This window comes from Cornus florida, unplaced genomic scaffold (assembly GCF_030987335.1).
Source record: "Cornus florida cultivar Cherokee Brave unplaced genomic scaffold, ASM3098733v1 CherokeeBrave_3.0.0_Hap2_Chr08, whole genome shotgun sequence".
NCBI classification, from domain to species: domain Eukaryota; kingdom Viridiplantae; phylum Streptophyta; class Magnoliopsida; order Cornales; family Cornaceae; genus Cornus; species Cornus florida.
This window is the reverse complement of record NW_026775578.1, coordinates 26,910,522-26,968,366: the sequence shown is the minus strand read 5'-3', so window position 1 is coordinate 26,968,366 and position 57,845 is coordinate 26,910,522. Positions and strand designations below refer to the sequence as shown.

Sequence of the window (57,845 nt, the reverse complement as noted above, 5' to 3'; positions counted from 1 at the left end):
TCAGAATCTTTTTATTATTGTGTTTGCTCTTTTCCAAAATAGCATCCTTGCTATTTCTCTTTCTTTATTCTCGTTCTATCTCTTTCCCTCTAAATCTTTCTCTCTCTATCTCTCTTTCCCTCTCTATTCTTTCTATATCCATTTTTCTCCCCTTTCTATTCTCTCGATCTTTTATTATAATTTTTCACTGTTAAAGTCCTTTTTATTAAGGCAATTTTGAACCCAAAGAGTAGTTTTTCTGTTCCCTTTTTTCCTCGCAATCGCCTGAGAGTCAACTTTTTCAAAGGGACTAAAGTTGACAATTTTCACTTGAACTATATCTTTGGTTCTGGCACGCTCGTATCATATCAATTCCGAATACAATCTTAGGAACCGATTTTAGCGTCAACACGGTGTCGTTGAAGGCGACGTAGGATGGTGTCATGTTATTACCCTGATTGTTGACAATTATCTTGACGTGTTCGCGGAGTGGGCAAAATACTCTGAAGATACAAGAAATTCCTTCCCCCTTTCTCTCTCTAGAATTCCTGTATCTCAACCAAAAAGATCTCCCTTTTCTTTACCTTACTTCTCCTATTTATAGAGATTTACAAATGTCGATGGACTGCTGGATCTAGGCCCATTCCTCCATGAGTCCCGGTCCTCTTTGATGGGCTTATGCGCGTTTGGCCCATATGGCAGTGCCTTTCTATGGGCCTGACCCACCTGTACGGACTAAATGTCGCGTTTGTAAGTCATATCCAGCCCATGTCCTATCGGGCCTCCTCAACTGCCCCCATAATTACCCCTTGTTTAATAAGGGGGTAATTATTGAAGGCGTCTCATCATGACGTTGACGGCTCGAGAAACCCACATGGGGGAACGGACGGTCAGATCCAGAATCAATGTTCCGGGGCTCGATGAATTTCTCACCTTCCTGACGCTTCGGCCCTCGGGTCCCCCTCGCCTTTATAAGGCTCTAGAATACCACTTCATGCCTTTTTACCGTCTCCATCATTAGTCAAATCTCTCTCTTTTTAGAACAGCGCTAAGCTTTTTCTGGTGAAATCCTTCAAGAGTCGTTCTTCCAGCGGTCTTGCAGTGCTCTTTGTTGCTTTCTACCTCAGAGGTTAGTTTTGTTCCTTTTTACTTTCGGCAGGCTTCTTTTTACCCCTTTTAGATCCTTCAAACAATTCCACCATGGTTGTAGACCTAGATGTTCTTCGTATGAGACTTAGAATTCCTGACAACATCGAAGTTAGGGTTTGCCCTAAAGATGTTAATATTATGACCGGTGCCGGCCTCCTGCCCGACGAAGTTTTATTTACAAACCTTCAACTGAATGTCGTTAGGTTCCCTCTGCACCCCTTCTTTAATTATGTCTTCAATAGACTGGGGATATCCCCCCTGCAGGTAAACCCCAATTTATTTAGAATCATATCCGTTATGCTTCTGTTGATTCGTGACAGAAGTCTGGACCTTGACCTCATAGATCTTCTTCTGTGTTATAAGGTCAGTAAGATCCGAGCTAACGAGCCCTTCTACCACCTCTACCCGATCGAGAAGATGTCCATATGTACGGACACAATCAAATCTGAAAAGGGTTGGAGGGATAACATTGTGGGCATTAGTGGGGCTTGGTCTTCGCCGGCTGCAGAGGGTTACCCAATCCCGAGCGCCTTTGGCGTCTGTTCTGTTTCCTCATATAAGAAATTCAAATCTCACAAACACGATTGCCCCTGCGAAACATGCGTTCCCCGCTTTTGTACTTTCTTATGCCGCTCCTTAGGAATACCATGTGATGACTTGAGCTACAGTGTTTGCAGGGATAGGAGTAATTACTTGAAGAAATACGTTCTGAACGATATTCCTTCCTGCTCAGACCTCCTCACTTCAGACAACCTCCTAGCGTTCTCATCCCTCGGCTACAACATGAGCAGGCTTTAGATTCCTTCTTTTGGCAGGAAGAAAAATACTCCCCCAGCCACTTCTGCTGCTTGGGCAACCTCCTCTCCTGCATCAGCCTCTTCCTCACACTTCAAACATTTCGATCCCTTATTCCTTCTTCTTGCTTCTACTTACAGACAATTTGCATTATTCTAGAGAATTCTTAACTAACTTCTGCCGCTGGGCTTATCCTATAGGTTATACAGTTATGGGCCTGATTCCTCTTTGGGGGCCTTCAACAGCAACCACTTACACCGGGTCTGCTTTGTGGACACTAAGTTTGGGCCCAGGTCAATTACCAGGCCCAGACTTCATTATGCGGGTTAAATCCGGCCCGAGCAGTCTTTGGCATCCTCAACTGCCCCCATAATCACTCCCTTATTAACTAGGGTGTGATTATTTAGAGACTCAATGATGACTTGATGGCTTATGATGATTTGACGGCTCAAGACAATTGCGTGGGGCACCGAGCGGTTGGCCTCGGAATTAATGTCCTTTTTGAAATTTGAATCTCTTCAGCTTCCTGACGTCTCGGCAAATGGGACCACTTTCTCTTTAAATACCCTTCTCCCACGATCATAGCCTTTCTTGTCGCATCTTTCACATCCTACTGTCAATCAACTCAATTTACTTTCTCAAGGCGAACTGCATCTTTTCTGGTCAAATCTCATCTTCTCTGGCGAATCTTATAGAGGGTTATTCCATCTCAATATCTTTGCAGCATCCTATGCCACTCTCTGTCTTTTTAAGGTTAGTTTCACTCCTTCTTCTTCTTTAAATATTTTCAAACCCCTCTTAAGACTGTAATCATTCTCACCATGCCTATAGATTTAGACATCCTTCACCGAAACTCCAACTCTCTTCTGATATTCAAATTAGGGAGTGCACCAAGAGTGTAAATATCAGAACTGGTGCCGACCTTCTTCCCGGTGAAGTCTTGTTTTCCCATCAGCATCTCAACATTATTAGATTCCCCCTTCACCCTTTTCTTCTGCTATGTGTTCAATAAGATAAACCTCTCTCCTCTTCAAGTTAACCACAATTTCTTTAGGGTTTTATCCGTTCTGCTGCTGCTGAACTGTGACAGAGGCTTAGATCTTGACCTAGTCGATCTTCCCCTCTGTTACAAGGTCAGAAAAATGAGGTCAGAAGATGTTTATTACCATTTTTTCCCCATAGAGAAGAGATCCATATGTACGGACAAACTTAAGTCCGGAAAGGGGTGGAAGAAGAACATTGTTGGCGTTCGGGGAGCTTGGTCTGCTCTGGCTGCCAAGGACTTCCCTATCCCAACCGCCTTCAGCGAGTGCTTAGTATCTTCTTATAAGAAATACAAGACCCATAAAACAGACTGCCCCTGCGAGACTTGCATACCTCACTTCTGTTCATTTCTTTGTAACTCTTTAGGTATCCCACAAGATAACGAGCTCAATTACAATATTTGCAGGGATCGGTTCAATTATCTGAGGGATTACGTTCTGAACGACATCCCTTCCTGTTCAGAGCTCCTAACATCCGAGAACCTAAGTGACATTTCACTCATCGGCACTACCATGAGTCAGCTTTGGATTCCATCTTTCAGCAGGAGGAAGGATCCACCCAGGGTTGTCACTGCTTACGCAGCTGCTTCCTCTTCCCCAGCCTCAACATCCTTATCTACCACTACGTCTAACTCTACTCCGAACGTGATACCTATCCGTTCGATCACCACCAGTCCGACTGCTAACCCCAACACCGAACAACAAGTTCGGAACACCTTTGCCCCCACTGCCTCCGTTCAGAACAGAGAACGAGGGAAGAGGCCCCAGAGTGAGGGCAGTCTCAACGATGCCCCTCTTTCAAGGAGGATGCGAACCTCTGAGCCAAACATGCCTATTCCACCTCAAGTCAGAGCTTCGGCTCCCAGAGCTCCTGCCCCTAGAGCGCCTGTTCCCTCTGGGTCTGGCATGGCCACCCCCTCTTCTTCTAGAGTGGCTGCATGGGTCCTCCGACTAGCCCGAGTGGATGGATCACTTGTTAAGCCGACCGAGTCCATGTTTAAAGATGCCTCTACCGCTATAGCTTACTACAACAACATGTGGTCTCCCAAAGATGTTGAAATTGCCAAGTCTTTAAGCTAGAAGGAGGTGTTCACTGGTTTCCCTTTTTCTGCCATGGAGGTAGCTCTTTACTTCTTTCTTTATTACATTAGGAATATCATTGTATTGTAACTCCCCTAGATAGACGTTCTGCTTAACTAGTGCTCGTGTATTGCTTTGCAGACTTTGTTTGGCATGATGGCCATGCAAAAGCAAGTTGAGGCTCGCAATGCTAAGGCTCGCAAGTTCGCCAACAGCCTTGATATAGCCACCAAGGAAAATAATATCCTGGGCACCGGGAATGCTGAACTGATGGTGCAACTGAACAAGGCTGAGAATGAAAGGGATAACCTGAAGAAGGAAGCAGACACACTTCAAGATGAAAAGAATGCTCTTCAACTTGAGAAGAGTGTCTGGTATACGGAGCGCGAAGCGCTCAAGGCCGAAAGAGACAACCTTCAGCGCCTGCTCCATGATGAACAATCAGAGCACATGGCTTTTAAGAAGAGGGCTCTGGACGAGCGTAATACCTTGCTCAATGTCATTGGCAAGGTTAATGACGGGATGGTGGCTCTGCATGCTCGCTTCTCCCGCATCGGGGCCCTCAGGTATGTTGAGGGATACCGTGAGGGTTTTAATGATAGTTTTCCTACTGAAGGTCAGACCATTTCTGGCACTGGCCCAGATGATGTTGATAAGGAGCTTGAGATTGACCCTCCGGGGGTTTATGCAAACCCGAACACCACTCCGGCCGAACACATTTTTGACGAGTGCCAGGAGATTGCCTCATCTGTAGTTATCCCTGTCCCTCCTCCTATTTAACCCTTGGACGTTCCTCCTATCTCTGTTGTGGTTCCATCTGCCTCTGCTACAGAGGCTGGACCCCAGCAGAATGAGGTGGTGATCCAGCTAGACTCCCCCTTCACAGAAATGCTACGACCAATGATGGGGAAGGGGAAGAGAATGCCAACAACCATGAGGTGATTGCCAAGGCTGAGCAAGCTAACGAGGAGACGAAGAGAGCTTGATTATACTTATCTTCTTTGTAATCCTCTTTGTAATCTTTAAACTTATGATATGAATGAAAAGACAATTTCTGTTACATCTGATCTCAATCTTTGAATTGTTTGGTAATAACTATTGCTGAATGTATGAATGAACTGCCATTCGGTTTTCTTCTTCTCTTTCATTTTATCTATCATATTTTTGGTAAGCATTTGGCGTTCAGCTTGTAGTGCCAGTTGCCACTTACTTTGTTCAAGTGCCTGGTGATCGGCTAGAATGCCACTTGCCACTTGGCTTTTTTATTTTTAGCAAGTATTTGGCGTTCGGCTTGTAGTGCCAGCTACCACTTACTTTGATAAGTTCTTGGCGCTTGGCTAGAATACCACTTGCCACTTGGCTTTTTTATTTTTGACAAGTATTTGGCATTCGGCTTGTAGTACCAGCTGCCACTTACTTTGATAAGTGCCTAATGCTCGGCTAGAATGCCACTTGCCACTTGGCTTTTTTATTTTTGACAAGTATTTTGCGTTCAGCTTGTAGTACCAGCTGCCACTTACTTTGATAAGTGCCTAACGCTCGGCTAGAATGCCACTTGCCACTTGGCTTTTTTATTTTTGACAAGTATTTTGCGTTCGGCTTGTAGTACCAGCTGCCACTTACTTTGCTAAGTGCCTGGCACTCGGTAAAAATGCCACTTGCCACTTGGCTTTTTTTTTTATTTTTGGCAAGTATTTGGCGTTCGGCTTGTAGTGCCAGCTGCCACTTACTTTGCTAAGTGTCTGGCGTTCGGCTAGAATGCCACTTGCCACTTGCCTTTTTTTATTTTTGGCAAGTATTTGGTATTCGACTTGTAGTGCCAGCTGCCACTTACTTTGCTAAGTGCCTGGCGCTCGGCTAAAATGCCACTTACCACTTGATATTTTTATTTTTAGCAAGTATTTGGTGTTCGGCTTGTAGTGCCAGCTGCCACTTACTTTGCTAAGTGCCTGGCGCTCGGCTAGAATGCCACTTGCCACTTGGCTTTTTTATTTTTGGCAAGTATTTGGCGTTTGGCTTGTAGTACCAGCTGCCACTTACTTTGCTAAGTGCTTGGCGCTCGGTTAGAATGCCACCTGCCACTTGGCTTTTTAATTTTTGGCAAGTATTTGGCATTTGTCTTGTAGTGCCAACTGCCACTTACTTTGCTAAGTGCCTAGCACTCGACTAAAATGCCACTTACTTTGCTAAGTGCCTGGCACTCGACTAAAATGCCACTTGCCATTTGGCTTTTTTATTTTTGGCAAGTATTTAGCGTTCGGCTTGTAGTGCTAGCTGCCACTTGCAAAAAGTGCCTGGCACTCGGCTAGAATACCACTTGCCACTTGGCTTTTTTATTTTTGGCAAGTATTTGGCGTTCGGCTTATAGTGCCAACAGCCACTTACTTTGCTAAGTGACTTTATTCAGGAAGGCAACACTTTGATAAACCTCTTGGGGTTTTGTTAATTTGCAACTATACAATTGAAAATAAACATTGCTCAAACTAAAACTTAATTTTTATTGATAATACATTTTCAAAGATGTGGCGTTCCAAGGCTTGTTTACCAGCCTTCCAGCCATGGTTTCCAACACATACACCCCCTTTCCTATAACTTCCGCAATTTTATATGGTCCTTCCCAAGGTGATATCATTTTCTTAACAATTCCAATTTTTCTTTTTAGAACCAAATCACCAAGTGCAAAGTCCCTATGCCTCACCTTTCTGTTATGGCTATTCATAAGCGTTTGCTGATATGACGCAAGCGTTACTACTGTAGCATTCCTCTTTTCCTGAAGCAAATTGAGGTTAAACCTCAGCATATGATCATTCTGCTCCTGATTCCATGCTAGGCTTCGAACAGTGGGAACTTGATGCTCTACCGGTATTACTGCCTCAGTACCATATGCCATGGCGAACGGGCTTTCTCCGGTCGGTCGCCTCAGCGTCGTTCTATATGCCCACAGAACGTTCTAGAGTTCATCCAACCACTTCCCTTTCTCATCTTCAAGCTTCTTCTTTATGCAAGCAAAGATCGTTCTGTTTGTGATTTCAGCCTGACCATTCGCTTGTGGATGGCTGACCGCTGCTAACTTCTGATTGATTTCATATTCTTCTAGCAACTCCCTCACCTGCTTGCTATCGAGGTTAGTCCCATTGTCCGTGACGATTAACCTCGGCACACCAAACCGACAAATGATATTACTCCAAATGAAACGTCTCACATGAGTCTGAGTCACACTAGGATACGGTTATGCCTCAACCCATTTGGTAAAGTAGTTTGTTGCAAGTAAAACGTACTTATTTTGTGATCTGGCGGTAAGTAACAGGCCAACCACATCTATCCCCCATTACGCGAAAGGCCATGGTTTGGCCATTACGTGCAAGTCTTCTGGTGGTTGGTGGATCAGGGGTCCGAACCGTTGGCACTTATTGCATCTTCTCGAAAATTCCTCTGCGTCTCGTGACATGTTCGGTCAAAAGTACCCCTGTGTCATTGCTTTGTATGCTAGGGACCTCCCTCCTGAATAATTACCGCAAACACCTTCATTAATGGTCCATAGTATTTGCTGAGCCTCTGCAGGGGTTACACACTTTAAATAAGGTCCTAAATAAGACCTTATGTACAACTGATCTTGTACTATGGCATATTTTGCAGTATTCGATCTGATCCGTCTTGCTTCATCCCTCTATTCGGGCAAAACACCATCTCGGATATATGCCATAATTGGATCTATCCAGCTTGGCTCATATGGTATGACGTTTACCTGCCATGGGTCCGAGCTTGACGATTCCTCCAAGAGAGATGACTGGCGCAGCACACCAACCGGAATCACCCTTGCCAATGTCTCACCCAAGCTGGATGCACTGCAGGCCAACCGATCGGCATCTTTATTATGCTCCCTCGGTAATTGAATAAACTTGATCTGATCGAAGTTGCTGGCCTCGTGCATAATGGCTGAACGGTATGCTTCCATTGTTTCATCTTTTGTTCCATATTCCCCAGTCACTTGTCGAATAATTAGCTGCGAGTCACTGAAGGCAACTAATCTTTTGACTTTTAATTCCTTGGCCAACCTTAACCTAACCAACAGCGCTTCATACTCCGCTTCATTATTGGTTGCCCTAAACTCAAGCCTAATTGCTTAGCTCAGCGTTGTGCCCTCTGGTGTTCGTAACTTGACCTCGAGTTCTACCCCCATCTGATTTGAAGAGCCATCAACGAAGAGCTTCCATGAGGATTCTTTCAAACATTCATCTGGCTCTTCCACATCACACTCTAGTAAAAAATCAGCCACCGCTTGCCCTTTGATGGCCGTTTTGGGTTCATACGTTATGTCAAAAGAGTATAACTCTATCGCCCACTTCGTCATTCGTCTGGATAAATCTGGCTTATGCAGGATCACCCTTGTGGGAAAGGTGGTTAGAACGACTATAGGATGGGACTCGAAGTAGTGCCTGAGTTTCCTCTTTGCATTTACCAAGGACAAGATTACTCGTTCGTCCTTTGAATACCTTCTCTCTGGTTCGGCCAATGTTTTGCTCACATAGAAAACTGAGAACTGCTTACCCTCTGTACATCTTATTAGCACACCACTGGTTGCAATATTAGAAACGCCAAGGTACAAGAAAAGCTTTTCACCTGGTTTTGGGGCATTCAAGACTGGTGGGTTTCGCATGTATTCCTTCAGATTGGTCAATGCTTGTCTCTGTTCATCCCCCCAGGACTGCTTTCCGTGACTCCTGATTGTATCAAAGAATGGCTTACATCAATTAGATAGCTTGGAGATGAATCGACTCAGTACCGCTATGTGTCCGGTAAGAGCTTGGACTTCCCTGATGGTGCTTGGTTTTGCATTTTTTAGCAAAGCTTCCGCTTAGGCTGGGCTGACCTCAATCCCTCTGTTATTGACCACGTGGCCAAGAAATTGCCCTGATCCCACGCTGAACGAGCACTTTGTTGGATTTAATCTCATTCCATACCTTCTTAGTACACCGAACACTTCTTGCAAATGCTTCAAATGATGATCCTTCTGTTTGCTCTTCATCACCATATCGTCGATGTAAGCCTCTACTGTCTTTCCCATCTGATCTTTAAAAATCTTGCTAACCAATCTTTGGTACGTAGCTCCAGCATTTTTCAATCCGAACGGCATGACCTTGTAACAATAGACCCCTCGCTCGATAACAAAAGAGGTCTTCTCTTCATCGTTTGGATCCATTGGGATTTGATTATAGCCTGAATAAGCATTAAGAAAGGTTAACCACTCATACCCTATTGTAGCGTCCACCATTTGATCAATCTTCAGAAGTGGAAAGTTGTCCTTTGGGCAAGCCTTATTCAGATTGGTGAAGTCAATGCAAACTCTCCATTTTCCGTTCTTCTTCTACACTACAACCACGTTCGACAGCTAGCTTGGGTATTGTACCTCTCTAATGAACCCAATTTCTAACAATCGGTTAACCTCCTCAGTAATGATCTGGTTACGTTCTGGGGCGAACCTTCTCTGCTTCTGCCTCATAGGCTTGACATTCGGATCAACATTAAGGGAATGACAAGAGACAGCAGGGTCGATCCCCAACATGTCCGAATGGCTCCAAGCGAACACATCTGCATTTCGGGAAAGGAAATCAACTAATTGGCGTTTTTCCTCCTCAATAAATCGCAATCCTACTCTTGTGGTTCGGTCTGGCCTTAAATGATCAATTTGAATTTCAACCAGAGGCTCTTCAGTTAGCACCGAAGGCTGCTTCTCCTCGTTTGTGCCGAGGTGAGGTTCCTGTAATTGCGATTGTGTATCAACAGATTGGATGGGAGCTTTTCCTTTCCCTGCAGCTTTCATAGTCACTGAGTAACATTCCTTTGCTGTAACCTGATCCCTATGGATATCAATCACCTTGCTCCCGTCCGAACTCAGGCATCTCATCACTTGGTGTAGGGTTGAGGGGACTCCCTATACCCTATGGATCCATCATCTCCCTATCAATAAATTATAGGAGGGATAGATCTCCACCACCATAAAACTTTCAACTAGGTCCCTCTCAGCTACTCGGACCATCAATTCAACTGTGCCGATCGGTTCGACTCGTTTACCATCAAACCCCAACAACGGATTTCCAGTAGACTTAAGCTCCTCTGGCTTAATTTCAAACCGATCAAAAGTGACTCTAAGCATGATATTCGCACTGCTCCCCGGATCGATAAGCACTCTTCGTACTAAGCATTCTACCATTGTTAAACTAACTACCAAGGGGTCCTCATGTGGAATCTGAACGCGCGTCAAGTCTGTCTTATCGAACCTTATTTACATGGCCGAGCTCTGTTGGTGCAGAGTGTTGACACTGCCTATTCGTCTCTTCATTTACGCTTGGCGGAGGCGTGTTCGGAGTAATTCCTCAGATTCAGCGGTCTGCTCGGGCCGGCCATGGATGGCATTTATAATCCGAACGGGGTGAGCGTTATGGTGGCTCGATTTTTGGTGTCTCTTGACTTACTCAGCTGGACGATTTTGCTCTTGTACCGGACCTTGAACATACCCTGCAAACTCTCCCTTGGCGATCAACATTTCCACTTGCTTCCTCAGGTTCCTGCATTCATTAGTCTGATGATTAAAGTCACTATGAAAAGCACAATGTTTACATCGATCCCTCTGTTCGAGAGGTTGTTGGATTGGCAAGGGAGGACGAAACTTATCTTTGTTTTCTTGGTAGAGCCTCGCCAACGTAACTTTGAGCGGAGTAATCAGGTCATCCTCCCTGGGCCTCTTCTTTGCTTTCCAGGAGGTCTAACGCTGCGGCGGAGCTTGCTTCTGCCGTATCTTGGCTTTAGATTTCTCCTCTGTGGAGATGATAGACGTCTTCCTAGCATTAGTTGTTTCCTCCTCTTCTAGACGCACGAAACCATTAGCTCTTTCGTTCAGCTCATCCATCGTCTTCGGTGTGTTCACCATGAGACTTATATAAAATGGAGTCCCTGGAGTCAGTGCTAGCTTGAATGCTTGAACTGCTGTTGATGGATGACACTCCATAACCATACTCTTAACAAGGTTAAACCTGGTGAGAAAGGCCTAGAATCGTTCATCCTCATGCTGTTTCATTGTAAACAAACTCGATACATCTTTTACCGGGCGTTTATTTCCATAATACTAACTTATGAACTTATCACACAAGTCATAAAAGCTGGCAATTGATCCTTAAGCCAGGTTCTTGAACCAATTGAGGGCTGGACCAGCCAAGCTTATAGGGAAGCATTTGCACATCAATGGATCGTTATTCGTATTCAAAGCAATTTTCAATTAAATATGGTAAATATAATTGATCGGATCGGTTGTTCCATTGAACAGAATGAACATAGGTATAGAAAATTTCCTTGGATTTGGAGCGTTCAAGATCTCGTTCGTGAATGGAGAGGCAACCGTTAGAGCAGACGAACGAAACGCCTCATTCTCCTTTAAAAACTGTGATGGAATCTTCGGATCAGCGGATCTACCATCGAAACTCCTACAATCATAAGTCGTCATTGAGGGGCGGTAAGGCGAATCGAGCGATCTCTCCTCCATGAATCCTCTTTGCCATGGTGACAAGGTTCTATGTTGACCGACCTCCATTGCTTCATCACGCCGCAATCTTCCCTGACTTTGATCAAACGCTGCGGCTTCTTCTCGCATGATTCACTCGCGATGCGGATCCTGGTGGATAGATCCTTCCCTATCCTCTATCTGCCGGAGGTTAGGAGGTGGATCACCCTATATTATTTCGTCGCGATGAAGATCCACGCGATGCTCCCCTCCCAGATCGTCATGATTAGCAGCATTGGACGGTACAACTGCTTCGATTATCGGAGATGGCCTTGGAACTGCAGGAGCCTCACGACACTCCATTCTAGCTCGCAGTTCGGTATTCTTTTTTCTTAATGTATCAATCACATTCATCAACTCATCGAGCTTCGATTGTTGGCCATTCTCCAATAGATTTGAGCTCTCTCCTCCGATCATCATGCCGAATCGAAGCAAAGTCATTCACTACAAATTATTGATTAGATCTAAGCTTCACTAATGCGAGCGCACTAGATCTAGACTCAAGCTTAGCTGAATTTTGACTGCAATTGTCCGAATCTGGATTGCTCCACCGGCAAATTCAACAAACTCAGTGATCTCTACCAATCTCTCAACTACACAACTCACCGGAACAAGTACAAACCAGAGCTGTGTAGATCGAACTATCAGTCTTTCCAAATCAAATGGAATTGAGACTCGACAAAACAAATTGCGATTTCACCAATCACGATTCTGCCTTCTGCGATCAAGCTTCTTCCTAACGAACTGCTCAAGATCGAATCAAGCTAAATCAAACACTCATCAATCTTCTTTGTTCCCACAGACGGCGCCATTGAAGATGCAAGAAATTTTCTCTCTCTAATTGATAGAGTTTCATTACACTTTAAACATTTTGATCCCTTATTCCTTCTTTTTTGCTTCTATTTATAGACAATTTGTATTATTCTAGAGAATTCTTAACTAACTTCCACCGCTGGGCCTATCCTAGAGGTTATACAATTATGGGCCTGATTCCTCTTTGGGGGCCCTCAACAACAACCTCTTACACCAGGTCTGCTTTGTAGACGCTAAGTTTAGGCCCAGGTCAATTACCAGGCCCCGACTTTATTATGCGGGTTAAGTCCGGCTCGAGCCGTCTTTGGCATCCTCAAGGTTGATTAAGTACTCGTTAGTATTTTTGAATTTATTAAGAGATTTTACTTGGGTATATTTGTGTTGTTTTATGCTTTGGGTAGTGGCTGTTTTGAGGGATTTCATTGATGGGAATTAAGTCTATATTATTTTCTGGTTGATGGATCTATTTTAATGGAGACAAGATAATATTTTCTTTCATTTTTACTACATCTATGGTTTGTTCAGTTTGTGACGAATTACAATCATAGGCTTTGAGTGAGAACAAACAGCTTTAGCTTTTTCCTCCACTGCAGAAAACAAGCTGTAGTGAGCATGAGGTCCACTTAGAAATGGGAGAGATGTTGATGTCAATTGACGAGTGATGGTCAATTTCAATCACCTTATGATATGAGCTGTGAGTGTAATTCAACAGCTAAAAGTGAAAGGTAAAATCTTCACTAAAATCCTAGCAAAACAATCCATATAAAGTTCTTGACGGTGCTTGGTGGTGGTGGTGGTCGTGGTGGTAGAGGAGGAAGAGGAGGCGGCAGTAAAAGTAATGGTTCTTGGTGGTGGTGGTTGTGATGGTGACAGTGGTGCTTGGCGGCTGTGGTGATGGGTTTCAATTTCAGCAACTTTCGCTTAAGGTTAGCCTTAAATTTACCTTTTCTTTTGAGTTTGTTTAGTCTTGTATAGGTGCGTATAAATTATATACACGGCAAAGTAAGAAAAATGCCCTTAATATTTATATTTTGGACAAATATATGCCTATCCTTTATATTGTATATATAAGTCATTAGTTTGAAAACATGAACAAAGAAGGGTTAAGATCACTATTTCAAATATTTAGTCACATGATATTTTTAAAATATAAAATTTTGAAAACACCATTCTCTCTTCCGGCAATGTCCTTATTTACATATATATATATACACACACACACACGCACATTGAGGCTTAAGAATAACATCAATAAGAGTGCGTTTGGATGGGATGATTTGGAGGGATATAGAAAGAAAAGAAAAGATAGAGCTTAAGTGTGTTTGGGTGGTTTAAAAGTAAAGAAAAGAAAGGATATGGAGGTATCGCTATCCCACCTTATCCCTCATTTCCTATCTCTCAAAAAATGAGAAAATAGGGAGAGAAAAGATAAAGTTTAGTAGTATATTCATAATTCTAAAACTGCCCTCAATAATTAAAAAGAGAAAATTAGTATTCCACTCATACCCTTCTATTTAAAAGTATGTGATAGTAATTTGATTGTTATCATTTCTCTTCTTTTCTCCCCTTTATCATATCCAAACAAGAATACTATCATTTATTTTCTTTTCTCTTCTATCTATCATCCAAACATAATTAGAGATTATTGCTATCTTTTCTTTCTTTTCTCTCCTATGTATCCAAACAAAGCCTAAATGATTGATTTCCTACATGGGTTTGAATGCCATCCAAAGTTCTCATAGAGAAGGTCACTAATTTCATCAAATAAAGGTTAAACCTTATTTGGAACTTCAAACAAACACTTATAATAACCACTAAAAGAAAGAAACCTAATTCCTCTAAAACTAATTCTTATATTGGTTCATACCAAGAACCCACAACTCCAAATACGATTAAAATTGCCCATAAAGAGAATAAAACCCACAACTTTACCTGAGAAATCGAAGTGGTATTTGGGCTACGTTGGCGAACCTTAAGCCATCGCCAAGAACTTTATAGTGAGGGTTTTAGGGAAATGGGTATCTGGGTTCCAAACCATTCGACACTCTATCACCATTGTAGAGCAACCAAATGCGTCCTTGTGATGTAAACGGTGTCATTAAAGATGAAAGAGAAAGGGAATTGTATGAGTTATGTTTGGAAGATTCACCAAAACCCTCTATGAAATTCTCACTTCTAAGAGACCTCAATCCGGTGAGCTTCAGAGTAGCACAAAACTTCAGCGAACAGTCTGGCATGCTCCAAGGGCATAAACCTCCATTTTTTCCTGCAACAAGCCCCAATAGACAAAACTACATGCTTCTCAGTCCGGTGAAACTTCAAGCTATAACCGAGTGCAGTCCAACAATGCTATAAGCAACGACGACCCACCTCGACGAAGCTCCAGATCAGTCTGGTGGTGGCCATGGTGGGAGGTGGGTGCCGGAGACAAACAAAAAAGATGAAGAGAGGGGTACTTTAGTAATTTACATTTAATTACTTTTTATTATGTTGCATAGGGGTAGTTTAGTCTTTTCAGTATCCAGGTCATTGTTTGCACCAAAAATAAAGATTAAAGACTTATAATACTCTACTTGCATCTACAAGAATTTTAGTTATTAGGGACAAAAAAAAATTGTCCCTAAAAGGACTAAAAATCGACCCTATTACCTTTTAGGGATGGTTAATGTCACTCCCAAAAGGGCTTTAGGGACAGTATAATTGAGACAGAATAAAAAAGTTTTGGGACGGATGTTTTTCTGCCCATATTTGGGACGTTTGTTTTTATGTCCCAATTTAGTGTTTGGAACGGATGTTTTTGTCCCAATTAAGTATTTGGGATGATTATTTTTATGTCCCAATTAAGTATTTGGGACGAAATTCTTTGTCCCTATTTTTATTTTTTTATTATTACTTTTATTATTATTTTAATGGTGGTATGCCTAGCTACTATTTCAGTAGTCCAATTTTTTTTTTTCCTGCCTGTAATATCTTATATCCATTGCTCACTCGTGAACGTAAATGTAAAGTCAAAATTAATACAAAAAAATAAATTTAATAACCATTAATTAAAAAACAAAGTGATATCAATTATGGTCAAATCAACACCTAATAGCATTATATGTAAAAATCAATAACATAGTTGGAATCATTCGTCATTTGTTGGTGAGTCGGGGTTAAGTGATGTGTACAGACCATATAGGCCAAACTTCGGTGGCTGCGGATTATTTAATAGGCTGCCAAAAGATCCATAAGGAGGTTGCTGCTGCTGTGGGCTGCCAAGTGCAGGACGATATCCGCCGAATGGTGTGAACATGAATTGAGGAGAAGACACCCTTTGATTCTCCAAGATACCTTTCACTGTTGCCTTCAAATCATTTATGGATTCCAACATTTCATCACATTTTTGTTCAGCTCTATTAGACTTCCTCCTTTCAGCTTCAACTCTGCCTCCCACTCTGCATTTGCCTTCCTCTTAGGTCTTGAGGATGCTGAAGGAGCCTTCTTTCCATAACCCAAGCCACGGAAATATGTACCCTTTCCTGTTCCAAGACAGTTCTCCAAAATCTGCTCATCCACCAGGACTGAAACTACTAGCATCCACATAAACAGATGGATCTAATGATTGGGCCACCATTTTTTCCTGCATTTTGCAAAATGAAGAACAATTATCAATGAAGCACATAAACAGATGGATCAATGAAGTAAATTAATTGAAGAACAATTATCAGCCATCTCCATAAACATCATACTACAATTAACAAAGCACTTTACTTTAAATTTTCATCACTCATCCACCAACACATCATACTTTTACTAAAATCGAGATGCTAGAACTATTTATAAGTATATGTAATACTACAGTAAGTACTCTGAAAGATGCATCAAAAATATTTTGTACAAGTTCATATGCCAATTAAACAAAAGCTGGTATGGGACATAAACATCAAACTGAAAATGCATATGGTCATATCAAACACGAGTATTCAATCAAAAAACTAGAACATCAAAACTTGAACTTAATCTCATATTCAGCACATGAAAAATGAAAACTCAAATCTATCATGGAAAAAAATTAGTCCAGCAAACAAAATGACATTGATAACTTCACTAAGAATCATTCTACTTACACACTATAAACTTGAAACTTAGAGAGATATCCAAGAAACAGAATCCCAAACAAAGTTGTGAACCACTTTGTTGTGAATAATCTCTTTGAACACTTCCTCCACCCGTAAGTATTATCAAAACCAATGTCAACTACTCTTTTGAAATTTCTATAAATGCACAATTTAATTGTTCTCTATCTTTGTTTTGTTACTAAATTTTCCCGCAACTGGTTTTTAGTTATCCCAAGGATTCGGACAAACTCTTGCTCGCGAAACAAACAAGACTTACTGGAAGTCAGGTAGGCAATATATATCTATAATATTTTTTATTAAACAAGCAAAAGTGAAGCCAACAGATGCAGCATTAAACTCCAATGCTTAATACAAGATTGATTCTATGATCAAGTAATGTAAAGCCTTTGTTCTGGAACGATTCCTTGTTGCATTGTCAATGGAATTTTAGATGCAGTGATCAGCAGACATTCCAAGATGACATAACTTTTGGAATTAAGCCAACAGAAAAATAGTTCTTTGTAAGGATATATATATATTTTATCTCCCTTTAATTTTTTGATATGATGGTAAGCAAAAGGAATAGGAGTCTGATGCACCATATTCAAGGTTGGTGCACTTGCATTAACATTCAATCAAGACAATGCCAAAAACAAGAATACTAATACTAATAATGTTTCGTCAATTTCCATTTCTACAGCCTCAACACAGATAGAAAACCAAGCCATACGTTGAAATGAAACACAAAACCAAACACAAATAGATAAATTGCAGAGAGAAGAGTGGTTTTAGTGTGAAAATTAAAAGAGAAAGAGGTTTCAATGGAGTCAATGGACTATCTGCCACCAGGTTTTAGGTTTTACCCAACCGAAGAAGAACTGGTTTCCTTCGATCTGCATACCAAGTTAGAAGGGACCAGACCAGACCTGGACCTTATTTTATATATATTATAAAGATACTGCTATGTTAAAATTACTCTCCATACATTCATGTATGCTTATAAAGCTAAAGAATATGAAATAGTGAGATTAAATTTTCTTTCTATTAATTCATATTATTGAATATTGAACCGTAAGATTGGGGAAAAACAGATGCAAAAATTTTCTCTGCAGAAAGGAATAACCTCTTTACTCACCAAGAATACAATCACCACATTTTTTGTTTGCATTTTCCCTTTCATCTAACACAATTCACTCTAGTCTTTAGTCTTTACATTTCAACTTTGTGTATGTGTTTGTAGTAAGATCAGCCAAGTTTATAGCGCGTGAACACTGGATTTTTGCTGGATCTATACAACTACGATACCAATGAAAAAGTTAAACAATTTGAGGCGTACTTCCAACCCTTCCATATGTGCTTTCTGCATCTGATGAACAAGCTCGTAAAGCTTTGGGATTGGGAGAGGATTGGGCTCGTAAAACTGTTAATTCTTTAATGGTTTTAAATTAGAAATAAAATAATTCGATCAGTCAATGCCAAACCATATGCAGGCATATATGTATGTATGTATATGAGGTGTTTTCTCAGGAAACAAACAATAAATTGGAAAATTGAATGGGAAAGTGGAAAGGACGTGGCAGGTGGAGGCCATTGAAGAAATTATGCACATAATAACAGTAAGAATGATTGCGAAAACTTACGGATAGTTGTCGATTTCAATCACCGATCACCGATCGAGAGAGAGAGAGAGAGAGTGAGCTCCGATTGACATGAGAGAAATTAGAAGCAGCGAAAAAGCAGACCTTCCAAATTCAATCAATCCTCCTCACTATGCTTCTACAAATGAATTCCTTCTTAGCCTTTGTTTTTCGTATGTATGTCGCTCCAAGCCGAGAAGAGTGTGGCAAGCCGACCTGGCCGGCGTGAAATAGTTGCAACTGGTGCGGCGTCGGCTGTACAGAGAGAGTAGATAGACGATATATGACATTAGGTTAAGTTGTAGAGTGAGAGAGATGATAATGAGAAGAGAGAGAAAGTGGGTTAACAACTTCGTTGTCCCAAAAACCAGACTCTGAGACAATTTTTAAACCGTTCCAAATACTCTGTCCCATACATAATTTGGCCAATTGTAAGGCCAATGTAGTGAGAAAAATGATCATTTTCAATTCACGGACATTTTTTTTTTTTTTTTTTTTTTAACAATATAATAATAAGGGTAGGTTAATGACATCACTCCAAAAAATAACTACATTTGACACAAGGAAGTCTTTGCAAAAAAATAACTAATATCAAATTTATTTATATTTAGGCCAAATGTCGAAGTAGGTCATTGTAATTTATTCCATTTTTTTCTTATTGAATATTGGATAAAGAGTTCGCAATACTCCATTATCGAAAACTATTTACTGCAATCAAAGAAAATATATATAATTTTGTACCGTTTAATTAATTACTTAAAAAGAAAAATCCGAAGTCTTTTGTTACTTTTTATTAGGTATGACAAAGTTTGATACTACCCGTAAAACGACTTGAAGACGACACGAGTTAAACGAATTTGGGTTATTTTAAATGGATTCAGGTTATAAACGGTTCGACACGATTAACCCGTTTAGTTAATCGTGTCGTGTTTGGGTTGAGGGATTCAACCTGTTTAATTATAAGTAACATAAATAAATTCTTATTTAAGTTCCAAAATAACTATCTAAACTTGTATCTTATCATTTATTCTTTTGTAGATTAGTGATTATTTAATAATTTGGTTAAATTGAAACTTATATTTTTTTAATATTTAATAATTGTTTAAGTATTATTAATAATTTAAATAATATTATTTGATTTTATTAAACGGGTTACATGTTTAACCAGGGCGGGAGCCAAGATTTTATTTCAAAAGGGATACAATGGACTTGTTGAAAAAAAAAAAAAAAAAAAAAAAAATCAATAAATATGGCAAATATAATTTTTTTAAATTAAAAGGCAAATAAAAAAAAAATAGTTATAAAATAATATGCTAAATAAATACTATGAAAAAAAATATAATTACAAATATAAGAATCAAAATATTGATTAATTATATTTTAATTAAATACAATCACAAATATCATCGACAAAAAGAAATAAGTAAAAAAAACAGAAACATACATAATTATACATAAATGAAAAAAGAAATTTTTTGAAAAGGAAAAAAAAAATTAGAAAAGAAAAAATATATGGTATACTTGAAGGAGGGGAATATATGTAACTTCTTTTTTTTTTTCAAAAGGAAATTAAAAGAATTTGAAAATTTCAGGGGAACACTATTAAAAATTATTATATAAATATATGTATATAGAGAAATTTGTACCTATGTATAATAAGCTAGAGCAAGGGCTGGGGGCATGTGCCTCCTCTGTGCCTTAATTGGCTTCGTCCCTGTGTTTAACAAATAGGTTGTGTTAGTGTTGATGGTTCTTGACACGATTATTCAACGAATTATGTTCGAATTAAATTGTTTAGTAATTTATTTTTAAATATATTTTGCTCAATTTTCTATAAAACCAACGTGTCTCCCCGGTCCCACGAACTGGACTTCTTAAGTCGTACGGCTAAAAGTGAAAGGTAGAATCTTGTACTATAACACTTACCAAAACAATCCACCGGGCGATGCAAGGATCGGCGGTGATAGTGCGGCACTTCAATCCTTCCTCAACAATCTAGACCCTAATCCGCTACACTCTCTCTCTCCAGTTTTTGCTGGATTCTGCATCATTGTTCCAAATCAATGGCCGGAAAAGGAGGAGGTCGGGCGATTGGAATCGATTTGGGGACGACGTACTCATGCGTCGGAGTGTTTTGCTCATTCGGCCCATTCTGCGAACGCGTCGAAATAATTGTCAACAATCAGGGTAATAACACGATACCGTCTTACGTCGCCTTCAACGACACCGAGCGCCTCATCGGCGACGCCGCCAAGTACCAAGTCCTCGGAACCCTATCAACACCGTCTTCGGTACAGATACATATATATTCTGTGTTAACTATTGAGTACTGTTTAAATATATGTGAATTCTGTAGTCGAGGGTTCGACTTTGATACTGAGTAAATTTTAATTTAACGGTATTAACACTAAATATTTGTTTTCATTTATGTAAATAATTAATTTCTGATTTGTATAGCTTCTGTAATTTTGATTTTACCTTTCAACTAATGGGTATATAATAAATTATTATTATTATTATATTTGGGCTATATATATAAAAATTTATATTGGCTTTTGCATAAATTTAGTGAAGTTTGGTTACAAATTGGATTGAATGGCTTATTTTGAATAGAAATATTTGTAAAGAATCATGTTGTCTTAGCATTAATACTCCAATAGCTAAACATATGCACGCTTACAAGCAGGACTTATCAATCTCCAATCTTTGAAAAGAGAGATCATACATCTAGTCTGTTCTAAATGTGTTTTTTTTTTTCCTTTGTTATTCATTCTTGCATTAGTCATTTTAGCACGGAAAGGAAAAATTGCTATAACAATGTAAAAAACTAATTTCATAGAATATTGATGATGGGAGACGGATAATATTTGGACTTTTTATTGCTCTAATCTGTTTTATGGTTCATAAAGTATTGTGTTTTTCTGAATTCCAGATGCGAAACGATTGATTGGTAGGAAGTTCAGTGATGCATCAGTTCAGGGTGATATGGAGCACTGGCCATTCAAAGTCATTGCTGGTCTCAGTGATAAGCCAATGATTGTGGTAAACTACATGGGCGAGGAGAAACAGTTCGTTGCTGAAGAGATCTCATCCATGGTTCTCACTAGGATGCGTGATATTGCTGAGGCCTATCTCGGCTCCACAGTTAAGAATGCAGTCATCACTGTCCCTGCTTATTTCAATGACTCTCAGCGTCAGGCCACTTAGGATGCCGGAGTCATTGCCGGCCTCAATGTCATTCGTATCATCAATGAGCCCACTGCTGCTGCCATTGCTTACGGTTTTGACAGAAGAGCTGCAAGTGTGGGCAAGAAGAATGTGCTTATCTTTGACCTTGGCGGTGGCACTTTTGATGTTTCTCTTGTCACCATTAAGGTGACGGGTGTCATTGAAGTGAAGGCTACTTCTGGTGACACTCACCTTGGAGGAGCAGACTTTGATAACCGCATGGTGAACCATTTGGTTCAGGAATTCAAGAGAAAGCACAATAAAGACATCAGTGGAAGCCCTAGAGCTATTATGAGGTTGAGAGCTGCTTGTGAGAGGGCAAAGAGGACTCTTTCATCAGCTATCTGGACAACCATTGAGATTGATTCATTGCATGAGGGAACTGATTTCTACCCAAGCATTACTCGTGCCAAATTTGAGGACCTAAACATGGATTTCTTTAGGGAGTGTGTGGAGACTGTTGAAAAGTGTTTGAGGGATGCCAAGATGGACAAGAGCAGTGTCCACGACGTAGTCTTGTCGGTGGCTCTACTAGAATTCCAAAGGTTCAGCATCTATTGCAGGACTTCTTCAATGGGAAGGAGCTGTGTAAGAGCATTCACCCAGATGAGGCTGTTGCTTATGGTGCCGCCGTGCAAGCTGCAATCTTGAGTGGTGAGTACCAGGAGCTGTCGCTGTTGGATGTAACCCCTCTGTCCCTAGGCATGCAAATTGATGGAGGTGTCATGTCTCTTGTGGTTCCAAGAAACACTACAATTCCTACCAAGAAGGACAAGCGGTTCACTACCGCCGCGGATAACCAGTCTAGGATCTTGTTTCAAGTGTACGAGGGTGAGAGAACAAGAACAAGCGACAACCACTTGTTGGGCAAATTTGTGCTCTGGCATTCCTCCTTCCCCTAGAAAAGTTCCAGTTATCAACGTCTGCTTTGACATTGATGCCAATGCTATCTTGAATGTCTCGGCTGAGGACAAGAGCACTGGTCAAAAGAACAATATCACTATCACTAATGAAGAGAACAGGTTGTCCAAGAAAGAGATTAAGAAGATGCTTCAGGAAGCTGAGAAGTACAAGTCTGAAGATGAGGACTACAAGAAAAGGGCTGAGGCCAAGAATACTTTGGAGGATTGCGTGTATAGGATGAGGAACAATGTGAAGGATGAAAAGATCAGTTCTAATCTCTCACCGGAAGACAAGAAGAGAATTGAAGATGCTATTGACGAGATCATTCAATGGTTGGAAGGAAACCAGCTTGCAGAGGCAAATGAGTTTGAGGACAAGATGAAGGAGATTGAGAGCATCTGCCACCCCATCATTGCCAAGATGTACCAGGCTGGTGGCGGATGACCTGACATGGCTGGTGGCATGGCTGAAGATGGACCCTCGGCCGGTGGAAGTGTTGCAGGCCCTAAGATTGAGGAGGTTGATTAAGTAGTTAATATTTTTTAAGGAGATTATACTTAATATTTTTTGGTGTTTGATGTTTTGGAGATGAAGGAGATTGAGAGCATCTGCCACCCCATCATTGCCAAGATGTACCAGGCTGGTGGCGGATGACCTGACATGGCTGGTGGCATGGCTGAAGATGGACCCTCGGCCGGTGGAAGTGTTGCAGGCCCTAAGATTGAGGAGGTTGATTAAGTAGTTAATATTTTTTAAGGAGATTATACTTAATATTTTTTGGTGTTTGATGTTTTGGGTAGTGGTTGTTTTGAGGGATTTTACTGGTGGGAAGTCTATATTATTTTCTGGTTGATGAATCTACTTTAATGGAGACAAGTTTTTCTTTGATAATATTTTCTTTGTCCAATAACTTATTATATGGAAGGAGCTGCAAACAAGCAATGGTTTGTTCAGTTTGTAACCAATTAACAACAATATTGGCATTTTGGGGATGGTTCTGAAATTAAATTTAGTTGCCAAAGTCCTGAAATTAAATTTAGTTCCCAAAGTCCTTAGTTGTACCGACATCTTGAGTTTAAGCACAATAAACTAGGGCCCCACAGGAGTTTGCAATGGTGCCAGAAAAGGTTAGAAAGTCCCATAACTGCAAATTGTTGTTCAGTGGAAGACCATATAATTTTCGGTAATTTTAGCCGGTGCCGGTCCTCCCGGTTGGATTTTTCTAAGAACGTGGAGCCCTTACCGTCCTTTTGCCGCCTGTCATTCTCGGATTTGAGTCATTCTTTGTCGACTTGCATCAATGAGGACTTGGCACAGTCATTTGGACCGGACTTGTTCGAGCGATTTCTTGTTGGGTGAAGGTGGTTATGTTTTTTTTTTTTTGTGTAGTTTCAATTAAAAACCCATTTCTGATTTTTGTGACGGAGGATGATAGCGATAGTGGTGATAAAACAGTGAGATTGATTGTGGATACGGACCCATTGAACTGAGACTTGAAATCCATTTCATAAAACTCCCTTACTCTCTCTAGATTTATGCGCCAATCCATCTCCCTCACATTTTGCTTTTTTGAGCTCCATTGGAAATGTTTGTTTTTGAATAAATTTCTATTCATAATCCCCTTGTCAGCTGTGGTGAGAGTGTTGGGATTTATATACCTTGACATAGCAAATTCCTATCTGGATTATAGTGACATATGTTCCTGACATATCTGAAATATTTATGATTTATATAATTGGTGAATTCAATGTATTATGTTTCGATTCACTATGAAATTGTTAGTGTCCATGTAATTACAAGAAATATTTATATATATGTATGTGATGGCAATCAATGCATGATATATAAATAGTAATTATAAATTGTTCACAGTCGGTAATTATGGATGGACTCATAATTAATTAAGACTTGAACTGGATCCGTGTTAGGTGAAGATATATTGCGAGAGCCGTCGTATGCAATTACTCCCTATCACCGTCATGGCATTTGACTCTTAAGCATGAGAAAAGTATAGACTCTTTTATTAATTAATAATTACTTTGATTTGTTCGGCGAATTCTTCGGGATCCTTAGACCGACACTTTGGGTAGTTATGTAATTAATAGTTAGAGGGTTATATTTTCAATATTTGCATCATTGCTACTTGTATTTATTTTGTATTGATTATGGTTGATCACAAAGTAAATTCGAAGGCCTTCGTGTGGTTTTAGACAAAATGATTTATTATATATTTATTTATTTAAATTATTATTTTTGTCAAACAAATGTTTTATTGTGATCGAGCCAGAAATAATCAGAGGTACCAAAATAGATATATTAATTAAGTAGTCGGATTGATGGCTTTATTTATCCGATAACTAATTATGCATAGAGGGGTCAAAGTGCAATATTGACTTGGAGGTTATTTATTATTTAATTGGAGTTCAATTAATTTCTTTTAGTGGAGTAGAAATTAATTTATGAATTAATTGAATTGGGTCCATGGACCGGGCCAATTATTAATTCATTATAGCCAATAAAATAATAGGCCCAATGGATTCTCACTCATAGCCCAACTTGATATTGGAATCATATTAGATTTGAGACATATGAATTAGAGATGGAGAAGGATTTGTTGTTTCCTTTTCTTTATTTTTATGTTGCCTATAAATATACATGGTCTATGTATATTTTAGGGGGTAATTTTTATGAGAAGGAAAAAGGGAATAAATTTTCTCTCTCTAGAAAATTAGGGTTTATGTTCTCATCTAATGGAGGCTCCCACAAGCCTAGTTTTCCAAGGTAATTCATGGAGGCTTATGAGTAATTTCTAAAGGCAAAATAATTACCAAGAAGATGGAGATCCAAAGAGAAGGCATCTTGCTAAGGGATCTACAATAAGTGAGAACATTCACTTTAGAGGAAAGTTTTAAAGGTTTACTCAGACCTTTGATGTAAGTATTCAATCCATTAATTGAATGATACATCATATTTTTATTTTTGCATAAAACTTGTCTCTATGTGATGAATCAAGATCTATGAATCAAAATCCCTCGAAAAGTTTTTAAAACTTGCACGTTTCCCAACAGAGAGAGGATGTCAAGGAAGCGTTGGAGTTGATAGAGAGTTTCTCTCTTCAATGGGCTCCTAGGGGCCCCATGAAAACTTGGTAAATGGGTCTTTGAGTGTACTCTAATGGAAGCTTCGTTCATCCCAAGGACGGACAGTCCGACCACGCCATAGTCAACAGATTTGTGCCACTTCTTCCACCTAACGTCGGCACCACCGTCCACCACTGTCGTCCTCCTCCTCCGCCGCCCCTACCTCATCTCTCACCTTGAAGCAACCCATGTTCATTTCAGAAAGTAAATATTGCTTTGATTGAGGAATTATTGGAGAGTTGGGTGGTTGAGTCATTTCGCAACAATATAGATGGGCAGTTTGGGAATCAAAAAATAATCTACAGTAAAAATCCATGTCCAAGTCAGCATTTAAGAATACTTCATTAATTTGGAAAACTAGAATTTGACTCCATCTATTTGTTCATGACTATTGATAGAGCAAAGGGGTTTGAGTCTGAGTCAAAGTTCGGTGTACTTTGCTTCATATATAATTGATCTTTTTACGATTGGATATCACACAAAACCTCGAGGTTTTTTAATTGTTTTCCTCGCTAAAATCCGTTGTCATTCTAAATTTTGTTCGCTTTTAATTTGCAGGCAATTGTTTAATTAACCGATAATTTTAGTAGAGTAAATTGAATAGAGAAACACGTGATTAAATCATCTCTCAATAAAAACTCAAAATTTCCACAATCTATTCTGCTGCACAACTCATAGTCTAAATGTTAGCTTGCTAGAGAATGAAACTTTTTATTATTTTTAATTACTAATACTATTTGGGGCATGGAATGACAATGTACTAGTAAAATATATAATTTATGATTATATAAAATTTGTATAATCACAAATTTAATATTTTTTTAAAAAATAAAATTGATATTTGTTACGAATATAGTTGTAGTAATTACTCATTTGCTACAAAAATCGATTTCGTCGCGAAGAAAATACTATTATTTGCTATTGAATTTTTTCATGGAGAATGATAGGAATTTGTAACAAATAATGGTATCAATGATAAAAATAATTCATAGCAAATAATTATATAAGTAATGAAAATATTTTGTAGTAAATTAATATATTAGTGACAAAAATAATTTGTAACAAATAAGTGTATTAGTGACGGAATCATTTTGTAGTAAATTAAAGTATTTGTGACAAATAATTCGTAGCAAATAAGCGTATTAGTGATGGAAATATTTTATAGTAAACTATTGTATTAGTGACGAAAATAATTCGTAACAAATAAGTGTATTATAGATGGAAAATATTTTGTAGTAAATAAATGATTATTTGCTAGGGAAATATATTTTCCTAGCATTATACTATCCCGATGCCACATATTGCTACGGCCCATGCCATGAAATACTTTCGTCATAAATGACATTTTGCTATGAAATTAGTATATTTTGCTACGAAATTTTTCGACGCTAAAAGCCTGTTTTGTTGTAGTGACAATTGTGAGGCTTCAGATATTGCACCCATGACCTGAGCCCATTAGCGATGGCTAGCATGATTTTCTTCATCTTTGGCCTGAACTCCTTGAGAGTTCAATGATCCTACTCTAGTCGCAGTCAAACTGCTTCAAGATATAGTCCTAGAGTCACGTGAGCTCCTTCGGCGGTGTTGCCTCTTCTGTTGTCCAACTTGATCTTCTCCAGTTTAGTGATGTACGATAGTTTGCCTGGATCAAAAGGTCTAATCAACATGTAATCACCAGCTGAGGAAATGGGTTTTAATTTTGAAGATGAAGAAGAAAAGGGAGACGATGCTTAGTGGTGGTGGTAGTGGTGATGGTGATGGTGATGGTGGAAGAGGTAGAAGAGATGATGGTGCTTGCTGGTGGTGGTGGTGGTGATGGTGATGGTGATGGTGAAAGAGGTTGTAGAGATGATGGTGCTTGGTGGTGGTGGTGGTGGTGGTAATGGTAACAGTGGTGCTTGGCGGCAGTGGTGATGGGTTTCAATTTCAACAGCTTTTGCTGAAGGTTAGCCTTAAATTCACCTTTTCTTTTGAGTTTGTTTAATCTTGTACAAGTGGGTATAAATTATATATAGGGCAAAGTGAGAAAAACACCCTCAATGTTTATATTTTGGGTGGATAACACGTCTATCCTTTATATTGTGTATATAAGTCATTAAGTTTGAAAAAAGAACAAAGAAGGACTTAAGGTTACTATTTCGTTAAAAATTTAGTCATATGCATTACACATTACATTTTTAAAATATAAAATTTCGAAAAGACCCTTTTCACTTCCGATAATGCCCTTATATATACACACACACACACACACACACTGAGACTTTAGAATAACATCTATAAATGATTGATTTCCTTCATGGGTCGAATGCCATCTAAAGTTCTCAGAGACGAGGTCTCTAATTTCATCAAATAAAGGTTGAATTTGGAACTTCAAACAAACACTTATAATTGACGACAACGTATTTCGTGATATTGTCATTGTGGATACATTCCGTACAAAAATTATTTATTTTCCTACAATCACTTTATTAAAAACTGTACAGTGATAAGCATAGTCGAACTCAAGGGAATGCTATGATGAAAAACTACTATAAATTCAAGTTAATTTCAATCTACCCTAGTTAATCAGGTTGGTTGAAAAATAGATTTTGAAATTAAACTAAATAATTAAACAAAATAAGTATAAACATCAATACCAAAAGTATTGGAGTTCACCACCATTAAATCCATAACATCCTAATTCTTGTTTACTAATTCCCATATAAGAGAAACAATTCGAGTCACTCTGGTTGCTTCTTATTTCAAGAATAGATTCTAATTCGCTTAAAAGAGAAAATTCGTCAGAATCATGTGTATCTAAAACATAAAAGACACCAACGGGTAGTGGCCTAGCGGTATCAATCTCTTACTTCCCAAATGGAAATCAGGGGTTCAAGTCTCAGAAGAGACATGTGTGTGTGAGTACCAACTAGGGAAAAAAAATAAAAAAAAAAACTAAAAAAAAAATTATTTTCTAAGCATCATATATATCCAATTTAATGAAAAACACAAGATCAAATGATTTTACTATCAGGAGTTACGAAATCAAGCTTTGATCAATTGGATATAAAACTAATCTAACTACCAAGAATACATGATATTAATGGTGAAAGTTCTAAAATCCAATTAAACATTTGAAGCAAGAATCATAAACATTAAAATCATTGTAAAGGAAATTAAATAAACTGGAACTAGAAAATCATATCATTAATTAGCTATCCTCCTCAACACTAAAAATACATACTAAAAATAAAATAAGAAATAAACAAAAAAACAAACAAACAAACACTTGGAAGGGGCTCTCCGAACTCCAATTATCCTATATCCAAGTCTACTGACGTGGCCAAAAAATGCTGAGAAATTATTAGATGGTTCTAGACCATTAACACTTTATGGACCAGTTAAATACAGACTCTCGAATTGAGAAAATGACCCCATAAGAGTGTATTAATAAATTATAAGATTTCATTATCGAAGGATTTTCATTAAATTAGTCCACCAAGTGTCAAATAGACTAGAACCATCTAATAATTTCTCTAAAATGGTGGAGTAAAGACTTGAACCTAAAACATTTTGGGAAAATAACAAAGCACTTTATTGTCTTTGCCGAAATTCTTCTTTTTCTTATGTTGGCTGTAAAAATATATATACACTTCTACTATGTAGCCAACTTTCATTTATCCATTAATTGCTTTCTAAAGTTAATATTTTTATCTTTGTTTTTGGTGAAAATCACAAATAACCTATAGTAGATATTCACTTACCAAATAAGAAATAGTGATTTGATTACCATCTATGATTTGGTAATTAAAATAGGACGTGTCTATTTATTATTGGTCCATATCAGTGGTGAGTATGTTGTAAATCCTCACTAGTGAGTACCTAAGTATTATCCCTATAAAAATACATATATTTAGCCCAATTTAAAAAAATATAATAAATTAGTAGCTTCCAAATGTTAGTCCATCAAAACAAGCCCAAAACAAAGGCCAACAAACATTCCCAAGCCAAACAAGCCCTAAATCCTTAATATTAGCTCCCACATGTATTCCCTCTTCATTCTACATCATTGTTCCAAATTAATGGCTAAAAAGGAATGGGTCAGGTGATCAAAATCGATTTGGGGACGACGCACTTGTGCATCAGAGTGTTTTGCCCATTTCGGGAACATGTCGAGAGAATTGTCAACGATAAGGGTAACAACACTACACTATCCTAAATCGCCTTCAATGAGCGCCTCATCGGCGATGCCGCCAAGTACCCAGTCCTTAGGAACCCTATCAACACCATCTTTGGTACAAACACAAAAATATTCTGTACTGTTTAAATGTAGATTCTGTAGTAGAGGGTTTGACTTTAATATATTTTAATTTATCGGTATTAACACTATTTTTTTTTTTTTGCTACATATACAAAAATTTATATTGGCTATAGGGAACATTTGCATAAATTTAGTGAAGTTCGGTTACAAATTGGATCTAATGGCTCATTTTGAGTAGGAATATTTGTATAGAATTATGTTATCTTAGCATTAATACTCCAATAGCTAATTTTTTCTAAACATTCAAGCAAGTTCAAGCAAACATATGCACGCCTATAACTCACATTGGTAATACCTACACCATTTTTTGGTCTGTTCTTTTTTTTTTTTTTTGCTTGGTTTGTTAGTCATTCCTACATTAGTAATTTTAGTACGGAAAGGAAAAATTAATATAACAACGCAAAAAACTAGGGTGTTATATATTTTTCAGATGACGCATGAATATTGATGATGGGAGATTGATAATATTTGGACTTTTTATTGCTTTAATTTGTTTTCTAGTTCCTAAAGTCTTGTGTTTTTTTGAATTCCATATGCGAAAAGATTGATTAGTAGGAAGTTCAGTGATGCATCAGTTCAGGGTGATCTGGAGCACTAGCCATTCAAGGACATTGTTGATCCCAGTGATAAGCCAATAATTGTGGTAAACTACAGGGGTGAGAAGAAACAGTTCATTGCTGAAGAGATCTCATCCTTTGTTCTCAGTAAGATGTATGATATTTCTAAGGCCTATCTCGGCTCCACGGTTAAGAATGCAGTCATCACTGTCCCTGCTTATTTCAATGACTCTCAGTGTCAGGCCACTAAAGATACTAGAGTCATTGCCGGCCTCAATGTCATTCGTATCATCAGTGAGCCCACTGCTGCTACCATTGCTTACAATTTTGATAGGAGAGATACAAGTGTGGGCGAGAAGAATGTGCTTATCTTTGACCTTGGCGGTGGCACTTCTGATGTTTCTCTGGTTACCATTTAGGGGACTGGTGTCATTGAAATGAAGGCGACTTCTGGTGACACTCACCTTGGAGGAGCAGACTTTGATAACCGCATGGTGAACCATTAATTTCATTTAAGAATTCAAGAGAAAACACAATAAAGACATCAGTGGAAGCCCTAGAGCTATTATAAGGTTGAGGGCTGCTTGTGAGAGGGCAAAGAGGACTGCTCTGCGTCTGAACTTCAGGGGGGTACTAGAAAGAAATTCAGACTCTAGATTATGATTATCAGACTATAGATTATGGTTATCACACTTTTAAGGACAATGACGGGGTTGGTGCCTTATTTCCATTTCAGGGTATTCATCACCACTTTGATCCAAACTTATACCACTTGAATCTAATTCATCTGATTCCTGATTGGCTGGTCCAACTTATGAGTCATCAGCACTAGAATCGCCGTCCTTAAAAGTGTGATAATCATAATCTATAGTCTGATAATCATACTTTAGAATCTGAATTTCTTTCTGGTACTCCCCCTGAAGTTCGGACGTAGAGGAAAAATACATCGAGTGTTCATAGAAGATAACATCCATTATGATAAACATTCGTCGAGTTGGAGGGTGATAACAGTTATACCCCTTTTGATGAGTAGCATATCCGAGAAAAACACATCGCAATGCTCAATTACTTGTTGCGTTGATGCTTTTGGAGTTGTACAAATGCTACACAACCAAAGACATGAGGAAATAGATTTGGGACGGTTGGGGCAACAACTACGTCAGTGAGAGCCTGCAATGGTGTTCGGAAATCAATAGAGCTAGAAGGTACTTGATTGATTAGATATGTTGCAGAGGTAACTACTTCTCCCCAATACGATAATGGCATATGAGTTTCTATCAATGAAGCACGAATAACCTCCAACAAGTGTCAATTGTTTCGCTTTGTAACCCCGTTCTGCTAGGGTGTATTGGAACAAGTGGTTTGATGAATAGTTCTATGTGCTTCCAAATACTGCTAAAGGTCAAAACTTTGATATTCTCCACTTTTGTCACTACGGAGAATCTGAACATGTGCATTGTATTGAGTTTCAACCATCTTATGAAACTTTTGAAACAATAAGTTCACCTCACCTTTGGACTTCATCAAGCAGAACCAGGTCATCTTGATACAGTCATCAATAAAAGTAACAAACCAACATGTTCCACCTAAAGTAGGGACTTTGGACGGACCCCAAACATTAAAATGTATAACCAGAATGTATAACCATAAAAGGAAGTGGACTTTTAGTCAAACATAATAGAAACGAAGCCCGGTGGCTCTTTGCTAGTTCATAAACATCACAGAGGAAACTAGAAACATCAAATTTTGCAAACAAATTAGGAAATAATTTTTTCAGATAACAAAAAGAGGCATGGCCTAAACGTTGATGCCATTGCCAGATTTCAGATTTCTTTTTCTCCCCCTCAAAACCATCCACTGTCAATGCATGTCGTAGCTTTTCGGAACTTTTTGACATTAAGTCTAAGTAATACTGCTTTGTTTGGATTTTCTTTAACACATAAAAATCAGGCCAAAAAATTAACATAAGATAAGGCGGTGGTTAGTTGGGAAACTGAAAAAGATTATAATCTCAAGATGGAACAACTAACACAGAATCTAAAGACAGATTATCAGTGAGTGTCAAAGATCCTTCCCCAATAACTGGCGTTAAAGTACCATTGGCAGTAGAAATAAATTTTTGTGAGGATGAATGAAGATGTGAAACCTGTCTAGAATTATGATCTGTGGCACCATAATCAATTATCCATGCACTATTAGCAACAGGTGTAGAAATATTTAAAACCTTACCACCATTATCCGCAGTTACTACCAACCTCATGGCCTTTGCAGCACCATCATCATCTGTCTTAACAACTGCTACAGTAAAGGTCTTCGTCGAATTCTTCCAACAGCTATGATCCCACCATTCCAGATATCCCATAAGTTTGAAACAATAACTTTTGGTATGACCAGTCTGGTTGCAATTGGTGCATTTGTAGGTAAACTTGTCTACACCGTTGGTGGCTTTAGGTTGATTAAGCTTAGTATGGTCCTGCCAGTTTTGCTTAGACCGATTTCGAGCCATCATGACTGAAGCTTCAGAGGCATAATTTGAGTCAGTAAGACTAATCCCTGCATTAAAAACACCTACAGATTGAACAAAAATAGGAATTGATTTTGTCCCAGAAGATTCAATATTTTTTTCACTAATTTTTTCTTCTTCTTTTTTCTCTGTTGATACCAAGTATTACAATGAAACCAATTTTTTTTTCTTTTTTTAATTAGACAAATACCAACTAAAAATAAAATAAAATTGGCTTCAAATAAAAACTGTCAGATAAAAATAAAAATAAAAATAAAAATAAAAATAAAAAACAAGAATATGCTATTAAAGGTCGGCGACATCAATGATGAAAAGTCACCATCAGTGTGACTTTGTGATGACAACGGCGAAGAAGAACCAGTGCAGAGAAGAATTTAATTCTGTCGTCGGTTCGGCAGCGCTTCGGCCAAATCAGACAGCGGCGGACGGCGAACGGTGGGTTTGGCAGCGGCTTCGTCCGTGATGACAGCGGCGGACAATAGTGAATGTATTTGATGGTTTGTGGGTCTACGGTTCAGTGATGATGATGGTCAATGTATAGTTCAGTGAATTTCAAAGATACGATTCAAAGAGATTCAAAGGTACAGTTCAAGGATGGCTATGATACTATCTTGCAATTTAGAGAACAAATATGAGAATTAAAATTATATTCGATATATTCACTGATGGTGTTACATTCAATTTATAGAATAAGACCTAGCTAAAATAGGTAACTAATTATATAATAATCAGAAAACTAATTACCTACCAATTAGCCCTAAATCAAGGAGTAAATAATTCAATCCTATAGCTGTACTGTATAATCCCGAATAAAATCTCAACACTTTCATCAGCTATCTGTACAACCATTGAGATTGATTCATTGTATGAGGGGACTGATTTCTACCCAAGCATTACTCGTGCCAAATTTGAGGACCTAAACATGGATTTCTTTAGAGAGTGTTTGGAGAGTGTTAAAAACTGTTTGAGGGATGCCAAGATGGATAAGAGCAGTGTTCGCAACGTAGTCCTTGTCGGTGGCTCTACTAGAATTCCAAAGGTTCAGCATCTATTGCAGGACTTCTTCAACAGGAAGGAGCTGTGTAAGAGCAATTACCCCAATGAGGCTGTTGCTTATGGTGCCGCTGTGCAAGCTGCAATCTTAAGTGGTGAGTACCAAGACCTGTTACTGTTGGACGTAACCCCTCTGTCCCAAGGTTTGGACAATGCTGGAAGAGTCATGACTATTTTGATTCCAAGAAACACTACAATTAAGGAGCATGTGCTCTCTACTTACTATTATAACCAGCCCGGTGTGCTGATCCAAGTGTATGAGGGAGATGTTGGGATTTATATGCCCTGGCATAACAAATTCCTATCTGGATTATAGTAACATATGTTCCTGACATTTTTGAAATATTTATGTTTTATACAATTGGTGAATTCAATGTATTATGTTTCGATTCATTATAGAATTGATAGTGTCCATTTGATTACAAGAGATATTTATATATATGTATGTGATGGCGATCAATGCATGGTATATAAATAGTAATCATAAATTGTTCATAGTCGGTTATTATGGATGGACTCATAATTAATTAAGACTTGAACTGAATCCGCTTTAGGTTGAGATATATTGCGAGAGCCGTCGTATGCAATTACTCCCTATTACCGTCATGGCATTTGATTCTTAAGCATGAGAAAAGTATAAACTCTTTTATTAATTAATAATTACTTTGATTTGTTCGGCGGATTCTTCGGGATCCTTAGACCGACACTTTGGGTAGTTATGTAATTAATAATTAGAGAGTTATATTTTTAATATTTGCATCATTGTTACTTATATTTATTTTGTATTGATTATGGTTGATCACAAAGTAAATTCGAAGGCCTTCGTATGTTTTTAGACAAAATGATTTATTATATATTTATTTATTTAAATTATTATTTTTTGTCAAACAAATGTTTTATTGTGATCAAGTCAGAAATAATCGATGGTACCAAAATAAATATATTAATTAAGTAGTCGGATTGATGTCTTTATTTATCCGATAACTAATTATGCATAGAAGGGTCAAAATACAATATTGACTTAGTGGTTATTTATTATTTAATTGGAGTTCAATTAATTTCTTTTAGTGGAGTAGAAATTAATTTATGAATTAATTGAATTGGGACCATGTACCAGGCCAATTATTAATTCATTGTAGCCAATAAAATAATAGGCCCAATGGATTCTCACTCATAGCCCAACTTGATATTGGAATCATATTAGATTTGAGACATGTGAATTAGAGATTGAGAAGGATTTGTTGTTTCCTTTTCTTTACCTTTATGTTGCCTATAAATATACATGGTCTATGAATATTTTAGGGGTGATTTTTGGAAGAAGGACAAAGGAATAAATTTTCTCTCTTTAGAAAATTAGGGTTAGTGTTCTCATCTAATGAAGGCTCCCACAAGCCTAATTTTCCAAGGTCATTCGTGGAGGCTTATGAGTGATTCCTAAAGGCAAGACCATTACCAAGAAGATGGAGATCCATGGAAAAGGTGTCTAGCAAAACGGATCTACAATAAGTGAGAACATTCACTTTAGAGGAGAGATCTAAGGTTTACTCAAACCTTGATGTAAGTATTCAATCTTTTAATTGAATGATACATCATGTTTTATTTTTGCATAAAACTTGTCTCTATGTGATGAATCAAGATCTATGAATTAAAATCCCTCGAAAAAGTTTTAAAACTAGCACGTTTCCGAACAGTGGTATCAGAGCATGGTTTGATTCATCACTAGAGATCATGATTTTATGAAAATCATCATTCATGGATCCAAATTTATATATGCATATGTATATATTTTTTATATTATCATGATGTATGTATATTTGTGATTGGATGAATGTTGATTTATGATTGGGCTATGGATGAAGCTTATAGGTTATTGGAATGTAATTTTATCTTTGGATGAATGTAATTAAGGCTTTGATTTAGTTGTTTGAAAATTCAATGATGTAATTTAATTTTTTTCCATTGTATTTCAAGTTGTAAATATTTTTAAAGCCATGTAATATTCATTAAAGGATACTATGAAGCTTTAAGAATGTCCAAAAGGATTAAATTATGCTTCAGTAATTTTCTGGAATTTTTTCGAATTTTTCTGGAATTTTTTGGCGTTTTTCCGGTGGTCGGAGCTTCGCCGGCGACGAGAAGAGGCGTCGAAGGAGGCTAGAATCACATGTGGCGCAGGGATGGTGAGCCTAGCGCGTGAGGAGCACGCGCTAGGAGAAAGGACTTAAAGAACATGCTGGCGCGTGAGATGCACGCGCCAGCCAAAGCCACACTCTTCCACGCGCGTGCAAGCACGTGGAGGCGCGTCCCACGCGCCCCTGGCGCGTGCCAGCGCGTGGGGGCGCGTCCCACGCGCCCCTGGCGCGTGCCAGCGCGTGGGGGCGCGTCCCACGCGTTCCAGGTGCGTGCCAGCGCGTGGGAGCTCGTGGGGGCTCGTTTGTTGTCGTTCTGCTTGCTCCAGGCGCATGTGAGCGTGTGTGGGGTGCTCAAGGTTCGTTTCAAGCAGCGTTTTACTTCTCCTAACGCGTACAAGCTTCCTATGGGTATTTACAGACTGTTGAAGGACGTCCGCACAGCAAGAATAGTTTTTAAATGTTAAAAGCTGAGTCCATTGGCCATTTAATTTGCTTTATCTGTGGTTTAATTATATATGTGATGCATGGAATAATTTAATACTGATTATTGATTGTTCATGCATTGGATCCATGATTTTTATCTAAATGGCTTGATTTATATTAATTAAATTATGAAGATAAATTGGATTAGATTGCTAATTAATTTGAGGGCATTTATTGGGAAACGAAAAATTATTTTTGTAAATTATTTTTGCCTCAAATTAAATATTAGTGAATCATTTAAAATTCATATTTTTTCTAAATTTAATTGGATTAAAATCAAAGCATTTTGCATGCATTAAATCATGAATAAAAAAACCCTAGTTATATATTGTTAAAAATTGAGTGGGAGCGGGGATTTTTATAGATTACCCCATGGCTTTTGTTATTAAAACCATTGTAATTATATCTTCAAAAATAAGGCCCCACGCATGATTTGAAGAGTCTTAATATCACAAGAATGGTTGTCTCATGAAAATAAAAATATTAAATGTTCATTGTAATTAGATCTTTAAAAATAAGGCCCTACGCATGATTTAAAGAGTCTAGATTATAATGACAAGATATTTAATATTTTATTTTTCATTAGAACTTTAATAACGTTATACACTCAATCTAAAATCAATAGTGTTAGCTCCCCAACGGAGTGGTCTACACTAGGTGATTTTAGAAAGGCTAAACTAAATCGGGAATCATTCCATATAGATAGGCAAGGCATTGTCTTAAGAGATATGAAAATGATGGGATTTGCCCGCCAATAGCAATAATGAATTTCGTCAACCGAATAAGTTATTGGCGTATTGGTTATCCGATTTTTCATGCAGTGGTTAAGGGACCCATATATTATTTTAATGGAAGTGCTCGCCTAATAGTAAATGAATTCCAACAATAGTAATAACGAACTCTTCCATCAGGATAAGTTATTGACGTATTGATTGTATGATTTATTATGCTACAACGTTGAGGGACCCGCATTAATTAAAAGAGATTGTTCACCAATAATGATAATGATCTCTTATTATATTTGAGATTTCTTATATTATGTGGATAACAAACTCATTTTAATTTTAAATATGCATGACAGTATTAATAATTCACCTTGCATATTGTATGAATGCATTTATATTCAGATTAATTATGTCTAATCTATTTAATCTGCTTGCTAACATATTCAATGTATGTGGACCTCATTTATAATGACTGGAAAAGGAACTTAGATATTTTATTCACAACGTAAGGGTACAAAATGTTTTGAATACTCCTATACCTAATTCCTTTACTTTAAGATACTTAATGAGATGTTTTAGTGATATTAAATAGGGCGTATGCCTACGTACTATGTCAGACTTGAACACCATCAAGATAGCCTAAGGAACTCCAGTATGAAATTGTATTTTGAAAATGATTGTTTATAATTTAAAAATTAGCTGGAGACTAATAGGGCTGACTTGGGTGATAAGTTTCAAGTTGACATGATTATTGCCTTGTTACCAAACTCATTCGACTCTTTTAGCGTGAACTAAATAAGGAATCAGTTTGAGTTCACACTCGCTGATATTCTTATAGAATTGGTAACAAATGAAGGAATAATCAAAAGCATAGGCATTCTTATCAATCTAACCTAGTCTATACCATCTTCTTCTAGGCCCAAGTGGAAGGGCAAAGCAAAGAAGAAGGATGATAATAGGACTAGACTAGCACAAAACATGGGTATTCGAAAAGGTTAAAGGGAATAAGGCAGTGTATGTTGAGGGCAAAGAAAACTGTTTCTTTTGTCGCTAACTAAAACACTAAAGGACGAACTGTCTAAGCAATGACGTGGCATAGAAGAATATATATTTCATCATTGAGCCATGTTATGTGGTTGCGTCAATTAATTCCTGATGGATAGATTCTGGAGCCACTAAACATGTTTGCAATTCATTGTAAGGATTTCAGGAATCCAGAAGCCTTAATGATATAGATATATATTTATCTTTTGACCTGATGCCAAGGTTGTAGTTAAGTCAGTGGGAATATTACATCTGAAATTAGAGAGTATGAGGATATTAGTATTAGAGAACTATCTCTATGCACCGAAGTTAGACGCAATCTAATTTTTGTTTCACTTGTGGTTTATAAAAACTGTGTTCATTATTTTGTAAAACTGGTTTTATAAGATTGAATAGATATGCGATTGCTTCTGGTGCATTGAAAGATGGTTAATATACTATAATCACAAACTCTTAAGATTTGCAGGATGTAGAAACTAATGTTGCATCTTTTAGATTGAGTGTTAAGAGAAAATTGGTTATTCCTGACTCATTGTATTTTTTTTTTGTGTCTATTTTTGGGTTGTAATCAATCAAAATGAGATTCAAAGATTGGTTAAAGAAGGTTTATTACCTAGTGAGGCAGAGGAGCCTAAACCAAACTTATGAATCCTGTTTTGAAGGATAGATAACTCTAAGGGCTTAATCAGCCAAATGAAATAAACATAAAGAACAATTGGAGTCGGTACACACAGACACGTGTGGTCTTATGAACATCCAAGCAAGATTACTCACGTTTTGGATAAATTTATTTGATGCGACACCAGTCTTAAACTTTTGGTACATTCTAAAAATGTCAAGACTGATGTGGAGCACAGATTAGGTAAGCTTATCAAAACAATCCGATCTGATCGTGGAGATGAGTATTTCTTGGAATAGTGCAAAGACTATATGGTCAATAAGGGTGTGGTGTACCAGGTTTTCCGTAATTGACGCTAAATGGATTTAGGTGTCAAATAGGAATAACAGAATTCCACTTAACATGGTTAGATCTATGATCTGTTATACTACATTATCTCTTTCATTTTAGAGTTTAGCTTTAATGATATCAATGCACATTATGAATTGCATTCCATCTTAGTCTGTCTCAAGGATACCGTTGAGCTGTGTTTTTTACTAAATCTTAGTTTGAATCACATGCACGTATGGGGTAGTCTTGCACATGTGCGTTTGATATGGACAAGTAAGTTGGAAACAGATCATACGCATAATAGATTTGATAGCTACTCTAAAAGTCATTAGGACAGATTATTTTATGATCTCAATGATAAAAGTTGATTGTTTACACTTACTGTTTATCTATAGGAGAATCATATTATGAATCACATACCTAGTAGCATAGTGTTAGAGAATATGGTATGAGTACCAGATGTACCACATATGAACACACTTATTATAGAGATTGAGAATAATATATGAATTCCCTATTGATGCGTCAGCATCATCTAGTACACAGATTCCTACATCGGTACATTAAGGTAGTGGGAGGATTATCATCCAATCCGACAGAATCATGTTTTTAGGTGAGACCATTATGGACATCCCTGTTAAACATGAGTTGGACCCAGTAAGCTGTACGGAAGCGTGAACCGATATGGATAAAGATCATTTTGGCAAGTTGCTATGAAATCAGAGTTGGAATCTATGTATTATTCTGGGATCTTGTAGAACTTTCTAGTAGGGTGATACCTATGGAAGGCAAGTTAATCTACAAAAAGATACTAGAAGATTTCTTAGTGAATAAATCATGAGTGTACAAGGGAATGTCATTATTTTTCTGATTCTATATATATATTGATGACATCCTACTCATTTAGAATGATGTGGAAGTTTTGTCATCAATAAAGAGGTAGTTGTTCAATTACTTTTAAATAAAGGATTTTTCAAGATGTAAGCTATATTCCTAGGATCAAGCTTTTGCAAGATTAGGTTAAAAGGAAAATAGGCTTATCTTAATAATCCTACATTGATAAAGTTTTGACCAGGTTTGGTATGCATAACTCAAAGAATGAGTTCTTGTTTTATTAATATGGATTGCTCTTTCTAGTAAGTAGTTTTCTAAGACTAGCAGAGGAGATTGAGTAAATGAGACTGGAACTATATGCTTTGGCATATGGAAGTCTCATATATGCCGTGGTCTATACCAAACAGGACATCCGCTACATTGTAGGGATAGTCAGAAGATATCAGTCCAATCCTGGACTTGATAACTGGTCTGTTGTGAAAAAAATCATTAAGTACTTAAGGAGAACCGATGATCTCATACTCATTTATGGATGTGATGATATGGTCCTAGTCAGGTATGTTAGTTCTGATTTTCAATCAGAAGTAGATACTATGAGGTTCATGACTTAGTGTATGTTCACTCAATAGAAGGGAAATCAGTTAGTAGATTGTTAAGCAGATTTCAACTGCGGACTTAAACCTGCAGGTGGAGTACATCGCAGCTTTAAAGGGGGCAAAGGAAGCCTTTGGGTTTGATCTCACTGATTTAGAGGTTGTGGAGCATACTAGCCTGCCTATCGAGTTAAATTGTGATAATAGTGCAGAAGTAGTCCAAACAAATGACCCATGGTTCCATAGAGGAACAAGGTACACTGAGAGGAAAGTATCATGTTCTACATGATATTATCCGACAAGAAAATATGCTCATGGCTAGATCATTGCATTGGAACACAACTTTGTTGATCCATTAACAAAGGTGTTATCGATTAATAGTTTTGATCATCACCTGGATAACATTAAAGTTAGATGCAATTTGAATTAGCTATGAGGGCAAGTAGGAGCTGTTAGGATTTATATGCCCTGGCATAGCAAATTCCTATCTGGATTATAGTGACATATGTTCCTGACGTTTCTGAAATATTTATGTTTTATACAATTGGTGAATTCAATGTATTATGTTTCGATTCATTATAGAATTGATAGTGTCCATTTGATTACAAGAGATATTTATATATATGTATGTGATGGCGATCAATGCATGGTATATAAATAGTAATCATAAATTGTTCATAGTCGGTTATTATGGATGGACTCATAATTAATTAAGACTTGAACTGAATCCGCTTTAGGTTGAGATATATTGCGAGAGCCGTCGTATGCAATTACTCCCTATTATCGTCATGGCATTTGACTCTTAAGCATGAGAAAAACATAGACTCTTTTGTTAATTAATAATTACTTTGATTTGTTCGGCGGATTCTTCGGGATCCTTAGACCGACACTTTGGGTAGTTATGTAATTAATAGTTAAAGGGTTATATTTTCAATATTTGCATCATTGCTACTTGTATTTATTTTGTATTGATTATGGTTGATCACAAAGTAAATTCGAAGGCCTTCGTATGTTTTTAGACAAAATAATTTATTATATATTTATTTATTTAAATTATTATTTTTTGTCAAACAAATGTTTTATTGTGATCAAGCCAGAAATAATCAATAGTACCAAAATAAATATATTAATTAAGTAGTCGGATTGATGGCTTTATTTATCCGATAACTAATTATGCATAGAAGGGTCAAAGTGCAATATTGACTTAGTGGTTATTTATTATTTAATTGGAGTTCAATTAATTTCTTTTAGTGGAGTAGAAATTAATTTATGAATTAATTGAATTGGGTCTATGGACCAGGCCAATTATTAATTCATTGTAGCCAATAAAATAATAGGCCCAATGGATTCTCACTCATAGCCCAACTTGATATTGGAATCATATTAGATTTGAGACATGTGAATTAGAGATTGAGAAGGATTTGTTGTTTCCTTTTCTTTACCTTTATGTTGCCTATAAATATACATGGTCTATGAATATTTTAGGGGTGATTTTTGGAAGAAGGAAAAAGGAATAAATTTTATCTCTTTAGAAAATTAGGGTTAGTGTTCTCATCTAATGGAGGCTCCCACAAGCCTAATTTTCCAAGGTCATTCATGGAGGCTTATGAATGATTCCTAAAGGCAAGACCACTACCAAGAAGATAGAGATCCATGGAAAAGGTGTCTAACAAAAGGGATCTACAATAAGTGAGAACATTCACTTTAGAGGAGAGATCTAAGGTTTACTCAAACCTTGATGTAAGTATTCAATCTTTTAATTGAATGATACATCATGTTTTATTTTTGCATAAAACTTGTCTCTATGTGATGAATCAAGATCTATAAATTAAAATCCCTCGAAATTTTTTTAAAACTAGCACGTTTCCGAACAGGAGAGAGAGCCAGAACAAGAGACAACAACTGGTTAGGCAAATTCGAGCTCTCTGGCATTCCTCCTGCCCCTAAAGGTGTTCCGCAAATCACCGTCTGCTTTGACATTGATGCCAATGGTATCTTGAATGTCTCAGCTAAGGACAAAACCACTGGTCGAAGGAACAAGATCGCTATCACTAATGACAAGGCGAGGTAGTCCAAGGAAGATATTGAGAAGATGGTTCAGGAGGTCGAGAAGTACAAGTTTGAAGATGAGGACTACAAGAAAAGGGTTGAGGTCAAGAACACTTTGGAGAATTATGAGTATAAGATGAGGAAAACTGGTAATCTCTTACAGGCAGACGTGGTGGAGATCGAGGATTCTATTGATGAGATTCTATCAGGCAAATAATGAGTGACCCAAGATATCGGGAATAAGGAACCATGTATGTTTGTTAAGACATGCATTATATTTATAGATTGTGAAGGGCCTTAAATGTTGGAATTTAATCATCCACCTGGGAAGTAAACTATAAACTTTAAAATAACAATTGAAATTTAAGATCAAAGTGGACCAGGACCATCTATGAACCAAACTGTTTATGACAATTGGGACTCAACTCTAACAATAATATCGGCTTGTTTGGTCTTGTTTACTAATCAATTGAGCTTAAATCAAGCTTCTTAGGTTTTATGCTCGATTGGCTAATGAAAGAACAATCCAAGTCCACTTAAGAATGAGTTAATTAGGAGGCTTCTTAAGAAGCTTGTTTAGGTAACTATAAGCATAAAAGGTTCATGCTAATTGAATTCAATTGGTAACCGTTCCAATTCGCCTCGAAACAATGAATACTTTCTTTTTTGCCCTTTTGGATTGACAATCGACACAAAACTACTTTATATCTATGAATTTAGAATGCAATAAAGAATTGAAAAATATGGTTAGATATCAGCATAGAAAACCTAGAAGACATGCTGCCAGTAGCATTCAATTCTAACGGAACAGGTCTCTGCCATTGGAAAAAACAATAAAAATGAGACCAACTCTGACCAAATAAGAGCTACAGCATCAATGAAAAAAAAAATAGAAAAGAAAAGAAAAGAAAGAAGATTTCATACAATCTCACTGCAAAATACCTCTTCATTACATATCTATTGAGTTTTATTTATCAAAATCAAATGTTTATGAAACATTTTTCCTTTTATTTGGGACTTTGAGGCACACCTATAGTTTGGAGCTCTGTAAAACAAACTATAAGGCAGATGAGTTTGAGGACAAGATGAAGGAGCTTGAGAGCAACTGTAACCCCATCATTGCCAAGATGTACCAGGGTGGTGGTGGACCCGACATGGCTGAAGATAGACCCTCGGCGCTAGAAGTGGTGCAGGCCCTAAGATTGAGGAGGTTGATCAAGTGTATACTCGTTAGTATTTTTTTGAATTTATTAGTAGATTTTACTTGGGTATATTTCTGTTGTTTGATGTTTTGGGTAGTGGCTATTTTGAGGTATTTCATCGGTGGGAAGTCTATTTTAATGGAGAAAAGATAATATTTTCTTTCGTTTTTACTACATGGTTTGTTCAGTTTGTGACGAATTACGATCATGGGCTTTGAGCTACTTGAGTGAGAACAAACAGCTTTAGCTTTTTCCTCCACAGCTGAAAACAAGTTGTAGTGAGCATGAGGTCCACTTAAAAATGGTAGAGATGTTGATGTCAGTTGACGAGTGATGGTCAATTTCAATCACCTTATTGTTGGAGTTGGTGGGCAAATGAACACAAATGGGATACACTCGCATATATTCAACTGAATTAGTAAACACACAATTCAGAAACACTCACTTCTATAAAGCTAAATCCTTTATCTTGTTTTGCTCAATTGTTTATGTGTTAAAATACACTTACATGACTCACCTATTTATAGTACTCAATGGATATATCTAGTACATCAATTTAATACTTGCAATGAACCACACAATGAACCAAAATATTTCATATACACCAAAATGTTCCATGTACTAGCAATTATTATGAGATTCTTTGCACCTTCCCAAGTATCACTTGGTCTTCTTAGATGAATCTAGACAAGCCAAGATTAATCTTCCAACGTCCCTCCTTAAGCTAGACTTGTGCAACTCTAAGTTTCTCCTTCAATTTGATAAAACTTTTTAACTTCAATGCTTTTGTAAAAATGTCTGCAATCTGATCTTCGGTTTTGCAATGTTTGATGACAATTTCTCCATCTTTAACCAAATCTTTAATGAAGTGATACTTGATTCTAATATGCTTGCTTCTGCTATGAAAAATTGGATTCTTGCTAAGTGCAATTGCTGAATTATTATCACAAAACAGAACAGTATCTTTCAGCTGAAAATACTTCAAATCTTCTAATACCCATTTCAACCATAGTGCTTGGCAACCAGCTGTGGACAGAGCAACATATTCAGCTTCTGTAGTTGAAAGTGCCACTACAGGTTGTTTCTTTGATGCCCAAGATACTGCACTTGAACCAATGTTAAAGACATAACCAGAAGTACTTTTGTGATCATCTCCACTACCTCCCCAATCACTGTCACTATATCCAGTCAAAGTTGAATTTTGACCCCTCTTGTAATAAATTTCATGATCAATTGTACCTCGAACATATCTCAGAATTCTCTTTCTAGAATCCCAATGACTTTGCTTTGGTGCTGCCATGAACCTGCTTAGCATGCTAACTGAAAACATTAAATCTGGTCTTGTTGCAGTTAAGTACATAAGACTTCCCACAAGACTTCTATAGACAGTAGCATCAAAATCTTCACTCCCATCATTTTTGCTCAACTTCAAACCTACTTCCATGGGTATTGTACTTGGTGAGGCTTTCTCCATTTTGAACTTTGCAAACAAATCTTTTGCATATTTCTTTTGTGAAATTATGATCTCATCACTTTCCTACTTAACTTCAATTCCAAGGAAATAATGAAGAAGACCGATATATGTCATCTCGAACTCATTCATCATCGACATCTTGAACTCATCACACATTTTCTTACAACTGCTGGTGAAAATTAAGTCATCAACATATAAGCAAACTATTAAAATATTTCCACTTTTGTCTTCCTTGGTGTAGAGAGTATGTTCACAAGGGCATCTCCTGAACCCGTTCTTTATGAAGAAACTATCAATGCGACTGTACCGAGCCCTTGGAGCTTGTTTTAAACCATATAAGGCCTTCTTCAAATGACATACCTTGCCTTCTTCACCTTTCTTCACATAACCTGGTGGTTGCTCAACATAAACTTCTTCTTTGATATAGCCATTTAAAAATGCTGATTTTACATCCATTTGATGTATTTTCCATCCTCTTTGAGCTGCTATTGCAAGAATTAATTGAACTGTCTCCAATTGAGTCACCGGAGCAAAAATTTCTTTATAATCGATGCCATGCTTTTGTTCATAGCCTTTCACAACAAGTCTTGCCTTGTACTTGTCCACTTTTCCCTTCTCATTTAGCTTTGTTTTGTAAACCCACTTCACACCAAGTGGTTTCTTGCCTTTTGGAAGCTCGATCAATTCCCATGTCTTGTTCTTTTTTATTGTATCAATTTTTTGGTCCATAGCTTTCTTCCATTTCACATCTTTTACGGCTTCTTCAAAATTTATTACATCAGCAAACATCACAAAATTTATCAAGTCATCCCCATCAATTCTTCTAAATGCATCATAAATTTGCTAGATGCTTCTTGTTTTTGGGGAGGAGATTCTTCATCACTTGATGATGATGAACTTAAGCTTGGAGAATCTGGTGTGTTTTCAAAATTCTGAACATCTTGATCTTCTTCTTTGTTTTCCATATCCACAACAGTTGAATTCTTTTCTTGAATTGTATTTTCCCATTTCCATGCTTCTTTTTCATTGAACTTCACATCTCGGCTGATGATTATCTTCTTTGAGGTAGGATTGTACAACCTATATGCCTTCGAGCTTTCACTGTAGCCAACAAAAACACACTTTTCAAATTTATCATCTAATTTACCTCTCTTCTCGTCTGGAATATGGGAGTAAGCCATACTGCCAAAAATTCTTAGATGATTAACATTTGGCTTTAAATCGCTCCAAGCTTTATAAGGAGTCATTCCTTGAACAGCTTTTGTTATAGCTCGATTTAGTAAATATACCACACATGATACTGCTTCACCCCAAAAAAACTTTGGCATCCCTTTTGCTGTCAACATACTTCGAGCCAACTCCATAATGGTTCTATTTTTCCTTTCGGCAACTCCATTTTGTTGTGGAGTCCCTCGAATAGTTTTCTGATGTCGAAGACCATGCTTGATAAAAAACTTCTTATAACTGATGTACTCACCACCTCGATCAGATCGTATGGTTTTGATCTTGTAGCCACTGTCATTTTCGACAAGGTCTTTGAATGTTTTAAATCTTTCAAAAGCTTCACTCTTTTCTTTCAGCAAATAAATCCATATTTTCCTGCTATAATCATCAATAAATGTCAAAAAGTAACGATTACCTCCCATTGACATAGTTCGCATTGGTCCACATAAATCTGTATGTACCAACTCAAGTGGCTTTGAAGCTCTCCACGCCTTTCTAATGGGAAAAGGCTCTCGATGATACTTTCCCAAAATGGAGGCTTCACAAACTCCATCTTCTCTATTGATTCTTGGCAAACCTTTCACCATGTTCTTTTGACACATGTAGGATAATAAGTTGAAACTTACATGCCCATATCTATGATGCCATAGCCACGATTCTTCATTCGTCACAACACTAAAACTGACTATCTTCTCATACATAAGCTTCAATGGAAACATTCTGTTTTGTGTCATTTGTACCTTTGTAATCAGCCCACCATTTTTATCTTTGACCACACAAACATCATTGTTGAAGCGTACGTCATTTCCCTTTTGCATAATCTGTCCAACACTCAAAAGATTGTATTTAAGACCTGGAGCATAATATACATCAATAATCTTCTACACTCCCTTCTAGCTTTTGACAAGAATATCGCCTTTTCCTCTGTCAAAATGCCTTTTATTATCACCAATTTTGACTTCACTTTGGATAGATTCATCCAAATTTGCAAAGGCGTTATTATCTCCAGTGACATGATTGTTGCAACCACTGTCGATATACCATATATTTTCTAAAACTTTTTCTTGTGTATTACAAGCGAGCATGAAAACTCCTTCTTCCTTTTTCTTCCTCCTTGTGCATGAATGTCGAACTGTTGCTTGTTTCATTATCATTCTTTTTGAACTAGCAATCTACTTGAAAATGCCCCAGTTTTCTATAATTGAAACACTGGAGATGATATGAGTTATCGCGACCTCTACCTTGTTCTCTGCTTTGACCTCGGCCTCGACCTTTATTCATTCCTCTTCCCCTTCCTTTATTAGGAGGAAAATTAGCATTTACCTTAAACTCAAAAATTCTTCCTTCACTATTTCTTCCTCTTCCTCGGTCACCTCGGTCACTTTTTGTTCCTCTCCAACCTTCTCTAAAAGAAGTTTGAGTATGAAATGCCTATTCTATAGGTGTTGAATCAAAATTCTTTAATCGAAGCTCATGAGATTGGAGTGATCCCATCAAGCTATTTACTGACAAAGTTGACAAATCTTTCGACTCTTCAATTGCTACAGCAATGTGTTTGAATTTTCTGGGCATACTTCGGAGGATTTTTTCAACAATTCTTTGATCTTCAATATCTTCTTCATTCACCTTCAATTGGTTAGTGACCGAAAGAATACGATTAAAGAATTCTTCTACACTTTCAGAATCTTTCATCTTAATCGTATCGACTTCAGCTCGAAGAGCTTACAATCTCACCACTTTAACTTTATTTTCACCCTTATAAGTGGTCTATAACGTATCCCACACTTGCTTTGCAGAAATGGCTGTCGAGATTCTTTCAAAAATTACTTCATTAACTGCTTGATAAATGAAGAACAATGACTTCCTATCCTTCTTTCAACGATCCTTCAACTCATTGAGTTGTACTTGACTCAGCCCCGCTTGATTCTCCGGTTCTTCAAAACCGTTTTCAACAATTTCCCATAAATCTTGGGATCCATATAAAACCTTCATTTGTATACTCCACTGATTGTAATTCTTCCCACTAAACTTGGGAAGTTGAGGCTGTAACATGTTGTTGGACGCCATTTTTCTTTGCCGATCTTGTAACAAGGCTCTGATACCACTTTGTTGGAGTTGGTGGGCAAATGAACACAAATGGGATACACTCACATATATTCAACTAAATTAGTAAACACACAATTCAGAAACACTCACTTCTATAAAGCTGAATCATTTATCTTATATTGCTCAATTGTTTGTGTTAAAATACACTTACATGACTCACTTATTTATAGTTCTCAATGGATACATCTAGTACATGAATTTAATACATGTAATGAACCACACAATGAACCAAAATATTTCATATACACCAAAATGTAAATGTTCCATGTACTAGCAATTATTATGAGATTCTTTGCACCTTCCCAAGTATCACTTGGTCTTCTTTAATGAATCTAGACAAGTCTAGATTAATCTTCCAACACTTATGATATGAACTGTGAGTGTAATTCAACGGCTAAAAGTGAAAGATAGAATCTTCACTAAAATCCTATCAAAACAATCCATATAAAGTTCTTGACGGTGCTTGGTGGTGGTGGTAATGGTGGAGGAGGCAGTAGAGGTAATGGTGCTTGGTGGTGGTGGCTGTGATGGTGACAGTGGTGGTGATGGGTTTCAATTTTAGCGGCTTTCGCTTTAGGTTAGCCTTAAATTTACCTTTTCTTTTGAGTTTATTTAGTCTTGTACAAGTAGGTATAAATTATATACACGGCAAAGTGAGAAAATATCCTTAATATTTATATTTTAGAAAAATAATATGCTTAATTATCCTTTATATTGTATATATATAAGTCATTAAGTTTGAAAAAATGAATAGAGAATGGTGAAGATCACTATTTCAAAGATTTATTTAAAATATAAAATTTTGAAAATACCATTTTCTCTTTCTGTAATGTCCTTATTTACATATATATATATACACACACACACACTTTGAGGCTTTAGAATAACATCTATAAGAGTGAGTTTGGATGGGATGATTTGGAGGGATAGGGAAAGAAAAAAAAGGATAGAGCTTAAGTGCGTTTGGGAAAGGTTGAACCTCATTTGGAACTTCAAACAAACACTTATAATCTTTAACCACTAAAAGAAAGCAACCTAATTCCTCTCAAACTATGTCTCAAATTGGTTCATACCAAGAACCCACAACTCCAAATACAATTAAAATTTCCCATAAAGAGAATAAAACCCATAACTTTACTTGAGAAATAAAAGTGGTATTTAGGCTACGTTGGCAAACCTCAAGCCACAACGAAGAACTTTATAGTGAGGGTTTTGGGGAAATGGGTGTCACGCCCCTAGAACGTAGTCCGGATTGTGAATACAACACACAAACAATCACAGTCTCAAAATGAATAAATATCCCTGTAACCTGTCTTAACCACACATCCACCTATCTATTTCCCTTTACAAAAACAAGACTGAAAATAAATAGATAAGATGCAAATATTACAACTTTAAAGTTTTAAAGTCTGAAATAACATTTATTACATACTTGGGATATTTTAAGAAATATAATACAAAACATAATCTATTATACGGAATGAAAACACGACTACACCAGCCCCGACTCTGTCTACAGCTGAGGAGGAACACCCTCCACACCATCCATGCTATGACCTAAAAAGATGTGAATAACATAGGAATGAGCAACCATAACTCAGCAAGAATTGCCTAAAGCGCACTCCTTAATACCTCCGTGAATCCAAACAAAGAACGGATAAAAGATAAAGGGATCATACAGGCTTGGTAAAGCAAAATATCATATGAGATAATAAAATGAATTGACATGCAATGCCAATGCCAATGCTAATGTCACTGACACTTCTCACTTCCCAAAATTCCATTTCTATCATAAAAGGTTAATGTAATCCGTCCAGGACTGTTCCCTAGTACCACGAGAAGAGAATTGGTCATTTATCCCTGATACAAGGCCACTCCTTGTGATCATTTGGGGCCTAGTAACATAATTATGCGTAAGTAACTCCTACGTCTTCTCTAGATTCCCATTAACTGCGCAAACATAAGGCAACTCCTTTGTCCGATTTTTAAAATCATTGATTCAATCCCACTTTCTAAACTCACGGATACAAGGCACCTCGCTGTTATCCGGTTTTCAAAATCATTTAATGAGATGTTTTCACTTCCTTTTCCGTTCTAACCTTAACCCCATAACCATGCAAGATGAATGCACAATTGTGTCATGTCCCAAAGTTTCTATACAACAAAATAGTTTCATACTCAGCTTGTTATCTCCATCTTTGAAAATTCATAACAATTTCAATTCTATATCAAATTGAGTGATTCGAAAGCCTAATGAAAGCTTAAATACTGTAATTTGAAAGTATCAATTTAGTTTAACAAAATCCCTTCCCAATTGGAACAGTTTTGACCCATAATTTCGAAACAAATTCTGCCCAGAAAACTGATTTTCAACCTGTAGCTTCCAACTTTGAAAAATCATAAAAAATTCAATTCTCAACCAAATTGAGTGAATCCAAAGGCCATTGAAATTTTAAAAACCATAGTTTCAGAGTAAAATTTTACTTTACAAAAAGACCTAATAATTTAAAGCAAGTTTGATGAGAAAACTTGGACAAAATCTGCCCCTAACCCAGAATTTCCAGCAAGAACACTCTAACTTCAAAAATTTATAGTAAATTCATTTCTCAACCAATTTATGTGAAACTAATTCTCAATGAAAGATAACTAACTATATTATCATAATATCAAATCATCTCTAAATGATAAGTCATGAATTTACATGAATTTGAGCAGAACAGTATCATGCAATTTCAGCCAAACGGTTCAGCATGTTACACAGAATTTCAGTTTAGTTTTTTATACACTATGCAACTCAAATTGAAAGATATTAACTCACTAAAGGCAAAAGAATTGAGGGTTAGACAATCCTACCTCAATTGAAGTTTAAAACTTAGCTACCAACAATTTAAATCAAATCCAAGAATTGAATCAAAGCTACCCAAGTTTGTAAAAATTGAAGAACCTCTCTTGACACACTACCACAACTTCTTCTTTCAAAATAGATTTTAAAATCCCAGTAGTGAAGAAATAATCACAAACTTGATACCAAAATGAAGCCCAAGACATCAACCACACTTTTCATTCACAACCACTTCTCAAAATCCCAACCAAAAGGCATCAAATTGGCATGCAAAGAGAATGACTATAAAGGATAATAAAAGGGACGAAAGTTTTCTTCTACAGAAATATATTTTGTAAATCTTTTGTTTTCCTTAAACAAATTAATGATACATACAGGAACAAAAGAAAAGCCTCATCACACATATAGGCGTCATGCCCACAATCAAGTAAGTAAAACCATATGAAATGACCATAAAGCCCTCCACAACTACCAATTTTCCATTCTCATCCTTTTGTATAGAAAAGTCTACTATGCCCTTCATAAAATAATCAAATGCTAAATATGCTATTTGCATAATAAAAGCCTATAATACCCCTCATGAAAAAAATAATGACATTTAAATAAAATTAAACGCACTTGCAAAAATAATCATAATCCTGACAATAAAATAAAAATGCATAAATGCCAACATGTCCGGAAAATGAAAAAAATGCTAGTTCTCATGACGGTTAAGCCATTCCTACACGCCAAAATTGATGTAATGAATGTGCGGTTCAAGGAAAGCCTTTTGGGTCAAGTTTAAATTTATAAAAACCACTACTAACACTACTACTAACGTAGCAAGAGTGAGTAGGGATCGTCCCAAGGGATTGTGGGGATTGAGCAATGTCGGAGTTGATTGTGGAATCACTATTAGGGTTAGTAGGTCGAGTGATCAAACAATTGATTGGTTGATTGATTAGATTAGAGAGCAACTAAATTAGACTAATTAATTGAATGCAATGGAGAGTAAGTAAGAGAGAGAAGAGTCTTGGGGTTTAGAGATCAGCACCAAGTAATGCATTTCTATATTATTGACAAGTGATTAATGAGGGCAATTAGGGTGTTGCAATATTGGTGTGTGTGTATTTGGTTAATTCAACAAGCAATGATGACTAGTTAAGCATGTATTGTCAATATCATGTGAAAGGCACAATATATCTAAGCAATGAAGCATATATTGTCTAAACAACATGTGAAAGGCACAATAAATCAAAACAAGTCATTAATCTTTTCATTAGGCTCACAATCCAAATACAACACAAGATTAGAGACATATGCTACTTGTATTCAAAACCTTGGAACATCAAACAACAAGCATGGATTGTCCTCCCATTTAACACTACACTATAACTACACTACATCTAAACTACTAGCATGAAAGTAAACTAGGGAAGAGGCACAATCTATCAAGGAATAAGTATGAACCATCAAGAGAATCACAATAGCATTTCTTTAAGCACTATGTTTTGACAATCTCGAAATCCATGGCATCAATACACATAGGCATGCATCAACAACACAAAATCTAGAGACAAGAACATGAACATCAATTCTAGCATACATAGACATATGAATAGAATGAAATGATCAATTGGAAGCATTAAACCACACAAATCATTGATTAAACAAGATTTATATATATCAAAATGTCAAAACATTAATTACAACACTAATCCCTCAATAATACACAAGATTAAGATATAAAAAGCATGCTTGGGGCTAACTCTAGCCCCAAGAGGATGTCTAGCCACTCATGGTAAGGATGCTCCAACCCTCAAGGGTTAACTCCATGGAAGAGATTTGCTCCTTGTTGATGAAGATTTCCAATGGTGTCTCTAGCCTCATCTAAGCTTCCTCTCCAAGAGATGATATGAAAATAATGTTGGCTCCCCCTTGAAAAAGCAATCCTTACCCTTATATAGGTAGGTCAAAATGACACCCAAAATGAGCTAGGGTCGTGCACACAATATTCCCTAATGATTGGATAAAGGACAACTTTCAATGAGATGGAATTTTAACTTTTTCGCACTGGAGGAAGTTCGATCGATTGAAAGTAAGTGAGATCGATCGAACTTAGGCCAGATCGATCCAACTGGCTGAGCTTTTTGGAAAAAGACAAATCCGAGATATTTATGGGAGATATTTATGGGAAAAGGACAAAAGTGGTTAATGGGTGGTGCAACTGTGGATAGGATCAACCATTTGAATAAGGACAAAAGTGTTTGATCGATCGAAGGATGGTGTTGGATCGATCGAACTTTTGGAACTTTATGCTTTTGGGTCAAGGCTTGGATCTATCTTGAAGTGCTGAGATTGATCAATGTTCGATCGATCGAACCTTAGACTTGGATCGATCAAACTTGCTACTTTGCTTCATTTTGCTTCTTTCTTCCTCCACTTTGCTCCTTTCTTTGTTTAATCTCAGAATTGCTTCAATTAAGCTCTTATTTGGCTGAGTTAGCTTATTTTCGGGATAAGTGCCTGAAAATGGAAATAATACGAAATCAATCTAAAACGGCAAAGTAAGACAGATAAAGGTACTAGAATGCCTAAGCTTAAAGGGTTTAAATACGCACTTTTCAGTGCTCATCACACAATGGGTATCGGTGTTCCAAACCATTCGACACTCTATCACCATTGTAGAGCAACCAAATGCGTCCTTATGATGTAAACGGTGTCATTAAAGACGAGAGAGAAAGGGATTTGTATGAGTTATGTTACGAAGATTCACCCTCTATGAAATTCTCTCACTTCTAAGAGACCTCAATCTGGTGAGCTTCAGAATAATCTGGCGTGCTCTAAGTGCATAAACCTCCATTATTTCGGGCAACAAGCCCCAGAAGACAAAACTACGTGCTTCTCAGTTCGGCAAAACTTTGAGCCATGACCGAGTGTGTAATGTACCGATATTTCCTATTTTCCATTTTCTGGAATTTTCTATTTTTCGAGGGCAATTTCGTCTTTTCTCGTTTTGCGTATCGGACACCATGGGGTGTGTCAAGTGTGCCCGAGCGTTGGTTGGGGCATTTCATTAAGTTCAGGACTTTTTGAAATGCAATGGTTACCATTTTGGTATTTTTCTGTTTTTCGGGCCCGAGAGTTTTGGGTGAGACCTACTACCGGAATTGTTGTGCACGGGGATGGTGTCACGGGTCCATTGCATATCATGTGTAATTATTTTATGTATAATATTATGGTAGTGTGTTGAATTGTATGGTTGTAAATAAAATGGAATATATATACATATATATATATATATATATATATATATTAATGTAAAGGTTAGATTTTTTGGTGGTGGGACCCATCACCACTTATCTTCATTTTTTTTTTCTTTTGTGGCCAAAAGGCCATTAGATGGCCTCACTTTTCTCTCTCCCATAAAGCTCTCTCTCTCTCTCTCCCTCTCATTCTCTTTTTTCTTTTTCTTTACACATCAATTTCAAATCTTGATTACTCTCTCAATTTTAAGAAATTGTTAGTGCCGTTTGTAGCAAATCGGAGAGCTCGTTGAGATCCACACTTTGATAAGAGCAAATCCTTGTTTGGCCAACCTTGAATTTTTGAAATTAGGGCACAAAATTAGGGGTTTTCTACTTTTTTAAGGTAGGGGTTCTTAATCCACAATTTATTGGATCTTTGTGAGTTATTCTTCATGATTTGTCATCTAGCATGTTAAATTTGTGTTGAACTCTCTTATAATGACTTAATTGTTGTGAATGAAGTATGTGATTGTGTGTGTTAGTTGATATTGTATAAATAAACATGTTTAAGTGATTGTATTTTATGCCTATTGTGTTTAAAATTGTTAAACTTTGTAATACGGAAGCATGTCATTTATTTATAGTAATTTTCTTACAATGAATGTTGTGTTGTTAATGTTATACTCATTGGATATAAAATTGTTAATTGGCATGACATGATCCCGTTTTCCTTATTCTTATTCATTGTTTGGATTCACGGGATTGCAACAGGTGTATCTTAGGCACTACCTACTGAGCAATTTGCTCACCCCTTTATTATTAACATTTTCAGGTTCAGGGAAAGAGGTGGCGAACAACGCTCCACCATAGACTTAGTTCGGACTAGATGATTATTTCTGCAATTTTGTATCAAAGACCTAGTAACTTGTTAAGCGGCAATTTATTGTACCTTGTATTAAGAATTGAGGGCCTTTGTTGTTATATTTTGTCTATAGACTGAAATCTTATTGTAATTAAGGTTCAAATCATGTAAATGACCTTAGGACTATGTAATAGATATGTAACTTCATGAATATAAATGAATGAAAATGTATATTCAATATTTTGCATGTGTTTGGATTGCAATCATTCAGTTTAAGGACCATAGTATTCCTCTTACCTACCTTCATGTTCATAGCAGTCTAATAGAAAGTTCCAGCTCGTAGAGCCATTTTGGTCAACCGACTTTTCCAGTAGCCTCACTAAAATCTTTTGCTACAACCGGCCAACCGGTTTGGCCATTTCGACCGACCAGAATAGGTGCCATTTCGGTTGACCGAAGCTCCACTTCGGTCAACCGGTTTGCTACTAAATTGTATATTTTGTTCCTACTTTCGACATAATTAACCCTGAGCTTTGGAAGGCAGCTTAGAGTTTTAATGGAGCATATTTAAGATATAAAAATAATGCATAGACCCTGGACTTGATGGCATTGACGTGGGTAACCTCGGGTTTGGGTAACCCGGCTAACGGTACGGATCTACAGGTTTGGGTCGTTATAGAGTGCAGTCCGACGATGCTACAAGCAACGACGACCCACCTCGGCGAAGCTCCAGATTAGTCCGATGGTGGCCATAGTGGGAGGTGGGTGCAGGAGACAACCAGAAAAGATAAAGAGAGGGTACTTCAGTAATTTTACATTTAATTAATTTTTTTATGTTAAAGAAGGGTACTTTAGTCTTTTCAGTATCCAGGTCATTGTTTGCATAAAAAATAAAGATTTAAGACTTATAATACTCTATTTGCATACCATAGAGTGTTTATTACTCTTGACCCTTTTATATATATATATATATATATATATATATATATATATATATATATATATATATAATTTGGCCAATTGTAAGTGTAATTGTAAGAACAATGTAGTGAGAAAAATGATCATTTTCAATTCTCAAACATTTTTATTTATTTAACAATACAATAATAAGGGTAGAATAATAAAATCACTCCAAAAAATAACTAAATTTGACACAAGGAAGTCTTTGCAAAAAAATAGCTAATATCAAATTTATTTATATTTAGGCCAAATGTCAAAGTAGGCCATTGTAATTTATTCCATTTTTTACTTATTGAATATTGGATAAAGAGTTCGCAATGCTCCATTATCGAACACTATTTATTGCAATCAAAGAAAACATATATTATTTTGTAGCATTTAATTAATTACTTAAAAAGAAAAATCAAAAGTCTCTTGTCACTTTTCAATTTAGGGGTGACAAAGTTTGACACGACTCGTTAACGCGACGAACACGACAAGAGTTAAACGGATTTGGGTTGACCTTAAACGAGTTCAGGTCATAAACGGGTTGACACGATTAACTCATTTAGTTAATCCTGTCGTGTTTAGGTTGAGGGGTTCAACCCGTAAAACCCGTGTAACTATACGTGACATGAAAAAATTTCTATTTAAGTTCCAAAATAACTATCTAAACTTCAACCCATTGAGGTTAAGAAGTTCGGACCTATCTTATAATTTATTCTTTTGTAGATTAGAGATTATTTAGTAATTTGGTTGGATTGAAACTTATATTTTTCTAATATTTAATGTTTGGTCGGGTATTATTAATAATTTAAATAATATTATTTGAATTTATTAAATAGGTTATTAAACGGGTTACACGTTTAACCGAGGGCGGAGCCAGGATTTTATTTCAAAGGAGGCACAATGCACTTGTTGAAGAAAAAAAAAAGGGCGAATTGCAAAAAAACCCCATCGACTATCACTCAGTTGCAAGAAACCCCCTTTATGAATATTTTTAGAAAAAAAACCCCCTCAAGTATCATAAGGGTGTCATTTTAACTGAATTCCGTTTGAGTGACTGTGTGAGCAAATTTTTTGGACTAAATTACCCTTAATATCAAAATAGTATTACTAAAGTACTCACCACCGACTTTTTGCTTTTTTCTTTCTTTGTTGACTGCCCTCTCTTTTTCTTGCTTGGACTATGAACCACTTACACCACCAAGTTGATCATCCACCTTAGTGTAATTCATCTTCCTCTTACAAAACCCAATTCTCTAACAAACTCTATGGCTCCTCTAATAATGGAAGCTTGATCA

The 57,845-nt window shown here is 37.2% G+C and overlaps 1 long non-coding RNA gene and 2 pseudogenes across 1 annotated transcript; 2 read left to right on the top strand and 1 right to left on the bottom strand.

The window, feature by feature from the left end:
- Positions 1-15,428: 15,428 nt before the first annotated feature.
- On the bottom strand, positions 15,429-18,818 carry LOC132270957 (uncharacterized). The gene is made up of 2 exons (XR_009469613.1): positions 18,155-18,818; positions 15,429-16,036 (listed from the first exon to the last, which is right to left on the bottom strand). It is a non-coding gene; the product is annotated as an uncharacterized LOC132270957 (long non-coding RNA).
- Positions 18,819-20,125: 1,307 nt separating this feature from the next.
- Positions 20,126-23,120, top strand: LOC132270953 (heat shock cognate 70 kDa protein 2-like; annotated as a pseudogene).
- Positions 23,121-27,173: 4,053 nt separating this feature from the next.
- On the top strand, positions 27,174-44,114 carry LOC132269934 (heat shock cognate 70 kDa protein 2-like; annotated as a pseudogene).
- Positions 44,115-57,845: the final 13,731 nt, after the last annotated feature.